This window comes from Callithrix jacchus, chromosome 1 (assembly GCF_049354715.1).
Source record: "Callithrix jacchus isolate 240 chromosome 1, calJac240_pri, whole genome shotgun sequence".
Classification (NCBI taxonomy): Eukaryota; Metazoa; Chordata; class Mammalia; order Primates; family Cebidae; genus Callithrix; species Callithrix jacchus.
The window spans coordinates 89,582,925-89,655,013 of NC_133502.1; the positions used below are offsets into that span (position 1 = coordinate 89,582,925).

Genomic DNA, 72,089 nt, shown 5'->3' on the forward strand with positions numbered 1-72,089 from the left:
AGAAATAGAAATTCCATTTGACCCAGCAATCCCATTATTGGGTATATATCCAAAGGACTATAAATCATTCTACTATAAGGACACATGTACACGAATGTTCATTGCAGCACTGTTTACAATAGCAAAGACCTGGAATCAACCCAAATGCCCATTGATGATAGACTGGATTGGGAAAATGTGGCACATATACACCATGGAATATTATGCAGCAATCAGAAATGATGAGTTTGTGTCGTTTATAGGGACATGGATGAATCTGGAGAACATCATCCTCAGCAAACTGACACAAGAACAGAAAATGAAACACCGCATATTCTCACTCATAGGCGGGTGATGAAAAATGAGAACACATGGACACAGAGAGGGGAGTACTAAACACTGGGGTCTATTGGGGGGGAAAGGGGAGGGCCAGTGGGAGGGAGTGGTGGGCAGGGATACCCTGGGGAGAAATGCCAAATATGGGTGAAGGGGAGAAAGCAAACAAAACACACTGCCATGTGTGTACCTATGCAACTGTATTGCATGCTCTGCACATGTACCCCAAAACCTAAAATGCAATAAAAAATAAAAATTAAAAAAAAAGAAGAGAAAGAAGAAACCAGTGTCTAGAACATGTGAAAGCCAGAAAAAGCCAAAATACGGTGTGATATGAATTTATACAGACTGGATCTTGTTCATCATAGTATTTCCAGCATTTAAAATAGTATGCAGCAAATCCTAAGCCCTTATTAAGCAACAGTTGAATGAATGAACTATCCTTACAGCTACAAAACTTCAGTTATATGGTACAAGTAAAAAGCATTTCTTACTTCTCTAAACTTCAATAGTATGTTCTCATAATGGCCCATGTGTTTGTGGTTTTAAGCTATTTTGAAAATGATGAAGTATTTGCCTTACCTTCCCCTTGAGGGACTTCATCTCCAGGAAGACCAACACGACAACTTGTATGTCTTTATGTCCTTCAGAGTAGCATGGCTGGCACATCACAGGCTTTCAATACACATTTTAAGGAACAAAATACTAGAATAATTTCATTTGACTCTTTCCATGTTAACATATTGAAAAGTAATGAATGGTTTACTGACCAATCTGTTAATTTCACTATCTTCACTACCAATATAGATTTCTACAAGGTGATTGAGCTGTAGCAATCAAAATAGAACACTAAAACAAATGAATTGGTCATACTTATGGTCCAATTTACCCACTGTGTATTAAGGGGGAGAGAAAGAAATCTTTGACTGCATCTTGGCTGAAGTGCTACAGGGTAAAAATATGGTGAGTGAAGCATGCTTGTGCCTGAAACAGTGAAAATAACTATCCCTCAGAATTATGACTGAGGACAACACCTTCACAACAGTGATGGCTGAAAAAACAAACTACTATTAACCAAAAATGTTTTAAGATACAAACAAAGCCCTAGTGTTAGTTCATTAAAACATGGGTAGTGGCCAGGTGCAGTGGCTTATGCCTATTATCCCAGCATTTTGGGAGGCCAAGGTGAAAGGATCACTTGAAGCTGGGAGTTCAAGACCAGAGATAGTGAGATCCTATGCCTACAAAAATTTAAAAAATAGCTGGGTGTCGTGGCACAAACCTGTGGTCCTAGATACTCCGGGGGCTGAAGTGGGAGGATCACTTGACCTGTGAGGTGGAGGCCACAGTGGGCAGAGAGTGAGCCCCCCATTGTATTCTAGCCTGAGCCACATAGAAAGATTCTGTCTCTAAAAACAAAAACAAAAACATGGGTGATATTTTCTGGGTTATGCACTTTATTGACATCACCTTGAATTTTGCCTGACACTTGCTGTATGGGGAGAAAGTGCTACTATCTAATCTAACACATACCAGCGCTGTTATATATTCAGTCTGCCTTTCCTATAAAACAATCATAAGCTATATATCTGGTTAAAACAGCCAACTGAGAAAAAATTCTGCAAAACTACCTCACCCTGTTTCCTAAGAAGCCTATCTTAGTCCCATTCTGAAACAAGGAGTGGGAAAGCAACATACAGTATTAGTGAGGGTGTGCAGAAACACTAAGATGCTTGTTATTCATGCCTCAAAATATTAAAAAGCATCGCAAAAAGCTGTACCTAACATTACCGTGTTTCTAGTTTAAACTAGCATGCACTGTGGTGAAGTCCATCAGTATGCTATTTTCATGCCATATGGAAAGAAGTAGGACAGCCCCCAGACAAAATTAAAGAAACTGACTTTGAAAGCTGTGTCCACAAGTCTCCAGCCTCCCTAATGGCATCCCACTTCAGGCAGCCAGTACATGTTTCATCCCTCCCACAAAGTAAATTTAAATAAATAGTAAATAACAAATGACTTTATATCAGTCATTTACACTTTAATCAAAAGCTATTTACACACTTGTATGAAACCATCCCAATTTATTTTCATTTTCTCACTCATGAAACAATAAAATGCAGTGCTCCCTGTGACCTTTAGGCAGCCTAGTGGGTGGATCTGGTGCAGAGCATGAAAGGACTCTGAAATCTTCATATGTGGAAGGCTTATTCTGAAGTTTATCCTATTCAATTAACTTCAGGAGACCATAGGAATCTGAGTCTGAAGGGAAGAGAGTCTAGATTCTCAGCTACCTCATGCTTCTGAAGGAGCATCAGCCTTGACTGCAGCTGCCTGAATGAGGAGAATGGCAAACATAACAGATTTTCAAAGAAACAGAAGCTTTAATATCTGGAGTTTACTCTGCCTTCAACTGAGACTAGAACTACTTAACAGCTCAGCTCAATCTCTTCTTTCTACTCATCTTGCAACCTACCTTTCCCCATCTTTTCCTTGCCCCCTCAATTTTATATACTGAGATTTGAAACCATTCTCAGTGTGTTCTCTTCGTCCTGATATCTCCACCCATAATCATAAAGATAAGTACGATGTGATCAAGCATCAGGATGTATACTCTAAAGTTTTAAGACCCAGAGGTTTTGCTGTTGAAGTATCTGGTACATCGCAGGTTAGGGTGGTGACCATGCTTTCAATTTTATAATATGCCCCTAAAATTATCATTCATATCATATGATGAACTTTTATTCTGTAAATACAGCTTTGCTTCTATAGGCAAATTCACTATCATGAATTGATGATGCCAAATTGTTATATGTCATGATTATTGGTTTTGTTTTGTTTTGTTTTTCTTTTTTTTATTCCATTTTAGGTTTTGGGGTACATGTGCAGAACATGCAAGACACTTGCATAGGTACACACAGGGCAGCGTGTTTTGCTGTCTTCCTCTCCTTCACCCACATTTGGCATTTCTCCCCATGCTATCCCTCCCCAGTTCCCACCCCCCGTGGTCCCTTACCTATTCCCCCCAATAGACCCCAGTGTGCAGTGCTCCCTTCCCTGTGTCCATGTGTTCTCATTGTTCATCACCCACCTATTAGTGAGAATATGCAGTATTTCATTTTCTGTTCTTGAGTCAGTTTGCTGAGAATGATGCTCTCCAGATTCATCGATGTCCCTACAAATGACACAAACTCATCATTTCTGATTGCTGCATAATATTCCATGTTGTATATGTGCCACATTTTCCCAGTCCAGTCTATCATCGATTGGCATTTGGATTGGTTCCAGGTCTTTGCTATTGTAAACAGTGCTGCAATGAACATTCCTGTGCATGTGTCCTTATAGTAGAATGATTTATAGTCCTTTGGATATATACCCAGTAATGGGATTGCTGGGTCAAATGGAATTTCTATTTCTAGGTCCTTGAGGAATTGCTACACTGTCTTCCACAATGGTTGAACTAATTTACACTCCCACAAGCAGTGTAAAAGTGTTCCTATTTCTCCACATCCTCTCTGGCATCTGTTGTTTCCAGATTTTTTAATCATTGCCATTCTAACTGGCATGAGATGGTATCTCAATGTGGTTTTGATTTGCATTTCTCTAATGACCAGTGATGATGAGCATTTTTTCATATGTTTGTTGGCCTCATGTATGTATTCTTTTGTAAAGTGTCTGTTCATATCCTTTGCCCATTTTTGAATGGGCTTGTTTGTTTTTTTCCTGTAAATCTGTTTGAGTTCTTTGTAAATTCTGGATGTCAGCCCTTTGTCAGATGGGTAAACTGCAAAAATTTTTCCCCATTCTGTTGGTTGCCAATTCACTCTAGTGACTGTTTCTTTTGCCATGCAGAAGCTGTGAAGTTTGATTAGGTCCCATTTGTCTATTTTGGCTTTTGTTGCCAATGCTTTTGGTGTTTTGTTCATGAAGTCCTTGCCTACTCCTATGTCCTGAATGGTTTTGCCTAGATTTCCTTCTAGGGTTTTTATGGTGCTGGGTCTTATGTTTAAGTCTTTAATCCATCTGGAGTTAATTTTGGTGTAAGGTGTCAGGAAGGGGTCCCATTTCTGCTTTCTGCACATGGCTAGCCAGTTTTCCCAACACCATTTATTAAACAGGGAGTCCTTTCCCCATTGCTTGTTTTTGTCAGGTTCATCAAAGATTGTATGGTTGTAGATATGTTATGTTACCTCTGATGCCTCTGTTCTGTTCCATTGGTCTATATCTCTGTTTTGGTACCAGTACAATGCTGTTTTGATTACTGTAGCCTTGTAGTATAGTTTGAAGTCCGGTAGTGTGATGCCCCCCGCTATGTTCTTTTTGCTTAGAATTGACTTGGCTATGCGGGCTCTCTTTTGGTTCCATATGAAGTTCAAGGTAGTTTTTTCCAGTTCTGTGAAGAAAGTCAATGGTAGCTTGATGGGGATGGTGTTGAGTCTGTAAATTACTTTGGGCAGTATGGTCATTTTCATGATATTGATTTTTCCTAACCATGAATATGGAATGTTTCTCCATCTGCTTGTGTCCTCTCTTATTTCATTGAGCAGTGGTTTGTAGTTTTCCTTGAAGAGGTCCCTTACCTTCCTTGTAAGTTATATTCCTAGGTATTTTATTCTCTTTGTAGCAATTGTGAATGGCAGTTCGTTCTTGATTTGGCTCTCTTTAAGTCTCTTATTGGTGTAGAGGAAGGCTTGTGATTTTTGCACATTGATTTTATATCCTGAGACTTTGCTGAAGTTGCTTATCAGTTTTAGGAGTTTTGGGGCTGAGACGATGGGGTCTTCTAGATATACTATCATGTCATCTGCAAATAGAGACAATTTGGCTTCCTCCTTTCCTATTCGAATACTCTTTATTTCTTTTTCTTGCCTGATTGCTCTGGCTAGAACTTCCAGTACTATATTGAATAGGAGTGGTGAGAGAGGGCATCCTTGTCTAGTGCCAGATTTCAAAGGGAATGCTTCCAGTTTTTGCCCATTGATTATGTTATTGGCTGTTGCTTTGTCATAAATAGCTTTGATTATTTTGAGATACCTTCCATCAATACCGAGCTTATTGAGGGTTTTTAGCATAACGGGCTGCTGTTGAATTTTGTCAAAGGTCTTCTCTGCATCAATTGAGATAATCATGTGGTTTTTGCTTTTGGTTGTGTTTTTGTGGTGAATTACATTTATAGACTTGCGTATGTTGAATGAGCCTAGCATCCACGGGATGAATCCTACTTGATCATGATGGATAAGCTTTTTGATGTGCTGTTGCAATCAGCTTGCCAATATTTTATTGAAGATTTTTGCATCTATGTTCATCATGGATATTGGCCTGAAGTTTTCTTCTCTTGTTGGGTCTCTGCTGGGTTTTGGTATCAGGATGATGTTGGTCTCATAAAATGATTTGGGAAGGATTCCCTCATTTTGGATTATTTGGAATAGTTTCAGAAGGAATGGTACCAGCTCCTCTTTGTGTGTCTGGTAGAATTCGGCTGTGAACCCGTCTGAACCTGGGCTTTTTTTGTGTGGTAGGCTCTTAATTGCTGCCTCATCTTCAGACCTTGTTATTGGTCTATTCATAGTTTTGGCTTCCTCCTGGTTTAGGCTTGGGAGGACACAAGTGTCCAGGAACTTATCCGTTTCTTCCTGGTTTACTAGTTTCTGTGCATAGAGTTGTTTGTAATATTCTCTGATGATGGTTTGAATTCCTGTGGAATCTCTGGTGATTTCACCTTTATCATTTTTTATTGCATCTATTTGGTTATTCTCTCTTTTCTTTTTTATCAGTCTGGCTAGTGGTCTGTCTATTTTATTGATCTTTTCAAAAAACCAACTCTTGGATTTATTGATTTTTTGAAGGGTTTTTCATGTCTCTGTCTCCTTCAGTTCTGCTCTGATCTTAGTTATTTCTTGTCTTCTGCTAGGTTTTGAGTTTTTTTGATCTTGCTCCGCTAGCTCTTTCAATTTTGACGATAGGGTGTCAATTTTGGGTCTCTCCACTCTTCTCATGTGGGCTCTTATTCCTATATATTTTCCTCTAGAGACTCCTTTAAATGTGTCCCAGAGATTCTGGTATGTTGTGTCTTCATTCTCGTTGATTTTCAAGAACTTCTTTATTTCTGCCTTCATTTCATTGCTTATCCAATCAACGTTCAAGAGCCAGTTGTTCAGTTTCCATGAAGCTGTGCAGTTCTGAGTTCGTTTCTGAATTCTGAGTTCTAACGTGATTGCACTATGGTCTGAGAGACTGTTTGTTATGATTTCAGTTGTTTTGCATTTGCTGAGCAGTGCTTTACTTCTAATTATGTGGTCAATTTTAGAGTAGGTGTGATGTGGTGCTGAGAAGAACGTATATTCTGTGGATTTGGGGTGGAGAGTTCTGTAAATGTCTATCAGGTTTGCTTGTTCCAGGTCTGAGTTCAAGCCCTGGATATCCTTGTTAATTTTTTGTCTGGTTGATCTGTCTAACATTGACAGTGGAGTGTTAAAGTCTCCCACTACTATTGTGTGGGAGTCTTAGTCTCTTTGTAAGTCATTAAGAACTTGCCATATATATCTGGGTGCTCCTGTATTGGGTCCATATATATTTAGGATCATTAGCTCTTCTTATTGTATTGATCCTTTTACCATTATGTAATGTCCTTCTTTGTGTCTTTTGATCTTTGTTGCTTCAAAGTCTATTTTATCAGAGATGAGAATTGCAACTCTTGCTTTTTTTGCTCTCCATTTGCTTGGTAAATCTTCCTCCATCCCTTTATTTTGAGCCTTTGTGTATCCTTGCATGTGAGATGGGTTTCCTGGATACAGCACACCAATGAGTTTTGGCTTTTTATCCAATTTGCCATTCTGTGTCTTTTGATTGGTGCATTTAGCCCATTTACATTTAGGGTTAATATTGTTATGTGTGAATTTGATACTGCCATTTTGATGCTAGCTGGCTGTTTTGCCCATTAGTTGATGCAGATTCTTCATTATGTTGATGCTCTTTAGCATTTGGTATGTTTTTGGAATGGCTGGTACCAGTAGTTCCTTTCTATATGTAGTGCCTATTTCAGGAGCTCTTGTAAAGCAGGCCTGGTAGTGATGAAATCTCTGAGTACTTGTTTGTTTGCAAAAGATTTTATTTTTCCTTCACTTATGAAGCTCAGTTTGGCTGGATATAAAATTCTGGGTTGAAAGTTCTTTTCTTTAAGGATGTTGAATATTGGACCCCCACTCTCTTCTGGCTTGTAGAGTTTCTGCCGAGAGATCTGCTGTGAGTCTGATGGGCTTCCCTTTGTGGGTGACCCGACCTCTCTCTCTGGCTGCCCTTAGCATTTTCTCCTTCATTTCAACCCTGGTAAATCTGACAATTATGTGCCTTGGGGTTGCTCCTCTTGCGGAATATCTTTGTGGTGTTCTCTGTGTTTCCTGGACTTCAATATTGGCCTGCCTTGCTAGGTGGGGGAAATTTTTCTGGATAATATCCTGAAGAGTATTTTCCAGCTTGGATTCATTCTCTTTGTCACATTCAGGTACACCTATCAAACGTAGATTAGGTCTCCTCACATAGTCCCAAATTTCTTTGAGACTTTGTTCATTTTTTTTTGCGTTTCTTTTTCTCTAATCTTGGCTTCTCATTTTATTTCATTGAGTTGATCTTCAACTTCTGATATCCTTTTTTCTGCTTGGTCAATTTGGCTGTTGAAACTTGTGCGTGCTTCACGAAGTTCTCGTGTTGTGTTTTTCAGCTCCTTCAATTTACTCATATTCCTCTCTAAGTTGTCTGTTCTTATTATCATTTCCTCAAATATTTTTTCAAGGTTCTTAGTTTCTTTGCATTGATTTAGAACATGTTCTTTTAGCTCACGGAAGTTTCTCATTACCCACCTTCTGAAGTCTGATTCTGTCATTTCATCACACTCATTCTCCATCCAGTTTTGTTCCCTTGCTGGTGAAGAGTTCTGGTCCTTTGTAGGAGGCGAGGTGTTCTGGTTTCGAGTGTTTTCCTCCTTTTTGCGCTGGTTTCTTCCCATCTTTGTGGATTTATCCACCTGTCTTCTTAGTGGTTGCTGATTTTCCGATTGGGTCTCTGAGTGGACATCCAGATTGTTGATGATGTAGTATTTCTGTTTCTTAGTTTTCCTTCTAACAGTCTGGCCTCACTGCTGTAGGACTGCTGAGGTCCACTCCAGGCCCTGCTTGCCTGAGGAACTCCTGTAGCAGGTGCAGAACTGTGAGGGTTACTACCAGATTCTTCTTCTGCTATCTTTGTCCCTGAATACTGCCCGCCAAATGTCAGTCTGATCAGTCCTTTGTTAGGTGACTCTTTGGATATACAGGGGGTCAGGGAGCTGCTTGAGGAGACAGTCTGTACTTTATAGGAGCTCTAGTTCTGAGCTGTGAGCTCCATTGTTCATTCAGAGCTGCTCGGCAGGTTCGTTTAAGTCTGCTGCAGCAGAATTCATAAAGCCCCTTTTTTTTCCTCAGGTGCTCTGTCCCGGAGAGTTAGGGCTTTATTTATGAGTATCTGTTTCACTTTCCTGCCCAGCGAGGAGGCTGTCTCATCACTGCCTGCCTGTAGTGGCTATGATGAGCTGCCGTGGGCTCCACCCTGTTGCCGTGGGCTTCGTCCTGCTGCTGTGGGCTCTGCCCTGTTGCCCTGTAGTCCTGTTTATATGGCTGTGGTTAGAACTGCAGTGGTGATGGTGGCCCACCTCTGTAGTGGTGGACTCTCTCTGTTATGGCGGGTTGCCTCAGCGATGGCAGGCTGCGTCAGCAATGGCAGAGTACCTCCGTAGGGGTAGCGTGCCTCAGTAGTGGTGGACACCCCTCCCCCACCTAGCTGCACTGTCCTGGGTTCAGCTGTGCTTGCCGTGAAACTCTCTACCCTGAGTGTTTCCAATTGCTGTTTTGTTTGTTTTTGTGGGGGTGGGACCCACTGAGCCTGATCACCTGGCTCCCTGCTTCAGAGCCCCCCCTTTTTTTTTTTTAAGTTGAACAGTTGACTCTCTCCCAGGTGTTCCAGTCACCTGCTGCAAGGGTGCCAGGATCTGTGTGATTTCCCGTGCAGCGACCCACTGTGCCAGCTCAAACCACGTTGCTGCCCAGGAATCTCCTGGCCTGGCTTTCTGTTTAAGTCCCATTTAATCAGATGAATGTGCTAATCTGCCTTCCAAAATCTCCAATTGCCGGTTTAACAGGGAAACCAAACCAGCGTATTTTGTATAGAGTATCACTGCACTGTGGCCTTGGCCCAAACAGCCACGCCAGCCCAAACTGCCGTGCCGGTGGCCCATGGGGCTCTTACACCTGGGAATCTCCTGGTCTGTGGGCAATAAAGATCTGTATGGAAATGCAGCATCTACTCACCCTCTGTGGATTCACTGGGAGCTGCAGTCCTGAGTTGGTCCTACAGCGCCAACTTCCTGGTTTTGTTTTCAGGGATTTTGTTCATGTACAAAGATGTGCACTCCCAATAAGACTGAATGCATAAGAAACACATAAATAACTTCTTTCTTTAAAGCTGAATTCTGTATGCTCCAAGTTTATCATGTTTGGAAAGTCAAAACTTTTATAAATTAAGTGTGACATGGATTGATATATTCTATTGCATTTCTAGCAGAAGTGGTAATAGGATCAAAAATAACAATAATAATTTCTACATGTATTGAGTTCTTATTCCGTTTCTCAACCACTGTCCAAAGGAACTAGATGCAAAAACTAAAATAAGCCCAGAACAAATCATCAAGTCTTATAATTTTACAAATAAAGAAATCAAAGGAAGGAGAGGTTGAGCAATGTACTGAAAGTTATATAGTTAATATACAACAGGAACAGAATTCAAAAGCAGGCACTGATCTTAACCATTACTTTATGAAGTAATACAATGCTCTTTTGAGGTCAAACTTCCTCTTAGGTTCTGGGAGAGATCAGATTTTTCGGTATTAATTTTGGCCCACTCAGTAGCCTCTATTTTATTTTTTTGTAAATTTAAGGAGTAATAAAATCCATGGAAATATGTTATCATACATCTATCCACAGCCTAAAGATAAATATCCAAGAGTGAAGCTGGAAACTGACCATCAGATTCTATGTTCAGACCTCAAGTTTTTCATGGTTTTTAAGCATAAGGTATCTTCAAGGTTTCAGAGTATAAGACAAAAGCATCAAGTTGAGACAGAGTGGTTCTAACTAGCCAACCTCCTCGAAACAGCTTTTCAAAATGCGGTTAAGCATGGTACTCAATCTAGATTTTTCAGACTGAATCTATAATTTAGATTCCAAGGCTTGTCATTTTGAATAGTTGTTACTCTTGAGCATATGGATGTCAGCTTTCATGAATATATGAGGCCTGTCTCCACATTCAATTTTCCAATAACCTTATAAAATCTGTCCAAGAACAAATGTTCCTTTTATTCATTTAATAACGTGAAAGTCCCTTATGAAATATTTTCATTTGGGTGATACCCCAACTTGTTGGCTCTAATAACTAAATTGAAGACAAAAGACAAAAAGAAGACTTGATTTGGTTATTATTTCTAGCTAATCTGAATGCATGGTCTTGGTAGATAAGATTTTTCAGGCAATCCCATCTCAAGTGTTCAGGCCCACAATGGAGTAAGACTACCAAATGCATAAGACCTATCAGTATTTTCTTGACATGTTTTTGAAGAATATTACTCCCTAACATAATATTCCCCTTGAAGAATTCTCCTCTGACAATACTAATACCTATCAATTGCATGTCACATTGTGCTTTCTTAAGAATTTCAGTTTACTTGAGCCATATGCTATCCCTATGAGATATAAATAGAATATGTGGAACTCCTACTCCCAATTGACAGATGAGCAAATTAAGTCATAGATGGGACAAATGAATCACTCCAAATTACAGTTCATTCATGGCAGAATCACAGGTACTGTAAGTCAGGAGTCTGAGTCTTTGGTGTAATAATTTTTCCAATTCACCAAGAAATCAACTTCAAATATGTTGTTGTTAATAGTGAAAGGCCGAGGTAGTAATTAAATCATCCCTCCATTAATTTTAAGGATGAATTAAACTCTGTAGCTGATCATTTTCATGGTGGCATACTAAAAGCAAAAATGAATTAACTAATAAAATTGACTCATTCAAGAGATATTTAGTTCAATGCTTACTATGTGCTAGTCACTGTTCTAGATGCTTAGCATAGATGTATCAGTGAATCAAGCTACAAAACAGGCAAAACTTCCTGACCTCATAGAGCATACATTCGAGCAAAAGAGACAAAAATGTGCAATTAATATAATGGTAATAAATAAATAATGGTATATATTAAAAATGCTAAAGAAGCACAAATAAAAAATGAAACTAGGCAAAGGGGATCAGGATTGCTTATGGATAGACAGGTTGGAGTTTCATTAGGTTGGTCAGGGTTGACCTCACTGAGAGGTTGAGATCTGTGGATATACCAGGGAAGAGGAGACAACGGGGGAAAAGGCTCCAAAGAGCATCCCAGTGTGTTCAAAAAGTAGGAACGAAGTCAAAGTGACTGAAGCAATGCTAGCAAGAGGGAGAGTTGTGTGAGGTGAGGTTAAAGAAAGAGTGAGGAGACAAACCTTATAGCTTTTATTCTGAATGAATAGGACACCATTGCAAGGATCTGAGCAGTTGAGGGGCAGGGTCTGACTTAAATTTTTAAAGGGATCTATTATTAATCATTAAATACCTTTAGATTTCTTTACTCGATGTATTACATAATCTTTGCCATATAAATGAATCACAATGGTCTCTCCTCCTCTCAGAATAAAATTCTATTATTCCCAGTTTCCCAAAGAAAATATCAAGGCTCAAAATGCCTACAATAAGAGGTGGTAAGTGACAGAGCGAGGTGAAAAGAACAATTTTTCTAACTCATAGTTCAAAACTGGTTCCTCTTTTCTATGTACCCATTTATATTCAAGTTATAAAGGAAAGAAAATAGTATTTGAGATTAACTAGATTGCCCATCAATAGAGATGTTCAGTTTAACATATTAAAATTGAATTAAACCCATTTTTCCCTTATTATTCATTTCTGGGAAATAATGATATAGGTTATTTCCCTGAGCTTTCTATTTGAAATGACGTGTGTGCCTTCAGACTAAAAATTTTGGATGCAGAAGCAATCACATAATAATTTAAACTTGCAACACTACATTTAGAAAGTTCTTCAGTCTTTTGGTTGTCATTTATAAATCTTATATGTCATTTATAAGACTTCAGTATCTTATAGATTGTAATTTATAAACTGTCAGTTGCTGTGCTAAATTCATTGCATATATCATATTTAATATTCATCAGAAAATTTAAGAATGGCATTAGAAATCCTGTTTCACAGATGACAAATACAGATCCAGAGAGGCTAAGGACTGAAAGGTCACACAACTGCTTGGCCCCAGAGCCAGGATTTTACTAAATGCCCAGTCTAAAGCAAGGTTCTCTTCATTAAGTCACACTGCTCTCCTACAGAGCAATACTCAACATATCACCTCAACACTCCTAACTCAAAAGTCAGCCAGATATGAGTAGTCCCATTTGCCAGACAATTGACTGGTCACAGAAAAGTTAATCAAGCATCAACATTTATTTTATGACCACAATTTGCAAATCAATATTTAGCTGCTGAGAAAACAGAGGATTTATTATGTAGTATCTTGACTCAATGAGCTTTGAATATTAATAAGGTAACAAGAGAAACATAAAATGGTAATAAGTCACACATGATAACACATATGTACTAGGAGACACAGAGTCAATGACTAGTTAAAAAAAATCAAGAGAGAAAATATATTCTGGGTGCTTCAATTCAGTTAAAATATCTTTACTAAAAAGGACTGGTGTTAAGATGATTTTCATAGGAAAGGTAGGGTTTGGATCACCAGAGGGGATGAGGAAAACATTATTCTAGTCAGAGGAGATCATATGACCAAAAACCAAGGTAGTAGATAAGATGAATTATCAAGAGAAAATAAATAGATGTGTTTGAAGGGCAGGAAGAATGGGAGATGGGGTAAAGTGGCAAATGACACCAGAGAAGTAGACTGCAGAAATCCTTGTTAAATTAGCAATCCAAGGGAGGAGGGAAAGAATTGATATCATTGAACTGCCAGTATGTAGCACATGCTTTGTGTACACTTTTTGTTTATATAAACAACTCAACAATCTGATAAGGTAGAAAGGTAAATATATAACAGCCACTTTAAATAAAAGGAAACAGAGGTGATATGGCCAAGGCACAGCTTTGTGTGTGGATGGAGCAGAATTCCAGTCTAGATCTGTCTGCCTCCAAGGACTATGTTCCTTCCACTATCTCTCACCACCATCTACCAAAGGAAATGGGGAGCCACCAAAGGCACTTGATCAAGAGAAGAGAGTGGCATATAAAAAGGAGTATAAACCTAAAAGAAGACTGACCTGACTGAGATATTAGCTGTGTTCAATATCAGAGGATTGAGAAAGGAAGAAAACAATGCAAGAAAAGCCACTTAGTGTATTGCATTAACCCAATTAACAAAATCTATTTGAATGCAAGCATTGGAAATAAAAAGGATGCAAGATTTTAAAAGGAAATATAAAGAGATCGACAACAATATGTAAGTCCTCAAACAGGTAGTTTCTACTACCCAACCATACACCCAGAGGATAAATATTACTTCTAAAAATTCAGAGATAAAGTCTGCAGTTTAGCTTGAACATTTTAAAATTTGACAGTAGATGATTTATTTAAAAATAATAAAATCTATTATTTAGAAAAAAAATCTGCCTTAGTGCTATCTATCTCTTAAAGTACCATTGTGAATTATGAGAGCCTTACTTCTTACTTACTAGGCTTACTTCTCTTATACAAGTTTGGCCAATAGTTCATTGCCACATATGTTAACATGGACAGTAATTCTTTATATTCATGCTTATTAGGCATAATAATTACTAATCAGATATTCTTTTCCTTTTTATTTTTCCTATTAGAAATTGAGCATATATTAAACAACTGAAGTTTTCCTTCAGGATACAATGTGTCATATATATGTGAATATTATTCCTTTCTGGGATTTAAATGTAAGATATTACTCAGGGATTCAAGTAAAAAAACTAATCAAAAAAAAAATTTTTTTTGAGACGGAGTTTCACTCTTGTTACCCAGGCTGGAGTGCAATGGCGCGATCTCGGCTCACCTCAACGTCTGCCTCCTGGGTTCAAGCAATTCTCCTGCCTCAGCCTCCTGAGTAGCTGGGACTACAGGCACGCACCACCATGCCCAGCTAATTTTTGTATTTTTAGTAGAGACGGGGTTTCACCATGTTGACCAGGATAGTCTCAATCTCTTGAACTCGTGATCCATCTGCCTCAGCCTCCCAAAGTGCTGGGATTATAGACGTGAGCCACCGCGCCCGGCCACTAATCAAATTTAAATGGCATGTTATTGAACCAGCCTGGTCTATTCTGAGTTTTTTCTTATCCATGGATAATCCAAACCATACACACAAAATTTATATTTTTAGAAGAATTATTTGCATAAATACTCAGGCATGTAGTCAGACGAATACAAATCTTTTCCAGAAACTTAGCATTGCAAAGTCACCAAACCTGGCAATAACCAGGTAAACTATATAAATCTTCTATTAGTATCAACTGTTCAACTAATTAGTCTTAAATTAACTGTTAAACTAAACATCTTAATGATTATGAAACATACAAGCTGTAAATGTGGTCATTAAAACTTAACATATTAGCCAAACCCAATTTCTTTTCCCTTTTTGAACAAAAATATATATATTTATTTTTCTGAGTAAAAAATTAATGTTTAAATTTGAAAGCAAATTGTGCCTCAATCCAAAAATTTAGACCTATATCTAGTGTATATCTGAAATGTCTGAAAGTTTCAAGAATGACAAACTTGCACTGTATTTTAGAAATATCACATGTATGTGTAAAGAACTATCATTATAGAATTCTAAAAAGTGTATTTGTTAAAACTCAACCACTATATTCTTATACTTTTTATGTTCCTTATTTCTGTGTATATGAACTGATATGAAAATATGATCAAATAAAGTAAATATACTATGTAAGTATATCTGCTCAATAATACTAGACTTTAACATACTCGAAGTGTGAGAAAGTTAGCCATTTGAAATAAATTAACTTAAAAACTATTCATGCAGAAACTCTAGGATCCAGATGACTTTAAGTATTCTATGAAAGATATGTTAAATACATTATGTGTGTATATAAGGAATCACAGATAATGCTTTTTCATATATCTTTCTATTTTCTATGATTTTATATACACAGTGATACATTCATACATAAAATGTGTTAAAATAGGATTATTACCCTTAACTTTTAAACGCGTTATTTTATGAGAGTTTTAAAAAAGGAAAACTCTCTTTACCTCTCAGTCCTGGTCTAAGCCGATTATCGTAACCATCCAGAAGTCTGTCAAGAATTCTTGTAAAGATGGTAATGTTATTTTTAGCCTCATCTTCTTGGATGTTAGCCAGCACCAACCTAAACAGATAATTTTAAAAGCTGATATATATACATATGTGTGTTTTACAAATGCCAGAATGCTTTTCTTCCTTAATTTAAATTTTAACACTCCCTGAGCTATTAGTATCACTCGTTTTCCTCCTTTTAAAATTTCTATAAATTCCAGTATGTCTGTAAAAATAGGTGAACATGAAGTTGAAATAGACTCTAAATAGTAGATTATCAGAAGTTTGGTGTTAACATTATTTGAGATTCTTACCCCTTAAACATTTAATGTGGACTATTCATTTTCTTTCTAAATCTGTCTACTGGGACATATTATGATCATAGATTTTCACATGCAAATACTATTAGTATTGCTATACTGAGCTAGAAAAGTCCAATAATCAAACAGACTCCTGAAATAACTGTTTTCAATATGAATTGGAAAATAAATTGTCTTTTTGGAGGTAAATATATTTTCTATCTCTCTCATAAGTGTCTTTCTTTTTCGTATGTCTTTTTCTCTTTTAAATTGGGATTTTTTTCCCCTTACTTTGGTTATACCTCCACCCAATGGCCAAGTGCAATATAGACATCAGGGAAACTCCACTGGCTATGTGCCAGGCAAAATGTAATGAGGAGGTGGAGGTGGGCTATGAAAGCATCAGCAACACATACACAGCTGCAGAGAGCCTTAGAGCCTAGTTTTTCCTGATTGATTTCTGAGAAGAGCAATAAGATGCAATGTAAAGATTAAAATGCCTAGTTACATTTTTTATAATAAATTTGTAGAAAGGACAAATGGTCTTAAAATATTACCAGAAAAGGTTTAGAAAATGTGATTTTCTCCATTATTTCTCCATCAAAAGCCAAACACCTGATTTTGTGACATGCAGCCATTTGTTGCAGAAGCAACTGAATGTATAAAACAGAATGTCCCTTTTCACTGCCATTCTTTTTCCTCAGAATGAATCAGAGATTTAAATTACTAGCCTTGAAAAAGAATCATTTATATAATAGAATAAAATACTGGCATAGGCATTACTGTTCAAATATAGAACAGGAAACTAGTTGAGATAAATATGTCTAAATACTGAGATTTTCAATGATTATTAATTGATCATGGATTGTCCACTCCTTTAAAATAAAATATTATATGTAATTACATTCTGATCAAGGTGCATTATATAAAATATTATTGAAAGTGTCAATTTGCATTTAAATGACTAGAGAGCTACTAGCTAAAACTAGTCATGATACAGCAAAAACTGGTAACCAACTTCAAACAAATATTTCCTTAAGAGCAGATAAAATATTAAAATCTTGAACTGAAGAGAAACATCTACAAATTAAATAAGTATATCACTTTATACTCTCTAGCCCCAAAAGTCTCTATATTGCCCACACAGGCTAATTTTACAACCAGTAACTAAGATGTTCATAAAGTTCCACATAGAGATTTTCACTTAAAAGTGTTTTTAATCATATTTTATATTTTCTTTCTCAAATCAATATGTAGATGTTAAATTCGTAGACATTTTCCAAATGAAAACAAGGCTTTATAAGATAGATGGCGTCTCAATTCTAAGAAATGTTTTCATACTTTGACCAATACTTGGATAATAAAATAAAAGTTAAAAGAGAAATAAATGTATAATAAAGACATTTGTTTTTTAAAAAATGAGTGGTTACAGAAATATTCTTATAAAACTTGTATCTTATGTATTCTGGTATTTTGAAAATCATATCCTAAAGGCATTAATGAAAAGGTGCCCACTGATGATGAAAAGCAGGAGAGACTGCAACTAAGATGAAGTTACTGAAAGCAATAGAAATTAATTTCATGTTTTTAGAGCATAGGTGAAAGAAAATTCATTATATATTTTAAATAAGTACTCCTTCTGACTCTAAGTATTTGAGGCAAAAAGGATCATAATAATGCTAAAGTTTATGGTTAATAAATCTAGCTTTTGTTTTATTGTTTGTGATTGTGAAGTTGTATACTACCTCCACGTAGAAGTTTAAGACTCACACATCATTGGAGTTTTCTATGACGACTAAAGGAGCCATACCATTTAAAAAAGGAAAAGAAAAAGGGAAAAAATTAAGTTAACACTCAAATCACTTAGCCAGTACTTTTCTGTCAGCTTTGAAGGGAAACTTGGCTTCCTTACTGAATCCTGGTGTTAAATTCTAAGTGCCTATACTAATCACTTCAATTCCTTATAGTAATATGTCATTAAAAGAATTTTCTTCTGTGAATTTTCTGCATAGAAAATGTTTCTGTTTGCTTTTGGAGCTTATCACTAAGAACAAGAAGCAGTGAAGTTTTTACAGTCTACTACTTCATAGCGCACTTTCCCCATACACCTCTTTTTTCAGAAATAATTCTGTAAAACACTCTAGATTCTCAAAAGCTTTGATGGCATACAAGAAACACACCTTTACCCTGAATTAACATAGTCAAATACAATAAATGTCTCACCTGGCAGGGTCCCACACCAAGAAAACAAAAAGCAGCAACTGCATGTTGTAGATGTTCAATTTTGTCTTAATCACCGTCGCTCTTTACAAAGCCATGGAAGGAAAAACAAAATACACTTAAAATCGCCTTCAGTTCCACTATCGAAGCAACCCAAAAAAATATCCTTTTAGTTAGGGATTCGGGATAAAGCTATGGAGATTACTTCCTGGATTGTGTGTAGGATTTGATAATTGGGAGATTCTTTTTCTCCACCCCCCCCCCACACACACACACATCCCACCCTTTTTCTTTCTTTTCTTTCTTTTTTTTTAAACAGCAAGATGACCAAGTAATCAGACTTCTGTCTGCCAGGAACGTCCCCAGCCTCATCGTCAGCAAACAGTGCTTTGTGCACACATGTAATAATAACACCCTGGACTTTAAACTGACATGTGAGCTGGAAAGGGAATGGGTTGGAGAGGAGAGTAGGAAAGGAGAGGAGGGATGGGCACTTCACGCCACAGCCCCCTCAACCAAGACCACCTCAGCAACCACAGTGGGAAAAGCTAGGGGCAGGCAGCCCACTTCTGCAATTATTCTTTTCATTACAGTGAACTGCGGTCCTCACGTCTCCGTTTCTTCACTCCCCTTAACGAAATAAAATAATCTCCCTCCCTGCCCACCCACGGTTGCCCAAGACCTTGTCTTGGAGGCAGCCGGGTTCGGATCAAGTGCTGCGAAACGATGCGTTTGACAGCTGCTCCGGAGCCGACGATCACAATAAGAGAAGAAGCGTGAGGCTCCGGCAGCAAACACCAGCCAGGCAGGCAGGCAGCTGTAACCACAGCGTGCAAAATTGAAGACTCTAAAAGAGCCATGCTAACGTGCTGCCTGCTGGGCGGGCGTCCTGGATTTTATTGTAGTCGCAAATAGGCTTCTGGGGATAAGTATCGAAATTATGTTTTAACTGCTCTGGGGAGAGAACTGTGGGGCAATTGAGCCTCCCCGGTTTCCAGGGAGCCTCTGAAAGCGGGATGGGGGGAGATGAGGATTGCACGCGAGGCACAGACAAACGAGAAAGGGTCCCTGTCGGGACCAACGCGTGCGGCCCTACCTGAAACGGCGAGCAGAATTCGCTGTGCTCTTCCTTTTGCCCTGATATTGACGAGATAGGAAAGAGAGAGAGAGAGAGAGAGAGAGAGAGAGAGAGAGAGAGAGAGAGAGAGAGAGAGAGAGAGAGAGAGAGAGAGAGAGAGAGAGAGAGAGAGAGAGAGAGAGAGAGAGAGAGAGAGACTTCAGCAGCCGAGCGAGCGTGGAGCGATGGGCTGGTGGAAGCCAGAGCCGAGCGCGAGGAGCGGCGGCGGCTCGAGGTGTAGAAGGAGACGAAGGCGTTCGTAGTGGCGGTGATGGGCGGAGGAAGAGGGGGAAAACGGTGGCAGGAGCTGGGGCGGAGGGAAAATTGGGGGGACGCGGGCGGAGGCGCGGTGCGCGCCGGCGGTGGCGGACACGAGCCCCGCGCCTGGAGGAGGAGGAGTCAGACCGGGTAGGAAGGCTAAGGAGGTTCCCGGGAACGCGGGGACCCCCGCACACACTCTCCCCCGCCCCGATCCCTGGTAACTGACCGTCGCCCGCCTGGCACTAGCAGCGGCGCAGACCTGGGCGGCGTCGGGCTCCTGGGTGCGTTGCGAGCGCCGCTCCCCTCGCCCATGCAGCGCCGGAGGAGCGGAGCCCACGCCCAGCCCCGGGCTGCTCCCCGAGGCTGCTTGCTGGGGCTCCCGAGAGTCCCCAAGGTTCCTGAGGAAGCTGCCGGTGGTTGTTGATGTGAAGTCGGGAATGCAGCGTGGCTGTGACGCCCTAGATCCCTGTGGCCGCGCCCAGCCGCCTGTCCCCCAACATCACCCTGCTGTGGAGCGATGTGGCTGCTAAGAGGTAAAGAGGTACCGCTCCCGCTGGAGGGCGAGGGACTAATCACGCCTTCACTTAGTCATCAGCGCATCCTCGCAGGACCAAGTTCAAAGCATGTTGCGTGGAATCAGACAGCAGGAAGTTTCGTTGATTTCCTGAACCCTTCTGATACACCATTCATTCCTTCACACTCCTGCAATCAAGACCGATTTCCCCTCAAACCTCTGAGGGCTGGAGACCTCCCTTGAGCCAGTCAGTAAAGCCCATTTACAGATTACACACACAGCTTGGAAAACCTCCCGCTCACTTCCAGCAATCCTTTTTCCAACCTCTTTTCACAGGCGCGCTCCCTAGCAGGTGATCAAACTCAATCAACAGCTCCAGAAAGTTTGCATTACCCCGGAGCAAATAGGGACCTACTGTGCTTCTACTATCTCTGCAACTCCTTTTCCAGGGGGAGGAAAGGAAATAAGGTTTGAGGTTTTCCCCCTTTAGGGCTTTTGCTGGCAAAGGGACTTGGAATTCCAGTCCCATCTTACACTTTCAACATTGTGTGTTTGATCTGTCTCGTTTCTGTTCTATTTTATCTGAGGCGATAAAATCCAAACGTGCAACTTGAACAAAAAAAAGAGAGATTTTCCTTTTTGTACTGCACATGAGAGAGAATGTTATGCACATTCTACTAAGGCAAAGCAGAGCCAGTGTTTATCTCTTCCAGAAGTTGTTATAAACGTTAGACATTTTAAGGGAAAAAGAGAGAGATAAGTATGCTGATATGTTTCTGCCATTTTACATTCACAGTCAATATGTGCCAAACACTTCAATTTTGTTAGTTATGCACCAAAAATTCAGATGTTTTTCGTAGATGGTGCAGTTTTTCTAACAGGCACTGCTAATCTACAGTAAATTTTAGCTTTGCTTTGAAGATTATGGGAAGAGTGTAAAACCTTTACATTGTAAATATTTCCAGCTGTCCTTTTTAACCTATTAATCACCATTTTCTGGATGAGCATTTAATATGCTACAACCTAAACAAACATTTGCTGTCTTATTCAGCTTGCTCTGTGAAGAATGGAATACCACCCAGCTCTCTCCTCCATCATTAATATTCTTTCCCTGACTTGCCCATTGCAGAGTCTAATTGAAATTCACCAAGATAAAAAGCATGCCATTTAAAACCTTGCAACCAGAGAACCTAAGTGTCTTGGCATGAACAGTTAGTTCACTTCCTACTGTATTTTCCTATTTTCCATTTCTATTAGTTAATCTTCAGTAAGATCTCTATCGTCTCTCCATTTATATTACTACTAAATTGTTGATATTTTGATAATGGAAGCTGAGCAGTGCATGGTTTCTTTCCATAATTACTATGCTCCAACAACATTTTTCTTTAATGAATGTCAAAATTTTTGTAAATATATTTGCATGTTATTCTCATATTTACATAGTCTTCTCCTGGATTCTGATATCAAATTATAAATATTAGTTTTAATTTTTTTCATTCAACATTTATATCAATGGGAATGATTTGTTTTGAGGAATTAGCTTTTTCTATTAGCACCCTTATTAAATATGTAATTTCAATGACATATGACGCTCTTATATGACACTTCACAAAGTTCAAACTGCTTTGGATGATTTTCACCATTTTAGTTTTTTCTTTAACTGTATGTTAGTATACCTTTCCTCAACCAAAATCCTGAAAACTGGGAGATGTTCATTCTAGACTCTCTCAACACCCTGCCAGTACCATACACACACAGACACACACACACACACACATCCATAACCAGCATTCATTTTTCAAGAATCATCTTTTCCTCTATGCTCCCTCCAAATACAACTTTTTGCATTTCTCTCAAAGGTCAGTGGTTTCATGTTGCTCTGCTTTTATTTTTCACTGATTCTCCTACTGGAATGCCACTTTCACCCTGTCTACCTGATTAACACTCCAAGTTTCAGCTCTATAAACTGCCTCTTCTTCCAGATAAAATTACTGTGCCTTAGTTCGTACTCCTAATGAACTTAGCACAGTCATTTAACATTAAACCTAGAATATTCAGCTGAACTTATTTATTAACTCTTTTATCACACTAACTTAGTCATCTGGGGCTGCTGTAACCAAATACCATACAGTAGTAGCTTTTAAGTTAGATAAATTTATTTTGTACAGTTCTGAAGGTCAAGAACTCCAAGATCGAGGCACTGCCAGATTCAGTGTCTGGTGAAGGCATGCTTTCTTGTTCATAGACAGTGCCTCCTGGCCGTGTCTTCACATGGTAGAAAAGGGAAGGTAGCTCTCTGGGGCCTCTTTTATAAGGACATCAACCTCATTCATTAGGGCTCTGCTCTCATGACCTAAGCATCTCCTAAAAGTCCTCACCTCTTAATACCACGAGGATTTGGATTTCAACATGTGAATTTTGGGAGAACACAAACATTCAGATCATAACACACATCCTATTAGATTGTGAGCAATTTAAAGGCAAAAGGAGACTCATCTTAGCTACCTTTTTTTTTTTTTTTTTCATTATTATACTTTAAGTTCTGGGGTACCTGTGCAGATCGTACAGGTTTGTTACAGAGGTATACATGTGCCATGTTGGTGGTTCGCTGCATCCACTGCCCCATCATCTACATTAGGTATTTATCCTAATGCTATCCCTCCCCAATCCCCCCAACCCCTGCTATTCCTCCTCTAGCCCCCCAGCCCCTGGGACCCGGTGTGTGATGTTCCCCTCCTTGTGTCCGTGTGTTCTCATTGTCCACCTTCTACATGCCCTGGCAGAATCAAACATACATCATCTTTCAGGAAATTATTGAGGACATGAGCATCTGTACCTTCATATGTGATAGAGTTTGGATATTTGTTCCTTTTAAAATCATATGTTAAAATTTAATTCTCAGTATTGGAAGTGGGGCCTAGTGAGAGGTATTTGGGTTATGGGGGCAGGTCCCTCATAAAGGACTTTGTGCCCTCCCACGGTAATGAATGAGTTCTTCCTCTATTAGTTCCCTTAAGATCTGATTGTTGGGCTGGGCGCGGTGGCCCACGCCTGTAATCCCAGCACTTTGCGATGCCGAGGCAGATGGATCACGAGGTCAAGAGATCGAGACCATCCTGGTCAACATGGTGAAACCCTGTCTTTACTGAAAATACAAAAAATTAGCTGGGCACGGTGGCGCATGCCTGTAATCTCAGCTACTCAGGAGGCTGAGGCAGGAGAATTGCCTGAACCCAGGAGGCGGAGGTTGCGGTGAGTCGAGATCGCGCCATTGCTCTCCAGCCTGGGTAACAAGAGCAAAGCTCAGTCTCAAAAGAAAAAAAAAAAAGATCTGATTGTTAAAAGAGCCCAGCATTGCCTCTCTTTCTTTCTTCTGCTTGTCATGTGATGCCTTCTGTCAAAAATGTGACTTCTTCTATGAGTGGAAGCAGCCTGAAGCCCTCACCCAGAGGCAGATGCTGGTGCCCTGCCTTTTGTACAGGACCTGCAGAACCATAGACCTAATAAACCTCTTTTCTTATAAATTACCCAGGTTCATGTATTTCTTTATAGCATTGAAAAATGAACTAAAACAGTATGTGTATGGAAATCACAATCCTTCCTTTAGAGGAATGAGATGTAACAGAGAGTTGTGGTTAAGAGCACAGACTCTGGTTCTAGATCCTGATTCTACTACTTACTCACTATACAACCTTTGACAAATTCCTTATCTTGTCTTAGTTTTTTTACCTGAATAATAAAAGTACTTGTAGAACTCTCTACTTTTGGTCATCACAAGTATTTTTTTAGTTGATATATGTGCACAGAACAACACATGGATCATAGACCACACTACGACAGTGTTTGCTGGTGTTACAGTATTTGAAAGCTGTTAGATCACTGCCTCCACATTCAGTTGATGAGATTTAGTTGCATGCACAGCCCTTGAATTTGTTGAATCGTTTGGCTCTTATCTTTTCTCATGAGTGTGAATATGTTCCCATCCACTCTTTCCCACCCCCATTCAAGCTCTCACCTTCACAGAATGACCTGTCAGAACCCAGCACATATACCTACATTCTCTTATGTTGCATTAGATTTTTTTCTCATGAATACATTTTTTCCCTCATTCCCTCACTTTTTCTCCGCTCTGTTTTTTCTTCTGTCCTCCTTTTAGTATCCTATGCCCTCCTTTTTATTCCAGCTCAGCCTGTTTCCACCTTTCGTTAGTTCTCTAATGTCCCTCCCCTTTTCCTCCCTCTTTCTCATTAGTATTCATACATAGCATACATCTGCATTTGTGTATGCACTGTCTTTTGGCATATGGAAAAACGTCTGTTTATAAGAGTGCATACAGATAAAAAGACAGTGTCTATTTAAGCAGATGGGAATGTGAGCGCTTATGCTGCACATGTATGGGCATCCCTGTCTGTGTTTCTGGGTGAAGGTCTCTGTATAAGCACTACTATTAAATCCACTCAAATGTATGCTACTGATCAATTACGTTAATTGAATTGAAAAGTCAAGTGACTTTCTTTTTTGAAATAACTACTGATTTTCCTGAAATCAAAAAAAAAAAAAAGCCACATGTTTAAATGAAGCCCAAATCTGTAGTATCTAAAGAGCTAAATTCATTTGTCAATGTGGAGGCTTCCAGCAGCCCCTCCTATCCATGCCCTAGGGTGAAATATGGCTAAAAGTTGCTCTTCCTTTTTCTGTGACTTCTGGGTATCCCATATGTACTCAGTTGGAAAACAGAAATATGAAAATTGTCTATATTATGAATTAAGAGTTAACAAATGATCCTTAAAATAGGATAACAATTAAAATAACAAACTGTCCCAAAATATTTTGGTGGGGAGGGAGACATTTTTAAAGTGGCTAATGATGGACATTAGTGCTCTCTAGCAAATAATGCTAGTTTCCAGCATAGATGTATGAACAGATTAAATTTCCTCACTTTCCTTGAAATTAGAGTTGCTATTGAAAATCTCTCTGACCAATGATAGGGGAGCTAAATAGTCTTAGGTCATTTCAAGATGGAAACTGAATGAATGAGTGTCCAATTCACCAGGTTTTCTCCTTTCCTATTATCTGTTTATGGCCAGTGATGCTCATAATAGTGGTGGTTGCTCAGTGTGTCCTTAAATGAGGATTACAAAGATCAGAACTCTTAAATAACTGGCACTGAACATATAGCATGGACAAGAAATACATATTTGTTGCTTTAAGCCTCTAAAATTTGGAGTAGTATCTAACTACAGAATAACTTGACCTATCCTTACTGCTGAAATATGAAGAGAAAAGCAAGGTTATTTTTTTGTCTCGTTTTAATACCAAACATTGATTGATGAAGTGGCATATAAAATCTTTTCCAGCAAAGAAGATTCTGTAAAAGATCCAAAAAATCACAGCCCATAAATATCTGCTTGCCTACGCCTTGATTTCCTTGGTCTTTGGTTGTATTTGTGCTTTTTTCCCATTTCTTAACTGTTCTTCTTTTTCTTTCTCCACCTAAACACCCAGAGAGGTTGAGAAAACATCTGAGATGATTCCTGACAAACATTTCTTCTAAATTTCTGTTTCATTCTTCCTTACAGTAGCACAGACATTGGGTAGGTGGATGATATTCATTGAGTTCTAACAGGAACTCTGATTATCAAATCATCTGACAGGTATAAGAAATGGGATAGGAAGTTATTTTAAAAGAAGGGATAAGGAAAAGAGGACTGATGTGACAGCAACTGCTAGATGTTAAAGTGAAAGAGAGATGATTTAAAAAAACAGGTTCTGAGTAGAAACGCATGTTAGGAATGTATCTCTGTGTTTCACTACATCAAGAAAGACAAAAGAAATTGGCTCTGACCAAAAAATACAATGAGAACTTTGAGGCCATTTTCGGAGATTTTTTGACAAGGTAGAAAAGGCCGGTTAGTTACAGATTTTAATATGAATTATTTTGTTGTCACTGCTCAAATTTACTGGAGCAAAAATTTATGGGTTTAAACTGCTTTTAGCTAGTCAATCAAAATCAATCCATTGAGATAATTTAACATCAAATTGTGAGAGGAAAAAGATACTTGTCTTTAATAAGCCCTTGAGGAAGCAGAAACTATGATTTATTTCTCCTTATATTCCTCACAGTGCTTCCCATACAATAAGTGCTCAATAAACATTAATAGAGAGTACAATAGACAAGTGAATAAATATGAGCAAATTAATAAGTGAATGAAAGACTGTGTCAAAAAGTTCTTAAAGGTTGTTTATAGTAACTCACCTATTCTCACCTTCTCCATTTGAACCCTCTCTAGCCTGTCCACAGTGCAGTGTGTGATCTTGCCTCAATCAGTTGATCATGTCAATGAATAACTTAAAATTCTTCAGACACTTTCTATTTCTCCTAAAGTCAAGACTAGATTCCTTATATGGCTGGGTCTTGTATGCCTTGGCTCCTGTCTGGTCTTGAACCATTGTTTTCCTGGCTCCAACAACACCAGCTTCCTTCAGTACCTGAAATATGCCAGGCTCCCTGATGGCATTTCTTTTCCTGCCATAGAGCATCATAGCACAGGCTTCCTCTGACAGAAGCCTCCTACCTCCTTTACCTGATTTGCACCTATTCATTCCTCTTAGAAAAATTAGGAAGCACTTCCTCAAGCCTTTGTGACACAGTAACCCCACCTCCAGTTTCTGTTATGTTCCCTTGTTAAATGTGATTTTTTTTAGATATCTTTTTCTCAGTTTTTTAATCATAATGGGTGATTATTTTATTAACATCGGTTAACCAAAGGTGCAATATATTCTATGAGTTCAGGTGTCCTGCTTATTTTTACTTAACATTGTATATCCTTGAATTAGGGCATTATGGCCTGATTCATTGTAAGCATGCAATAAATCATTATTGAATAAAATGAAAAACAAATAAATGTGTAACAAACTCAGAATGTGATGTATAATGTCACTTTAAAAGCTAACATCTCCTATCTCTAAAATTAAATCTATAGTCTAATTATTTGGATTATTGCCATGGTCATAAAGAGCCTATGGAGAACTAGGAGCTAGAGACAATGTCACTGCCTCTCTACACTTATGAGAAATAAGAAGAGGACACATTTTGTGTTGGTAAAGAAGTGGGAGAGAAATTCAATCAAGGTAGGCCAGCAAAAGGAAATGATGTATTTGGTTCCCAGTTAAGGAAGATCTGCTCATCCAGTGTAGTTGGGAATGATAGAGGCCAAGGGACTATTAGCTTCAAAGGATAAGACTCACGTAGGTTTTTGCAGGTGTTTGGAAACTGACATCCATCAAATATTGCCTTCCTCTGCCTAAAATAGAATGATCTATTATTATTTAGCTAGAATGAAGGACTGCAGTCTCATGGATAAAGAAAAACACTGACATTAGAAAATCATAGCCTGAAATGTTTTAAGGGACTTTGCCATCGAAACCAGTCCTTACCATCTATTTCTACCTAGGGCTACGTCTGAGCCATGAAGCTGACTAACTTCAAGAAACCATTGAATTTACAAGTCATCTAGGAGCTCAGTGAGGAACCCTCTCAAACACTCTGCCAACACCACAAGCTGGTTTGTTTATGATATTTTCTGGGTGCAATTAACTGTAGACATTTCAGTATAAGTAGTAGACATATGGGTATAGACAATTTAAATTTAATACCTTATGGTGGGGTTAATTAACCTAAGAAACTTTTCATGTAAATCAACCTGTATTAGGCTTATTAATTAGTGTAAGACCTATGATAAATAACCTTTTGGTGGTAATAGTAATGGGATTTGAAATTAAGAAGACTTTAAGAGCTCCAAAACTCCTTTCATGAATAAGGACTACAAAGAGCAAGCTCAGCAATGCCCAGAGTACAGGAAGCCAACTCTAGAGCTTCTGGCCTGGAAACATCTCACCACAGGATCCAATTGCAAGGCCAGCAGATCTTGCCATTAGAACCTCTTGTGTCCCACTCAAAGTGAATATTTCATGGAAGATTCTGGTCTACGGAACTAAGGGCAAAAGAATGAAACTTTTCCCAAGCTAAGAAGTTCCATGACTATGCCTGCTTGTTAATAAATGTATTCTGCTTGGAAGATTTTGTCCTGAGACCTGCTTTCATTGTGAGTTAACATCTAGTGGAGAGATTGTAGGCTAGAGACTACCTCTAATCAGTGGTGGTTATTCATGATTACCAGAAGAACTTGACATTCACTAAAGGATCAAGTTGGTTTTTCATAATTAGGTGATGTAGAACTGTTCACAGGATCTGTAGAGTTTGAAAATTAGAGAACAAGGAGTGAGCAGCTGGTGTTTAAGAAAGTGTTGCTGTGGCTTTAGAGTTGTCATAGGGCTAAACGTAGCAATAGTGACACAAGCTGGCTGAAGGTAGTACAGAAGGGAAAGGTGCACTCACACCGGAGCCTAGGTTTTTCAACTTTGACAAGGCCTCCCTTGGAAAATAAAACTTATGCCACAGATAGAAAGGGCATGGGGAAGAAAAGGAGTTTTATTTCTAGAACACTTGTAGGTAATATGGGAAGAAACTCTTGAGCCTGGTTGTGGTAGGTTCAGAGCTTGGCTCTGACCCAAGTCAGAACCAGAGATATTTTAAGTTTTAGCATCTTTCCCCAAAGAAAGCTCACCATGGTGAAACTGCCCCCATAGAGTTTACAAGAATTACATGCTGGATTCTGGGCAGAAAAAAAAACCCAGTTATAATTAAGCATTAATCAGGCTGCACTTTGATTGTTAAGTCAGGAGGGGCTGACTTCATGTGGCTGTGCTAAACCCAAAGTCTAATCCTCATGAGCTTTATGGAGGAGTGAGTTTCCACCAAGACTTCATGTGATCTGTTCTACTGAGGCTTTACCTAGTTGCCAGGATGCTGGCTTTCCAGGCTTTCAAAAACACCCAGTCTCCAGGCTGAGTATGATGAAAGGGCACATCTGTAGGAAACAGCATCTGCTAGAAGCAAACTTATGAACAGCAGATAGAATCAGGCCTAAGACTTGTACATACCTGACAGTGTCTCACTGTTTCTTCTGTATGTTGTTGAGGTCTTTTAATCTAAGGGTGGAGCATGGGAATGCCATCCCTTATAGTATTTCAAAAGGACTAAATTTGAGCCTACTTTCAAGAGCCACTCTTACTCTGAGCAAGGAAATAGGCAAAGCCTTATCCCAGGTCAGGTTGGTCTCCTGATAAATCTTAACTGAAGCCTTTTTTCAGGACATGATTCATTTTTTCACTCTTCCTGGTGGGTCCTCCAGGCTGTGTGGAATTTTCATGCTATGCCAAGGACTTGAGAGACATCCTTGGTGACTTTGACCACAAAGCTGGCACCATTGTCACTCTGATTAGAAATGGGCAAGCCAAACTGAGGGATGATATTTTTTAAAGCAGAGCCTTAACAACTTCAGATGTATTCTCTGTTCTGCAATGGAATACCTCAATCTATCCTGAAAAAGTATCTATAAACATGAGTAGATGTTTAAAGTTTCCTGCCACCCTCAGCATCGTGATGATGTCAATCTGCCAATCTCAAGATGGCCTTTCACTCCGTGCATGGACGCCTTGTATCATGGGTGGAGGGCTAGTTTTAGGGTTGTTTCAGGCCCAGAAGAGACATTTCTGTATGACCATTTGAAAAATCTTTTTTTTCCTGACATCATTATTATAGTTTTATTATAGTAACAAATAGTTGGTACAGTGAGACCGACACACATATACAGAATTATATTTAAATGCATATAGAATATTTATATTTTAAGTTATACTTTTGAAATTAGAAGATGAAGTACAGCTTAAGTTTGACAACAGAGAAATATATAAGACAAAAATAGAGTTAACAATAAAAATGCAACTATCTGTTCTTGATATAAGATGTGGAAACTTTGTGTCAGAAAGCTACATCTTCTTAATCTGATTGTGAAATCATGAAAATATGGATGATTCAGTGCCATTTTGCCAGAAATTCTTTTGGCTGGATCGTAGATTAACATTTTTGAGTGCAAATCCAAGCCATTTTCATTCAAGTTTTTGACATCGGATGCTAGGCTTCCTGGTTTCCACTTGGGAAATGTATTCTTATAGTCCTGTAAAGATTCCACTTCTGGCCACACTTCATTATTGGGAGTGCCCAAAGCTCTGAAAATCCTGAAGGGTTGATCAATTTCTGAATCCCCATGGAAAAGTGGTTTCTTAGTTGCTAGTTCAGCAAATATGGTGCCTATACTCCAAATGTCAACTGGAGTCAAGTAACCAGCTGACCCCAGCAATACTTCTGATGAGCTGTACCAGAGTGTTACTACCTCATGTGTATATACTCTTATAGGTATTCCAAAAGCTCCAGCAAGGCCAAAATCAGCCATTTTAATTGTTCCTTTGTCATCAATCAAGAGATTTTGAGGTTTTAAGTCTCTGTGAAGAACTCTTCTAGAGTGACAAAACACAATCCCCTGTAGGATTTGGTATAAATAACTCTTAAAAAGTGAAGAATCCATGTATTGGCCAGGAGAGATAGAATCCAAGTATCTTCAGATCCATGGAAAGAAATTCAAAGATGAGATATAACCTGGAATCCTGCATAAGCACATCCTGAAGACTGACTATATTTGGATGACGAAGTTCTTTTAATAGAGAAATTTCCTGTAATGCAGTACTAGGAACCCCTCCTCTTCACTTTCTAGTCTGATTATTTTCCTGGCTATGACTTGACCTGTAGTTTTGTGTCTGTCTTTGTATACAACTTCATAGGTACCTTCTCCAATTTTCTCTATTTTAGTATAATCTTCCATAGTTAGTCAATAGGTATGGTAGATCCCTCTGAGGGCCCCGGGCCAGCCTCTAGGTGCAACCCTGACACAAGCCACTCTACCTGGCTTATCATCCCATGGCAGCCACAGAGGCAACTACCACAGCCGCGTTGCTTTCTGCTCAACTTCCAAGAGCCGGCTTTGAAGCAAAGTGCGAGCAGTTTCAAACTCGCTGCGCTAAATGTGAAAAATCTTACTCATACATGGGTCAACAATATATCTCTGAATCCAATGGAAATGGGTCTCCCACCTATGTACTAACTGGTGCCCTGGGTATGTCCAGCAATGCCACCCATGAGGCATTCAGACACTAAAACTATCCCCTCTTGGTTATGTATCCCTCCATCCTGTGTTTTTCAAGTAGGCTCAAAACTCCAATTGAGTGCTCTTTTAAGTCCTCCTCTGAGTATGCAGGCAGTTCAAGGTCAAGGATTATTCCAGGTGTTAATGGCATTAGTAAAGTTTGGGGGACCTTTTCTCTTGCTGCTGTCTTTTCATCCTTGTCTAACTGATTATTGTCTTTTGCTAACAAACTGTCTATTGATGCCCAGGGCAATGAACTACAGCCACTTCTTTGGGGACCATGACTGCCTCTAGCAGAGCTAAAATCTCTTTAGAATGCTTAATTTCTTTGTTAAAAATCCCTCTTTTGTTTTTTTCAAATCGCCACATGATAACAGAGAAGGCATACCTGGAATCTGTGTAGCTAGTCATTTGTAATCTTTACCTAGTTGCAGGATGTGGGTGAGGTTAATGAGTTTTGCTATCTGTGATGTTCTGGGAGAAGTGACTCAGCTTCCAAAACTTACTGGTGTATCAACACAGCATACCTGGCCTTTTTGTTGTTGTTGTTGCTGGTCCATAAAGCTACATCCATCTGTGAGCATCTCACAGATTTGGATCTTCCAATAGTATGTCAGTCAAATCTGGCCAGCTAGAATAAACTTGTTGGATACTTTGTAAGCAGTCATACATTGGTTTAGATGCTTTCTGAGGGAGTAAGGTGGTGGAATTTAAAGTAATAACAGCTCTCAACATCACATTTAGGTTACTTGGGAGGATAACTTAATCTTGACCTAGGCTTCTAGAGGTCAACCAATAGCTTCCTTTTTGTCCCAGTAATGGATGTACATAGTGGGGTGCATGCACACTAGTTGTTTGGGCCAGAATAAACTTTTCTGCTTCCTAAAGAAAATCACAGCTGGCAGCAATAGCCCTAAGGCAAGTTGGCCATCCCCTTGTGGCAGTGCCCAGTTGTTTGTGAAGTAGGCATCTGTTCTCTTGATGTTCCCTAAATACTGGGTTATCATTCCTAATTCTGTTCCTCGTCTTTCATGTAGAAATAGGTCAAACAGCTTCTTTATACTGGGGAGTCTTAATACTGGAGCTGCTATCAGCTTCTCTTTAATGGTCAAATAAGCTTTTTAGCAATCCCAGTTCATTTTAACACTTTGTTATATTCCCTTTTTATATTTTTTATGTTTTTAAATTTTGTGGGTACATAGTAGGTATATATTTTTATGAGGTACATGAGATATTTTGATACAGGCATTAAGTGTGAAGTTTGGGTTATCATTATATCCACCATTTAAAACATGATGCAACAACTTTGCCATAAGTCTGAAGTTGTGGATCCAAATGTGGCAGAACACAGCCAGGCCTCAAAAATTCCTTAGCTGCTGCCACATCCTAGGCCTGGCAGCTCTAGCAAAAACTTTCTTCCAGTCAGGGAGGTTTCTCTGTCCCTGCAAGAGTTTAGCCCCAAGGTATTTAACTGAGGATTGTAACATTTTGCCTTTTCTTGCATGTTCAGTATCCCTGTCTGTCCAGAAGATTTAATGTTAATATGGTGCTCTGGTCAGAAGCCGCCTCCTTGCTTTTGCCAGCACCTAATATGTCATTAGCATATTAGAGCAGAGTCCCATATTTTGGCTGAAGGACCTGAAGGTGCTTAACAAGAATTTCCCCAAAGACGACTGGAGAGTTTTTAAAGGTCTGGAGAGCTGTCCAACAGTACTACCATTTTTCCTTAGTATCTGGGCCCTCTCATTCAAAAGCAAACAATTCTGTGACTCTGAACTAAAAGGAATGAAAAAGAAAGCATCTTTCAGAACCGAGACTGTAAACCAGCAAAGTTCACCACTAAACTTATAAGTAATGTATAAGGATTGGAAACCACTGGGTGAATGTCCTTTGCAGTTAGGTTAATGGTCTCAAGTCCTGAATAACCCTATATTCCTTAGTCTGAGGCTTCTGAACCAGCAAAATAGGTGTGCTATATGAGGGCCAGAAAGGTCAAATGAGCCTAAATTGGAGGAAAATGGGTAACAAAGATTCAATATCTTATTGTGCTTTTTTCGTCGGGGTATTGTTTTATATTTGGCAGTGCCATTTCTGCACATACATTACCATGTACTGGTGTTATGGATTTAGCCCTCCCTGATGTCCTGTTTGCTCAGGAATGGTGACTCACCCTTTGTAGCAATTCTTCTGGGCTGGAAGCTGGCTTATGAGCTTAATGTAACAATTCAGCTTGAAGAAACTATGTTGGCAATCTAGGGGTTGAAGTGTTCTTTATAGGGTCCTCCCTGGGACTCCAGTCACTTTCACAGTTTCTGAAGACAGTTTGGACAGGTAGGTATTTAATACCCAGTAGGTAGCTCCAGTATCTACTAGAAATTCCAAAAGTCTGTATCCCATTGTTATAACAACCTGGAGCTCTGTGTGGGAAAGCCGAAGGGCATTGTTTGGATCAGAAGGAGCTCCCAGGGTCCTGTAATTCCTGTCCCTCATCAACAAAGTTCTCAGCCTCAAGTCCCTTGCCTGTAGGGAGCAGATAATGCATTTGGTGAACAAGAGGTTGATTTTCCTCAGTATTTACCCTTCTGTGGTTTGGACAATGTTTTCTCCAATGGCCCTCCTGTCTGCAATAAGCACATTGCTCAGGATATGCAGTGGAGTGCCCCTTCTTATTGGAAGCATGGGGAAAATGGTGTCTTATCTTAAGTTGGGTGCCCAAACAGGGTCCTTGCCATGGTAAAGAGTTCCTTAGGTTACAGCAGCTGCCAGCAAGGTGGCTTGTTGTTGCATTTTCCTTTGCTTTTTCTGCTTCTGAACCTGGTCACTGCTGGTGAATACTTTGAAAGAAATCTCCACCAATTGAGACAAAGACATGCCCAATCCCCCTTTGATCTTTTGCAACTTTCTCAGAATATCGGAAGTACTCTGTTATATTTATTGTGTTTAAATATTCTGGGACAGTGAGGTCAACATATGTGTATTGCCTGCCTGAAAACTTTAAAAAGCAGCCCAGGAACTCTGAGAGGCTCTCACTGGACTTTCACTTTACTTCTTGAACTTTGTTAAGGCTTCTTTGCTTCAGTGCTTCTTGATGGAGTCTAGCCAGAATGCAATCATGATAATGCTCAAGCCTAGGCTTGTCTCCAGCATTAACATTCCATCCAGGGTTGGCTGTAGGCACTGAAATCTGGCCTGCTGCCTATACCAGGGTTACTGGGGAAGTCAGCAGGCAAATGATCTCCTTCATCTCTAGCCTTTCTAAGACCATTCTCCACTCCACAGATATTAGAAGTAGATTTAACAGGCTTTGAAAATTGGCCCAGGTGGGGTTATGAATTGGAAATATAAATGAAAACAATTTTTCATTTATTTGAAAGCATCCCAATAAGTGGGCATATTATTTTTCCAATTGAGTAAGTCAGAAGTAGAGAATGAAGAGTATACAAAAATCAGCCCCATAGTTTACCCTGCACTGACATTCACACCTCCCATAACTAGCTGCCAAAGGCAGAATTGCCCTGCTGAAGTTAAAGTGGCACCCTGGCTGAAGGATTCCCTGATAGGTGTGAGAAATGAAGACAATTCCTGTAAGCCCCTCATTCCTGGCCTCTTGGAGGTGGGAACTATGGTTCAGGATCTGGTGATGTGATCAGGACTCCCCCATAAAGAGGGAGAAGGGGAGCTGACTATTTGTTTACCTAAATTAGCAAAGTAGGTAAAATTTACTTACAGTAAAGAGATAATGTTTACTAGTACAGGCATATTAATATTCTCTAGTTAATGTTAATAAACCTGTACTAATACAGGTATATTAACCTGCAGTACAGGTTTATTAACATTCTCTAGTACCAGTTGATTAACATTCTCTTCTTTATTGACCTATTTTGGCAAAGCAATATAAAACATTATACATGAGCGAATTCATCTTGCTTTTCTTCTTTCTTACAAAACAAGTCTAGCTGCAAGAAGGTATTGTAACTAAAGGAACCATTTCTGGCCATCTTTCCCTATATTCTAATAAGTACCAGGACCACACTACATTACAAATATAAATCATTTTGCTCTTTTTCATGGCTTCTTAGGTGAAGAATTCCCAATTTTGTAGTACACAGCCCAATAGGCTGCTTAGAAGGATCAATTATCATTTCCCATAGCAGCCAAGACAAAATTATAGATGTAACAAAGACACAATACCAGTCACTCTTCTCAGTATCTGAGTTTTAACATAAAAAAAGAGATAAATTGGTTCCCTGCAAGTCAGGCCTGTTGAGCATTTGCTAGTGACTCCTTCAGGACTCCACACTCACAAATGAACAAGAATAAACATGTAGCCTTACAAGCCAGAATTCTGAAACCAGATTTCAGAACTGAGACCTAAAGGGTCCAGGAGTACTTCCTCCAAACGGTGCTCTTTATTATCTTTCAAGTTGGGGGAAATCCCCTTAAACAAGGTCCTTCCTTTAGGTTAGGGAGGGTCAATAGGACCTTCTAACAGGTTACAGGACCTCTGAAAAGGTCAACAGATCAGGAGAAGGGAAAAGCAGCATTCATTGCACTTGGGAGTACTCATCAGATTAAGAAGACATCTTTCAGACTCAGAAACCATTTCTCTACTGCTATCATTACTGGGTGCCAGGGGAAGAGTGATACTAATACTTTATTTTTCTTCATTCAGTTATTTTTCATAGGAACTCAACCATAATTTTCATGGTAAAAGTGTTTATAAACATTTTTTTTCCAAATTAAGCCAGATTTTCTGTAGTCCTATATTTAAGAATTTGGTTAAAAATGAAAAAATCATAGTTTCCTACTCATTTATAAATACTCAAATGAAAAATAAATATAAATGTACACAAGGTCCATGAGCTCTACATAAGCCAAGGAACCTGGATGTGTAGCCAAAGATATTTCAGTTAAATGCCTGAATGGTTAAGATCAGCAGTTAACTTATAAAGCCATCAATTATCTTAACAAAGACTGTTTCTGATTGAATTCACCAAACCTTACAATCAGTTTCAGCAAGTAGCAATGTAGTGAAAAATGTCATTTTAGGGAGAGAATAAAGGAAAGAATGAACTCCTTAAGCCATTTTGACTGTGGTAAGAGTGTCAAAGTCTCCATTTTTAGCAAAACTTAACAGTAACTCCCATTTATTAAGCCCTTCCTCTAAGCCTAACAGTCTACAGAGAACCCTACATACAGTGTTTCATGGATTTCTTGTAACAGCCCTCTCAGATACTATCTCTGCTTTAAAGATTAAAAGAGAAAGGTTCAAGCTGGTTATTCCAAGTTATTCACTCAAGGCCACTGAGCCACTCAGAGCAGTCACTTTTATGAGGTCTAGGCACTTTTGTCTTTGTGGGCCTGTTGCTTCATTAAAAATTATGTCTTGTAACTGCCTAAGTATGAAGACAATTATAACTCAGGCTGGATTTACTATTACATATTCATTATTACTATATTCAACTGTTTTTTCTTGAATTCAAAAGAAATTAAAATATTTTGTGAGACCCCACCAAAAATCATGCCTACTATGCCTAATAAATAAGTTGACCTTGCAGAGACAGGATTCAGACTTGGGCTGATGGAATGAATCCTTCCATCAGCTATGTCCTTCTATGCATTCCCCTCATCTCTTCCACCATCAAATCATGAACCATACATTTTTCCCACTTTTCCCAAAATGATTTTTAAAATCTTAATAGCATAATCTATCAAGCCTAAATTCTATGAGTTTATAGAACTTAAATTTCTTTCCTTCTAAGATATAACACTCCAGAATTAATCCAAGAATTGAAAAAAAAAGTCACAGTATTTCCAACGCTGCAAAGGGAAAGGAAATGTTTTATTCACAGTCATTTGAACTCTTAAAGCCATAAAGAACAAAGATGCCTAACATATCTTTATCATTCATTTCTGCGTTATTGAACCAAAACTGCCTGCAGGTGCATGTGGCTATTTAAAGGAAATTGTAAATCGCTTTCATATCTTACTAATGTAGTGAGGACGTATAAATAGTTGCACATGGCAGATAGTTTATGCCAACACATTATTGTGCTTACAAGCATCTGGATATCAACTACTTGGCAAAAGAGCCAAAGAAAGTTATTGCTAACAAAATACTACGAAGTCATTTCCAGAACGCTGAGTGGTGAATATTTAAATGACAAAAAGAATATGTTAAACTTATGCTAAGAGATAAGGTTCAAGTTAAAGAGATTCAGAGAAAAAGTAGCCATGACAAACAAACAATGGTATACTTAATATTAATGCTTCCTGTGAGTTGTTTTGTTTCCCTTTTATTATTTTCTTATCCAATAATAGAAGAGAACAAATGCATAGATATGCAGATACATAGATATGCAGATACATATGTACATACTATATGGCTATAGTATGTAAATTATATAGATTACAAAGAAGAAAACATCAGAAAAAATCCTCAGAAGTGTTTATTTCTAGAAAAAACATATATACTTATATAATTTTTAAAGGGTGTGGTGTATTGTATACTTAAATTCAAAAATATACTCTAAAATACATGTACATTATTTCTTTTGACAGGTACACTGAACTTTGTCCATCTACACAGAAGACTGAATTTCCTATAGCCCTCATACACTGGACGTTTTTTCTCTTGTATCCATCCTGTGTACCACTTGGATGTTGTGGATGTTGGAGGAAGGGTGGATAAGTCTCTTACTTATTGGCCATTGTGGCATTCAGACCATTGTCCTTTCCTCCTACCTCATTATCTCATATTTTTTGAAGTTAATATCTTGAGTACATCACCTCTTATCCCTTCTTCTTGTTCCCATTTTCTATCTTTTTATCCTTTTATTCTGGTACTTCAGTTCCCATAATTCCACAAATATGTGAGGCCCTATTAACCATGAGTATCACTGACCATGCTCTTGTCCTTTTTTTTACCTGATCTAGATTCCAATCACTATAACAATTCCCTGAAGAGACCCATTTTCCCTTACTCCTCTCTTACTTTGTCAAACTCATTTAGGAAAACACCATTACTGTTTGAAGCTAAATCTGGCAACCTGGGAAGCAGCAGCATGTGGCTGGAGAGGCAATATTTTACCTTAGCACTTCAGAGAATTCCTGCCATATTTCTAGGGTCAGTTTTCTCTCTCTCTCACTCTGCTAGATGGTTATTTCATACCTCTTCTCTCTCATGAAGCATCCACAACTTCTCCTTGCCTCACTCTGCTGATAATTTTGCTTCTTGTTCTCCAGGGAAATAAGAAGCAAAATGGATGAGAGAGAGAGAGTTTTCATATGCTCCCACGACCAAATCTAAAATCCTGTGTAATCTTCATGTTACTATGCTGTAAGGATCATTTAATATTCAGTCTTCATTTAAGTCCTTAACAGTGTTTGAAACAGCTGTGCATTCTCACTTCCTTGAAATACTATCCCCGCTTAACCTTCTGGACACCTCACTTTGTCTAGTTATCCTGCTTCTCTAGTCATTTTTTTTTTTGTCACCTTTGCTGGTTTCTTCTCATCTCCCCTACTTCTAGCCTTCACAGTAAATAAGACTCCATCCTCAGACTGGATTTCTTCTCTATCTATGCTCACTCTTTAAGTGGCCTCATCCATTTATGGCTTTAAATCTCATCTATACACTAATACTCCAGTCTATAGCTCTATTTTAAAACTATTCCTGAATTACAGACTCATATATTTAAGTGCTTACATGACATTTCCAGTTGGAGGTTGTATTAGTTTGTTCTCACATGGCTATAAAGAACCACTTGGAACTGACTTATGAAGAAAAGAAGTTTAATTGACCCACAATTCTGCAGTCTTAACAGGAAGCATGACTGGGATGCCTTGGGAAACTTAACACGGTGAAAGGCAAGCAAGCACATCGTATCATGTTGCAGCAGGAAGGAGAAGGAAGAGGAGGTGCCACACACTTTTGAAGAATCAGATCTCATGAAAACTCACTCACTATTACGAGAACAGCAAGATGAAAATCTACCCCCAAGATCTAATCACCTCTGACCAGTCCCCTCCTCTAATTTGACATAAAATTTGGGCGGGGACACTAATCCAAACCATTTTGGAGGTTTAATAAATATAACTAATTTATCATGTTCAATATTGAAATTTTCATTTCCATGTCCCAAATCTGTTCCTCACATGGTCTTTTTCATCTCCATAAAACAGCAATTTTATTCTTTATGTTGTTCAGTCCCAAACTTTAAAGATCTTGTTTACTACATTTTATTCTTACACTCAGTATCCAATGGATCTGCAAATCCTTTGTTTCTACCTTCAAAACATATCAGAATCCTTCCCATTCTCATTGACTCCATTACAACTACTACTCCAGTCCTAAACTCCCTAATGGTAATTGCTCCTAAAGGCTCTTTCTGCATGTGTTCATGTTTCCCTATAATCTCTTCCCTGTAATCCTGCATGTCTGTGTGTAAGCTGCCACTTCCATCCCAGCCACATAGGAACTGAGCTAACTTCTGACTTTGTCCTCAGGGGATAAAGAGTGGACACCATGTCTATATATATATCATTCTCACTAGTTTTATGCATTTGACTTTTTATTGCCAGTTAAATGTTGTTTCTAATTAGAGTAGTAGTTGCATATAATTAAAACACCAAATATCATAGAGAGCTAAACCAAAAACCTAAGCCCCGCTTCCCACCCCTTAGTTGCACCACCTCGGAGGCAACAACTCTTAACGCTTTTAATCATTTTGTCTAGCTGTTACCTCCTTCTATAAAAACAACATATACATATTGATACCCCTTGCTCATTAATTTGAAATATCCTCAGAGTCTCTGTTATTTTGGATGAGGATTTTATTCTTTTTACAACTCTACCCTACTAATCTATCTCGTAGGCCCTATATGGTTTTATTAATATTTTTATTTCAATGAATATATGATTATGGTTAGGTATATATTTTGCACTCGAGAGCCAAGCAGGGTAATTCTTTTTCCATTTTCCTTTTTTAAAGGATTTTCTTTTCACCTAATGTTTTTATTACCTCTCATTTTCTTGATTCTATTTTCAAATGTTCTTTCAAACATGTATTACATTGGGAATTCTACTAAGACAGTCTCTCTCTTTACCTCTTTTTTTTTTCTTTTCCCTAAACATCTTTTTTTCTGGAGTCTTCATTCTACTGTCCTAAAGAGGATAATATGATCTGAGACAAAAATACTTATCTAACATTCAGTTTTATCACCTATAACATAGACATAGGGTAAATCTACATAGCACACACAATTATTATGACGGCTAAATGAGACATGTAAAGAAATACGTTATCAACTAAAAAGTGCCAAATGTAATGGCATTATTATCATCATTAAAAATATTATTCTCATACTGAATTGTCAAAGCAACCTCACAAATGCAAGGTACTAAATTCAGGACTTCAGAAAGGACAAACTCTTCCATCAGTAATTCTGCCTGGCCAACCTCAATGAATATCTGGCTGGGAGGCAGCAGGAAGCATTCAGAAGAGCTTTGACTTTATAATTAAAGGACCTGGATTTGACATTTGGGCCTTTCACTGACTAATATTAGTTAAGTCAGTTGACTTCTTTACATTTCAATTTCTCTAACATGCTATGATAGCACTAGCTTTCTTTTTATTTTTTACATTTTTTACATTTAAATAAATTTTAATTAAGGTAATTACAGACTCATAAGTAGTTGCAAAAATAGTACAAAGAAGTCCTATGTAACTTTATTCAGGTTCTTCTTATAATATTTACGTAACTATAACATATTAGAAAAAACCCAAAGTCAGTAAACTACCACTAACTAAACTACTGTTCCTTTTTAACATTTAAAAACTTGAGTATGTAAACAGTGCTGCAATGAACATTCGTGTGCATGTGTCCTTATAATAGAATGATTTATAGTCCTTTGGATATATACCCAGTAATGGGATTGCTGGGTCAAATAGAATTTCTATTTCTAAAGTCTTGAAAAATCGCCACACTGTCTTCCACAATGGTTGAACTAGTTTACACTCCCACCAACAGTGTAAAAGTGTTCCTTTTTCTCCACATCCTCTCCAGCATCTGTTGTCTCCAGATTTTTTAATGATCACCATTCTAACTGGTATGAGATGGTATCTCAATGTGGTTTTGATTTGCATCTCTCTGATGACCAGTGATGTTGAGCATTTTTTCATATGATTGTTGGCCTCATATATGTCTTCTTTCATAAATTGTCTGTTCATATCCTTTGCCCACTTTTGAATGGGCTTGTTTGTTTTTTTCCTGTAAATCTGTTTGAGTTCTTTGTAAATTCTGGATATCAGCCCTTTGTCAGATGGGTAAACTGCAAAAAATTTTTCTTATTCTGTTGGTTGCCGATTCACTCTAGTGACTGTTTCTTTTGCCGTGCAGAAGCGGTGGAGTTTGATTAGGTCCCATTTGTCTATTTTGGCTTTTGTTGCCAATGCTTTTGATGTTTTGATCATGAAGTCCTTGCCTACTCCTATGTCCTGAATGGTTTTGCCTAGATTTTCTTCTAGGGTTTTTATGGTGCCAGGTCTTATGTTTAAGTCTTTAATCCATCTGGAGCTCCTTTTAGTGTAAGGTGTCAGGAAGGGATCTATTGGGGAGAATAGGGGAGAGACAGTGGCGGGGGGGAGCTGGGGAGGTATAGCCTGGGGAGAAATGCCAATTGTGGGTGAAGAAGAGGAAGGCAGCAAAACACATTGCCATGTGTGTACCAATGCAACTATCTTGCACGTTCTGCACATGTACCCCAAAACCTAAAATGCAATTAAAAAAAAAACTTGAGTATGATACAATAACTCATATACACACATAAAAGTGTATACAACTTTCTGACTTTTCACAGATTGAACACCCATGTAACCAGCATTTTAACAAAAGGCAGAAAATTGCTAGCACCCCATAATCACCTTCTGGGTTTCCGTTCTAACCAAACTCCTTGAGATTTCTAACTATACACATTAGTGTTGCTTTTATTGTAATTATTAAAATGAAATCATACTGCCTCACTCTCTTGTGTCTCTCTCCTTTAGTTCAACACATTTGTGAGGTTCATTTTTATTAGTTTCTTTATGTGTTTTGCCTTTGCTTTTATTTTATTTCAACACATGAAAGTTTTTAAAAATGTAATCAAACTTAGTCTTTCATGGATTCTGGAATTTGAAAAAGGTTTTTTTTAAATATTAATTTTTTTATTTTCATAAGTTTTTGGAAAACAGGTAGTGTTTGGTTACATGAATAAGTTCTTTAGTGGTGATTTCTAAGATTTTGGTGCACCCATCACCTGAGCAGTGTACACTGTACCTAATTTGTAGTCTTTTATCCCTCACCTCCTCCTTCCCTTTTCCCTGACTCCCCAAAGTTCATTGTATTGTTTCTATGCCTCTGAATCCTTATAGGTCAGCTGCCACTTATGAGTTAGAACTTATGATGTTTGGCTTTCCATTCCTGAGTTTTTATTTAGAATAATAGTCTCCAATTCCATCCAGTTTGCTTGAAATGCTGCTATTTTGTTTCTTTTTATGGCTGAGTAGTATTCCAGTATCTACATGTATATGTGGTGGTATATGTATGTGTGTGTGTGTGTGTGTGTTTATATACTTCTATTTATCTTTGTTTTTGTACATACACACACACACACACATACACAAACAGACATATATATCTTATGTTTTCTTTATTCACTCTTTGATTGATGGGCATTTGGTCTGGATCCATATTTTTTGCAATTGCAAATTGTGCTGTCATAAACATGAGTACAGTAAGTACTCACACATGGAGCTGAGATTTTAATTGTTAAGTCGGAGTTTACAAAATAGGTTTTTGAATTAATAAGAGTATACTCATATTTTATTTCCACAAACACTTGTGAAATAGCTTCTATTCAGCAGAATACTGAAGAAGATGGCTAGCTTTCCATCAAAACTTGTATTTTTTTTTTACTTGTAATATTGTGAAAGTAAAGTAGTTGCTGGAAAGTGACTAAGTAGATATGACTTCTCAGTCTCCCTCCATCCCTTATATCTAGATGTGACTATTTTTCACCCGTGTAACATGAGTGGCTATGAGACCTATCACTTCTGAACCAAGGCTTTTAAGCAATGTATGTCTTTCTCTGTGCTCTCATTCTCCTTTTGCTACTGCATAAAATAAACAGAACTGCCATATGGGGAAAACTTGGGTACATGTATTGTATAGAATAAGGTTGAATACCAGCCTAGAACAACCAATTAGGCTGTTAAGTGTGCAAGAGAAAATAAATTGTTGGGGTAAGCAATTGATACTGGATTTATTACAGCAGGTAATGTTACTGTGACTACTTAAAAACATCTAGGGCAGGAATAGTTTAACATATGTAAGCCAATAAATGTGATACAGCCCATAAACAGAATTAAAAACAAAAATCATGTGATCATCTCAAGATGCAGAAAAGGCACTTGAGAAAATCCAGTAATCCTTTATAATTAAAACCCTCAGCACAATCAACATAGAAGGGACATAATTCAATGTAATAAAAATCATCTATGACAAACCCACAGCCAACATAATACTGATGGGGAAAAGTTGAAAGCATTTCCCCTGAGAACTGGAACAGAACAAGGGTGCCCATTCTCACCACTTCTATTCAACATAGTTCTGGGAGTCCTAGCCAGAGCAATCAGACAAGACAAAAAAATAAAGAGCCTTTGAATCTCTAATGAGTGAGTCAAAATATTGCTGTTTCTTGGTGATACAATTGTTCACCTAGAAAACCCTAATGACTCCTCAAAGAGCTCCTAGAACTGATAAACAAAATCAGCAAAGTTTTAGGACACAAAATTAATGTACACAAATCAGTAGCTCTGCAATATGCTAATAGCAACCAAGCTGAGAATCAAATCAAGAACTCAATCCCTTTACAAAAGCTGCAATGAAACAAAATAAAAATAAAATACTTAGGAATATACTTAGCCAAGGAAGTAAAAGACCTCTGTAAGGAAAACTACAAAACACTGCTGAAAGAAATCATAGATGACACAAACAAATGGAAGAAAACACATTCAATTCTCATGGATGGGTAGAATCAATATTGTGAAAATCACCATACTGGCCAAAACAATCTACAAAGTCGATGCAATTCCCATCATAATAGCACCATCATTGTTCACAGAACTAGAAAAAGCAAATCTTAAAATTCATATGGAACCAAAAGGAGCCTGCACTAACTAAGCAAAAAGAACAAATCTGGAGGCATCACATTATCTGATTTCAAACTATACTATAATAAGGCCATAGTCATCAAGACAGCATGCTGCTAGTATAAAAATAGGCACATAGACCAATGTGATCGAATAGAGAACCCAGAAACAAAGCCATATATGTACAGCCAACAGATCTTTGACAAAGCAAACAAAAATATTTTTTTAAAAATTTGTTGAATGGGGGAAGGACACCCTTTCAACCAATAATGCTGGGATAATTGACTGGCCCCATGTAGAAAAATAAAACTGAATCTTCCTCTTTCACCTTATACAAAAATTGACTCAAGATAGATCAGACTTAAATCTAAGACCTGAAACCATAAAAATTCTGGAAGATAACATGAGAAAAACCCTTCTAGACATTAGCTTGGGCAAAGACTTCATGACCAAAAACCCAAAAGCAAATGCAACAAAAACAAAGATAAATAGATAGCACTTCATTAAACTAAAAATCTTGAGCACAGCAAAAGAAACAAACAGCAGAGACAACCCACAGACTGGAAGAAAATCCTCACAATCTATACATCTGACAAAGGACCAATATCCAAAATCTACAAGGAACTCAAACAAATTAGCTCGAAAAGCAAACTAACAATCTCATCAAAAAATGGGCTAAGGACATGAATAAACAATTCTCAAAAGAAGATATACAAATGGCCAACAAACATCAAAACATGCTCAGCATCACTAATGATCAGGGAACTGCAAATCAAAACAACAATGTGATACCACTTTACTACTGCAAGAATGGCCATAAAAAAAAAAAATCAAGAAATGATAGATACTGGTGGGGATGTGGTATAAAGGAAAAACTTTTACATTGCTGGTGGGAATGTAAACTGTACATCCACTATGAAAAACTGTGGCAATTCCTTAAAGAACTAAAAGTATAACTACCTTTTGATTCAGCAATCCCACTAGTGGTTATCTACCCAGAGGAAAAAAAACATTATACAAAAAAGATACTTGTCTGCTTGTGTTTATCGCAGCACAATTTGCAATTGCAGAACACATGGACACAGAGAGGGGAGTACTAAACTCTGGGGTCTATGGGGGGAAAGGGGAGGGCCAGTGGAAGGGGGAGGTGGGGAGGGATTGCCAGGGGAGAAATACCAAATGTGGGTGAAGGGGAGAAACCAAACAAAACACACTGCCATGTGTGTACCTATGCAACTGTATTGCATGCTCTGCACATGTACCCCAAAACCTAAAATGCAATAAAAAAATTAAAAAAATAAAAATATGGATCCAGACCAAATGCCCATCAATCAAAGAGTGAATAAAGAAAACATAAGATATATATGTCTGTGTGTGTATGTGTGTGTGTGTGTGTGGGCAAAACAAAGATAAATAGATGTATATAAACACACACACACACACATACATATACCACCATATATACATATAGATACTGGAATACTACTCAGCCATAAAAAGAAACAAAATAGCAGCATTTCAAGCAAACGGGATGGAATTGGAGACTATTATTCTAAGTGAAGTATTAAAGTCAAATTTGTTAAATGTGCCATGTTTTAAATTTAATTTTAAAATTTTTTAAATAAATATATCAATAAGAGGAAGGGAATTTCAAAAAGATGCTGGTCAACTTATTCTTAAATTATGTCATGAAGATAAGCTATTTTGAAAAGAGATAGGCACTTTGCTTGGGTTGTTTTGCAGCAACTTTGACCAGCTTAAATTCTTCTGAGCCACAAATAAATATATATTCATAAGTATCATAATAATAGGAAAAACAGTAGACATCAAAATCAGTTTTATGGTGCATTCAATAAATATGATACATACAATACTTAAACATTTTTATTTTAACTTAAATCACTTGCATATCCATTTATTTGCCAATATTTTGATACAGAAATGTCAACATGTAACATTTTCTTTGGGTTTAACTGGAGTTTTAAAGTATCTCTCTTACATGAATCACATCCAAAATGCATCATCTTACAGTTCCATATTTTTCCAAAATTCTTCTCTGTTCCTTCTTTATGTATTTGTTTTTGTCTGCCTGCTTTCTTTCCTTCCTCCAATTATATGGGTGCTTAAAATGCAGGTGGAGAAATCTAGATTCAGAACTTCGTTATAAATTCTTTATAAACTTTTATAATTTCGCTCTAGTTTTAAGTTGTTTCTCCAACACAAAATTATCAAAATTATTTTAGCATCATATAATAACTCACATTCATCAACATTTAGCAAAGCAGCATATTTTGTTTTCATATTTTATCAGTGTACAAGTATTACATCAAGTTGAGTATTGTCCTGGATAAGTACAATTGGCACAAATGGGTATGGGAATAAAAAAATTTGAAATCTTCCTAAACACAGTGGGAGAGAAGTCTATGGCTGAGAGCAATTGGTATCTGTAGGCCTTAGTTAGTATATTTTAAGAAGAGAATGGGAAAGAGAAACATTCTTAGCTAGCTGTTAAGAGGCCAAATAAGAAGGCATTTACTGTAATTACTTTCAAAGCATTTGTAAATTTTAGCAAAATTCACCTTAATAAGATAAAATGTTCTTCAGAGCCTAGGTCTGAATAAACCTAATGGACACAGTCCAAACATCTGGGCCTCCACCCTACAGCTCCATCCCTCTGTAATAAAGCAAGGAGCTAACTGTAAGATGAGATAGGTAACTGACTGATGGAATCAGGAACACTATGATCCATGATGGATACTTTAGACATCACTTTACACACTGGGGAAAATGGATGTGTTGGTCCCAGTGTGAATAATTTTATTTATTTATTTACTTATTTTTGAAATGAAGTCTCACTCTGTCACCCAGGCTGGAGTGCAGTGGCACAATCATGGCTCACTGTAATCTCTGCTTCTTGGGTTCAAGCAATTCTCCTGCCTCAGCCTCCAGAGTACCTGGGCCATCAGGCACTGCTAATTTTTGTATTTTTAGTAGAGACAGGGTTTCACCATGTTGGTCAGCCTGGTCTCGACTCTGGGCCTCAGGTGATGTGCCAGCCGTGGCCTCTCAAAATGCTGGAATTATAGGCTTAAGCTACCATGCCCTCCCTGAATAATTTTAATACATAGATTGGATTACAGGATCAATCTCACTTCTTGAAATGTATAGAAAATGAGGGGGGAAAAAACCATTATAAGCAAAAAAGAAAAGCAGGTTCTAACTAAACATGCTTTTTAAAAAATTCTTTCTTTTTTTTTTGTCTTCCTATCAGTCTCTTTTACTGGATTATCTTCTTTCTGACCCATAAATGATAGAATATGTCATTTCTCCATTCTCTTATCTCTCCCCCTTTTCTTTCTGTAATTAATTCCTGAGTCCACCTGATTCCATGGCTTGTAGTCACTAATAACTCCCAAATTTAAACCTCCAGGCTTTCCCATTTTTTCTGAAATCTAGGATATTCCATTTAGGTGTCCAGTAAGCATCAGAAACTTAAATCTTTGCTATCGTTTGAATGTCCCCTCAAAAATGCAGATGTTGCCGATGTGTTGGTATTAAGAGGTGAGGCCTTTACAATAAGACTAGGCAATGAGAGTTCCTCCCTGGTTAATAGGATTCATGCCTTTATAAAAGTGGCTTCATGCAGTGTTCAGTTCTCTCCTGCCCTTACACCTTCCACGATTTAAGGATGCAGCAAGATATTCTTACCAGATGCTGACACCTTGATCTTGGACTTACCAGCCTCCAGAATTGTGAGAAATACATTTCTATTATTTACAAATGACCCAGTTTCAGATATCTTGTTATACTGACACAAAAATTGCTCAGAGAGAGTCTCCCAAGATGAATTTATGATTCCTGCTGCACTTCAAAACCAGCTCATCTCTGCCTTCCTACTGTACACCCTATAGTGCGTCCCAACTCTCTAAATAATGGTATTATTCTATTAGTAGCTCAGGCCAAATTTTATGGAGCCATTCTTTACTTTCCTCAGCTTCCATCTCCTCCATCTAATCCATTCACATTTCCCATTATCTCACCTTAAATCTAAGAACTAACAACCATTTCTTACCCATTTTACAATTGCTAACCTAATCCACATTAGAATAATTTCATTCTTGGATTGGGGCAATTGCCTTCTAACTAGTCTGCTTTTTCTCTTGCTGTCCTTCAGTTTATAATTTACAACATCAGAGTAATCCTTTCAAAGATAAATCATATCTTATCAGTTCTCTATGCAAACTTAAGTCGTTTCTTATATTAAAGTAATGTGCTAATAAGTCAATATATGATTATATGTGTATGTCACAATAATATTAAGGCCCTACAATATCAGAGTCCTACAATATTCCTTCAAGGTCCCACAATATCAGACATCCATTCTCCTTTCTACCACACTTCCTTCTGCTTACTATGCTACAGACACATGATTCTTTTTGCTGTGGTGGTAGTCACACCACACATGCTCTGTCTTGACCCCTTACCTTGCCATTCTATGCTTTAACATTCAATCGCTAGATATACACTGTCTCTGATCAGCTATTATTATTTCAGAATGTTGAACACTACCTAAAAATGACATCTCTGGAAACTCTTGTCTATGGCCATACCACCCTGAACACGCCCGATCTCATCTGGAAACTCTCTATCCCTTTTTATTTTTCTTCATGATACTTATCACTACCTGACATCTGTATGTTATATCCATTTGATCATTTTTCTGCTGGCAACATACTGAAAGTAAGCTCTATGAGAGCAGTATTTTGTTTGTTTCATTCACTGATGGATCCCAGAGCCTGCAGTAGTGACAAGCATATAGTAGACATCTAATAAATATATTTTCAATGAATGAATTCAGAGATATGGAAGGGAAAAGTGTGAAAGCACTCTGATAGTGTCTGAGACCACAAAGAGAAGTAAAGCACGAACAAGCTGGTCTTGACTTCCTTCTGCTATCCCCTCACATGGACAGTTCAGCATTATTCCAATTCTAACTGAGTATCCAGCATAGTTCAAACAAAGGAGCCAGAAATGAGTGAGACATTTCTACTGGGAATTGAGCACCTAGGTGAGCTTGGCACTTGGCTGAGTATTGGACACACAGAGATTATTTAGAAATGATACCTGAGTCTCAAATATTTGTAGTTAAGAAAATGTACAAATAAATGTAGTGCACTGTTGTAAGTAAAATAATTGAAGCATGAGCCCCATAAATTCTTTGTAGGGATCCAAATTAGGAAATGTCCATACTGTGCTAGATGTAGCTGTGTTGGAGAAAGCTTTGCAAAGGATTCTTGCATCAAATTAGTCTTTTGGCTGAAATTCAGAGTGTTTTTAACCTATTATAAGTTGACTTGATGAAGAATTCACAATCTATTCTTAGAATCATGACTTATTCCATTTGAAATCTTATTTTAATTAGTATTTCTTCTCCTTGACAGATTTGACACAGGTAGTTTTCTTATGTGTCTGTCCAAAGGAAATGGAGAAAAAGAATAATGTAGTCAGGTAGAATACATGTTCAGAAATCTGACATAATCTGAGTTTAAATTTTTAAAGATAGGTTCACGTAAAATGTATTAGGCAATTTTGACAACTGTAGTGACTTTGGATGTTGCATGTATAGCACTGAGCTCAAGTAAGCAGATTATATAGATAGAAACAGATTTTAAGAAGGAAAAAAATCAAGAGTGGAAATACTTTAGTAACATTACTTTTTTGTAATCTTTGAGAAAATATTTATCTGAAGCAGTTGATCAGAAACAAAATTATTTCCAAGTGGCTTAAAACACCATACTGTTTATTTTCTCTATATAGAAAATATTGCATGCATTTGATGTAAAAGCCAAATGTAAGATTTATGAGAGCAGTATTTTGTCTGTTTCATTCACTGATTAACGAAAACTTGATGTATTCACCTGATGTAAAATTTCTATAATCTGATAGATGGCAACATTATGTATAAGCCTAATTAGGATTGCAATATAAAACATGCATCTCAAAATTGTTCCCTTCATTCTATCTCAAAACATATATACCCATACACACTTATACATGCATACACACACACACACACACACACACACATGCTCACACACATTACCTGGTTAATTGAAATATGTTTTCACAGCTTCGAACCTATGTTGAATTGCTTTTCATGCCAGAGTCACTGAAATTAATATACGCACTCTGTAGCTTATAACACAATTTTGGAACATAAAACCAAAACATTTTTATTTCTATCATTTATTTTTAATCCATTTGTGTAAGGTGAAGATAACACGTGAACAAATTCCCTTCCAGTGTAACTGACTGGCAAGAGAACTCATCTAAAAGCAGGTTTTGACATAGCTCTGGGCCACTGGAAAAGGTTTCAAGTGACCTGATTAGGTAAAAGAAAGGAGCAAAAAGGGTGGGGGGGATAATTGATCTCTCTCCTTTATGAGCTGACTTAGAAAGGTATCTAGTCCAATTTATTTTTTTAATTTTTAAAAGGTGTCCTAGAGAAACCTCTGGGCTTAGTCACAGCCAATATTTTAATGGAAACAATATATGTAATTTATGGTCATTAAGACAATAAAAATGTTCTGGCAGAGGACCCAACCACTTATCAGCTGGATGATATTTCCCAGAGTAAGGAAATGCTTTGGCTTATTCAATCCTTTGGAAACAAATAGAAGGGGAGAGAGCATTGCCTACCTTTTTGAGGGGGGTCATTGGCTAATATTCGATTGGTTAAAATTGAGTTGGTTATTTTGCAAGCAGTTGTTTCCCCTCTGACCTGCTGAAGAGTCTCCGTTTTGTTCTGATGTCTATCCTGCCACCTCAGGTAACTGGTATTCTTTTTTTATTGTTATTATTTTATTAAGGTATATTTGACAATTTGAATTTTATATATTCAAGGCTTACAATTTGACAATTTGATACACATGTACATTGTGAAATAATCACCACAATCAAGTTAAGTAACATATTAATCACTACAGATAGTATCTTTTTTTTTTGATGAAAACACTTCCACTCTACCCTCTTAGCAAATTTTAAATATCAATAAAGTATTTTTAACCATAGTCACATTATTGTACATTATATCTTTAGTGATCTAATCCTTCCTTCCACTTATTGGTCTTGGTGTAAGCACATTACCCAGTTTCTGAGAATAAGATATAGAAAGTCTTCAGGGGGTTTCTGGAAATGGTTTCTTCACTTTTAAATAGAGATACCAAAGAAGAAATGATTCTGTTTCTCCTACTGGACATTGTAGTATCTTTAACAGAAGTATGGATCTGTAACAGCCATTTTCCAATTAAAGACAGCTTGTTACACAATAGGGGGCATGAGAGAAGAAAGAAGAAATTTGTCCCATGTGATATCATTGATGTGCAAAATTAACTAAGTCTGAAACAATTATATCTCTGAACTTCTCATTTTGTCTTTCTTTTCATAAGACTGTTTTCTTATTATTGAAGCCATTTCTATTACTTGCAGCCAAATATATATGTCTGTTAGAACCAAAAGGAAGAATCATGCACAGCAATCATTTCAAAAAAATAAATTATTTTATTACAAAAGGTACAAAACCCAAGCTTATTCATTATGCTTCAAACTGAGATTTCTTTATTTCTAATTCTCACACCCAGATGAGAAAATAAATTGCAGAATGATAAAGGGGGAGACTCAAGGTGGCGCTGTGAGAACAACCCAGGAATGAAGGTCTCGGTTAATCCGCGCAGAGGTGAGTCGGAGCTGCATTTTCAGACTGATCTTTGTTGCCCACAGAATGGGGAAATTCCAAAGTATAAAGGAGACGCGGGACTCCAGGCAAAGGTTCTGCCTGGAGAAGCCAGCAGCCGGGGTGGCGGCGGCCGGCCCTACCCAGCAATCCCCACAAAGCGTGCTTGTACAGGTGCCCTGTTGAAACGGCAACCTGAGACTTGAGAGGGCTGAACTCGAGACTGAAAGGGACTTGGGCAGTGGGCCAGCCCAGGGGATTGCAGAGACACAGCATGTGGGATACCGCAGTGGGACAGACAAAATGGCAATTCCAAATGGTCTCGCCATGGAGACCGTCCCTGAGGTGCTCCATGGGGGAGGGGCGTCCACCATTATGTAGGCAACCTGCCCCGACTGAGACACACGCCCACTGCTGACGCAGCCTGCAGTTGCCAAGGCAACTCACCCCTACTGAGATACATGCCCACTGCTGACGCAGCCTGCCATTGCCGGGGCAACCCGCCACAACAGAGAGACTCTGCTGCAGGGCAGCAAAACAGCAAGAACCTGCAGCAACAGGGCGAGCCTCACAACAGCAGGGCGGAGCCTCGGCAGTCAAATAGTGATTAGACTGCCTCCTAGCTGGGCAGGACACCTCAACAGACATCCAAAAGCAAAGCCCCAACCCCCCAAGACAGAGCATTTGAGAAAAACAGGGGTTTTTTAATGAGCTCTGTTGCAGCAGAATCAAACATAGCAGTCTAACAGCCCTGAATGAACAACAGAGCTCACAGCTCAGCAATTGAGCTCCTATAAAGTACAGACTGTCTCCTCAAGCAGCTCCCTGACCCCTCTATAGCCAAAAGCCTGACAGTGGGCAGGCATCATCCTGGGACAAAGATAGCAGAAAAAGAAACAGGTAGCATCCCTCACTGTTCCGCAGCTGCTATAGGTGTACCCCAGACAAGCAGGGCCTGAAGTGGACCTCAGCAGTCGTACAGCGAAGGGGCTAGACTGGTAGAAAAAAAACCAAGTAACAGAAATACTTCATCACCAACAATCTGGGTGTCCACTAAGAGACCCAGTCAAAAAGTCAGCAACTACGCAGACGAAAAGTGGATAAATCCACAAAGATGAGAAGAAACCAGCGCAAAAAGGAGGAAAACACCCGAAACCAGAACACCTCGCCTCCTAGAAAGGACCAAAACTCCTCACCAGCAAGGAAACAAAGCTGGACGGAGAATGACTGTGATGAAATGATGGAATTAGACTTCAGAAGATGGATAATGAGAAACTACCATGAGCTAAAAGAACATGTTATAAATCAATGCAAAGAAACTAAGAACCTTGAAAAAAAATTTGAGGAAATGATGACAAGAATGGATGACTTAGAGAGGAATATGAATGAACTAAAGGAGCTGAAAAACACAATACGAGAACTTCACGAAGCATACACAAGTTTCAATAGCCGAATTGACCAAGCAGAAGAAAGAATATCTGAAGTCAAAGATCAACTCAATGAAATAAAACAAGAAACCAAGATCAGAGAAAAAAGCACAAAAAGGAATGAACAAAGTCTCCAAGAAATGTGGGACTATGTGAAAAGACCTAACCTACGATTGATAGGTGTACCAGAAGGGGACGAAGAGAATCAATCCAAGCTGGAAAATACTCTTCAGGACATCATCCAGGAAAATTTCCCCTACCTAGCAAGACAGGTCAACACTCAAATGCAGGAAATACAGAGAACACCACAAAGATATTCCACAAGAAGAGCAACCCCAAGGCACATAATCGTCAGATTCAACAAGGTTGAAATGAAGGAGAAAATACTAAGGGCAGCCAGAGAGAAAGGTCGGGTTACCCACAAAGGGAAGCCCATCAGACTCACAGCAGATCTCTCGGCAGAAACACTACAAGCCAGAAGAGAGTGGGGGCCAATATTCAACGTTCTTAAAGAAAAGAACTTTCAACCCAGAATTTCATATCCAGCCAAACTGAGCTTCAGAAGTGAAGGAAAAATAAAATCCTTTGCTAACAAGCAAGTACTCAGAGATTTTGTCACCACCAGGCCTGCTTTACAAGAGCTTCTAAAAGAGGCACTACACATAGAAAGGATCAACCAGTACCAGCCATTCCAAAATCACACTGAATGCTAAAGAGCATCAACATAATGAAGAATCTACAACAACTGAAGGGCAAGACAGCCACTTAGCATCAAAATGGCAGTATCAAATTCACACATAACAATATTAACCCTAAATGTAAATGGACTAAACGCACCAATCAAAAGACACAGACTGGCAAATTGGATAAAAATCCAAAACCCTTCAGTGTGCTGTATTCAGGAAACCCATCTCACATGCAAGGATACACAAAGGCTCAAAATAAAAAGATGGAGGAAGATTTACCAAGACAATGGAGAGCAAAAAAAAGCAGGAGCTGCAATTCTCATCTCTGATAAAATAGACTTTAAAGCAACAAAGATCAAAAGAGACAAAGAAGGACATTATATAATGGTAAAATGATTGATACAACAAGAAGAGCTAACGATCCTAAACATATATGGACCCAATACAGGAGCACCCAGATACATAAGGCAAGTTCTTAATGACTTACAAAGAGACTTAGACTCCCACACAATAAAAGTGGGAGACTTTAACACTCCACTGTCAATATTAGACAGATCAACCAGACAGAAAATCAACAAGGATATCCAGGGCTTGAACTCAGACCTGGAGCAAGCAAACCTGATACACATTTACAGAACTCTCCACCCCAAATCCACAGATTATACATTCTTCTCAGCATCACATCACACCTACTCTAAAATTGACCACATAATTGGAAGTAAAGCACTGCTCAGCAAATGCAAAACAACTGAAATCATAACAAACAGCCTCTCAGACCATAGTGCAATCAAGTTAGAACTCAGAATTCAGAAACCAACTCAGAAACGCACAGCTTCATGGAAACTGAACAACTGGCTCTTGAATGTTGACTGGGTAAACAATGAAATGAAGGCAGAAATAAAGAAGTTCTTTGATACCAATGAGAACGAAGACACAACATGCCAGAATCTCTGGGACACATTTAAAGCAGTCTCTAGAGGAAAGTATATAGCAATAAGTGCCCATATGAGGAGAATAGAGAGATCCAAAATTGACACCCTATCGTCAAAATTGAAAGAGATAGAGGAGCAAGATCAAAAAAACTCAAAACCCAGCAGAACACAAGAAATAACTAAGATCAGAGCTGAACCGAAGGAGACTGAGACACGAAAAACCCTTCAAAAAATTAATAAATCCAAGAGCTGGTTTTTTGAAAAGATCAACAAAATAGACAGACCACTAGCCAGATTGATTAAAAATAAAAGAGAGAACAACCAAATAGATGCAATAAAATATGATAAAGGGGAAATCACCACAGATTCCACAGAAATTCAAACCATCATCAGAGAATATTACAAACAACTCTATGCATATAAACTAGTAAACCTGGAAGAAATGGATAAATTCCTGGACTCCTGTGTCCTCCCAAGCCTAAACCAGGAGGAAGCTGAAACTATGAATAGACCAATAACAAGGGCAGAAGTCGAGGCAGCAATTAAGAGCCTACCACACAAAAAAAGCCCAGGTCCAGACGGGTTCACAGCCGAATTCTACCAGACACACAAAGAGGAGCTGGTACCATTCCTTCTAAAACTATTCCAAATAATCCAAAAAGAGGGAATCCTTCCCAAATCATTTTATGAGACCAACATCATCCTGATACCAAAACCCGGCAGAGACCCAACAAGAAAAAAAAACTTCCGGCCAATATCCATGATGAACATAGATGCAAAAATCATCAATAAAACATTGACAAGCCGATTGCGACAGCAAATCAAAAAACTTATCCATCATGATCAAGTAGGATTCATCCCGGGGATGCAAGGCTGGTTCAACATACGCAAGTCTATAAACGTAATTCACCACATAAACAGAACCAAAAACAAAAACCACATGATTATCTCAATTGTCGCAGAGAAGGCATTTGACAAAATATAACAGCTCTTTATGCTAAAAACCCTCAATAAACTCGGTATCAGTGGAACGTATCTCAAAGTAATAAAGGCTATTTATGACAAACCAACAGCCAATATCATACTTAATGGGCAAAAACTGGAAGCATTCCCTTTGAAATCTGGCACTAGACAACAATGCCCTCTCTCACCACTCCTATTCAATATAGTACTGGAAGTTCTAGTCATAGCAATCAGGCAAGAAAAAGAAATAAAGGGTATTCAAATAGGAAAGGTGGAAGCCAAATGGTCTCTATTTGCAGACAACATGATTGTATACCTAGAAGACCCCATCGCCTCAGCCCAAAAACTCCTGAAACTGATAAGCAGCTTCAGCAAAGTCTCAGAATATAAAATCAATGTGCAAAAATCACAAGCATTCGTCTACACCAATAACAGACTTAAAGAAAGCCAAATCAAGAACGAACTGCCATTCACAATTGCTACAAAAAGAATAAAATACCTTGGAATACAACTCACAAGGAACGTAAGAGACCTCTTCAAGGAGAACTACAAGCCACTGCTCAACGAAATCAGAGAGGACACAAACAGATGGAGAAATATTCCATGTTCATGGTTAGGAAGAATTAATATCGTAAAAATGGCTATACTGCCCAAAGTAATTTACAGAATCAACGCTATCCCCATCAAGCTACCATTGACTTTCTTCACAGAACTGGAAAAAACCACCATGAACTTCATATGGAACCAAAAGAGAGCCCGCATAGCCAAATCAATTCTAAGCAAAAAGAACACAGCGGGGGGCATCACACTACCGGATTTCAAACTATACTACAAGGTTACAGTAATCAAAACAGCATGGTACTGGTTCCAAAACAGAGATATAGACCAATGGAACAAAACAGAGGCACCGGAGGCAACACAACATATCTACAACCATACAATCTTTGATAAACCTGACAAAAACAAGCAAGGGGGAAAGGATTCCCTATTTAACAAATGGTGTTGGGAAAACTGGCTAGCCATGTGCAGAAAGCAGAAACTGGACCACTTCCTGACACCTTACACTAAAATTAACTCTAGATGGATTAAAGACTTAAACATAAGACCTGGCACCATAAAAACCCTAGAAGGAAATCTAGGCAAAACTATCCAGGACATAGGAGTAGGCAAGGACTTCATGATCAAAACACCAAAAGCATTGGCAACAAAAGCCAAAATAGACAAATGGGACCTAATCAAACTCCACAGCTTCTGCACGGCAAAAGAAACAGTCACTAGAGTGAATCGGCAACCAACAGAATGGGAAAAAATTTTTGCAGTTTACCCATCTGACAAAGGGCTGATATCCAGAATTTACAAAGAACTCAAACGGATTTACAAGAAAAAAACAAACAAGCCCATTCAAAAGTGGGCAAAGGATATGAACCGACACTTTATGAAAGAAGAGATAAATGAGGCCAACAATCATATGAAAAAATGCTCATCGTCACTGGTCATCAGAGAGATGCAAATCAAAACCACATTGAGATACCATCTCACGCCAGTTAGAATGGCGATCATTAAAAAATCTGGAGACAACAGATGCTGAAGAGGATGTGGAGAAAAAGGAACACTTTTACACTGTTGGTGGGAGTGTAAATTAGTTCAACCATTGTGGAAGACGGTGTGGCGATTCCTCAAGGCCTTAGAAATAGAAATTCCATTTGACCCAGCAATCCCATTACTGGGTATATACCCAAAGGACTATAAATCATTCTACTACAAGGACACATGCATACGAATGTTCATTGCAGCACTGTTTACAGTAGCAGAGACCTGGAATCAACCCAATTGCCCATTGATGATAGACTGGATTGGGAAAATGTGGCACATATACACCATGGAATATTATGCAGCAATCAGAAATGATGAGTTCGTGTCGTTTGTAGGGACATGGATGAATCTGGAGAATATCATCCTCAGCAAACTGACACAAGAACAGAAAATGAAACACCGCATATTCTCACTCATAGGCGGGTGATGAAAAATGAGAACACATGGACACAGGGAGGGGAGTACTAAACACTGGGGTCTATTGGGGGGAAAAGGGAGGGCCAGTGGGAGGGGGAGGTGGGGAGGGATAGCCTGGGGAGAAACGCCAAATATGGGTGAAGGGGTGAAAGCAAACAGAACACACTGCCATGTGTGTACCTATGCAACTGTATTGTATGCTCTGCACATGTACCCCAAAACCTAAAATGCAATAAAAAAATAAGAAAAAAAAAAAGAAAATAAATTGCAAACATGTTGCAGCTGCTGAATGACTCAGCCTGGCAAATTTTCTGTCTGGAATAATGTGCTGCTCTGGGAACCTCTTGTTAAACTTTCACCCCAATAGCATAAGTATATACATTTAACAGTTATTTATCAGACACTCATTATTGAAAGTATGGATCATACAGAATATAGCATTAGTCTAAGACATGGTCTCTCCCTTATGACACTGACCATCAAATTAAGAAAAGAAGGCATGAGTAAATTAACAAATGGAAAGAAGGAATGCTATAGATAGTATAAAGCCAAATGCCAAATAATTGATGTCAGAAATCAATTCCACAATCTAAAAAGGGAAAAATTAGCATAACCTGGAAGACTCACAAGAGATGATGGAGTTTATATTAGGACTATTAGAAAATAGGGAGATTCAGAAAGGAAAAGGAAAGAAATTTCAATGGTATTCTTTAACTCTGCATGGTACAATGTTGGATTGAAAAAAGAGATGTACAGAGATCATAAAACAGAAGGGTAATGCAACAGAAGAGTCAGATGTAAGTGGAGCACACAGGGTTGGACTGACTGTGGAAAGCCTTGGATACCAGGCTAAGAAATCTGACCTTGACACTTAAGATGAAAAAATAACTGGAGGGTTTGAGGAGGGACATACAACAGTGAAAGTAATCTTCTTGTAAGAGAAATATTGTGTCTGTATGCACAATTGGAAAGGAAGGATTGGCAGCAGGGTGCTAGTGAATAGGTCATTGCAGCACTGTTGTCAAGAGAAATAAGTTATATTTACAATTTACATCATTAAGCAAGGTTGTCACTAAGTAGAAATAAATTAACCTAAATGAGTTGACAATTTAGTAAAAGAAGAAAACCCAGTGCAAATTATTTGATACCATGGAGATTAATACACGAGATATTGACGGGTTTTATCCTTTAGAAATAATCATTGTTGTGATTGAGGTTCATGTTCAATCACAAAGTAAGAGTTTCCAGTTGGTACAAGAGAAAAATGGAGACAATGACAGATGGTTCCTCATTTCATTGTTTTATTGTGTTATATATGTTTAAGGAGTAAAACATAATGTTATGATGTCTTTATACATAGTGAATGGCTATTATATTCAAGCAATTAAAGTATTCATTATCTTGTATGGTTACCCTAATTTTTGTGGCAAACACACCTACAATCTATTCTTTTAGCAAAACTATTTGGTGAGATTTACATTCTCACGAACAGTTAAATACAATATTATTAACTGTAGTCCTCAGGTTCTCTTTTAGATCTCTAGATTTATTCTTCCCATATATCTGTAGCATTGCATTTCTTGACCTGCATCTCCCATCCCCCCTTACCTCATCTCTGGTAACTACCACTTCATTCCCCAATTCTGTGTAGTCAACTATTTTTTTAAAAGATTCTACACATAAGTGAGATTATGTGTTTTTTTTTCTGAATCTGGCTTATTTCACTTAGCATAATGCCCTCCAAGTTCATCCATGTTGTGGCAAATGGCAGGATCTTCTTTATTAAGGCTGAATAATATTCCATTATACACATATGTAACATCACAGTTGCTTTATTCATTTATCAATGGATACTTATGTTGTCTCCATATCTTGGCTATTGTGAATAATGCTACAATGAACGTGGGAGTGAAGATATCTTTATAACATGATGATTCTATGTTCACTGGGTATATACACAGAACAGCAGATATATTTATGATGTGTCATTTCATTTCCTTTGGTACACACACAAAAGAAGAGTTACTGAGGTCATATGGTAGTTCTCTCTTCAATTTACTTAAGAACTTCCATACTGTTTTCTATAATGGTTGTACTGATTTACATTCTCACCAACAGTGTACAAGGGTACCCTTTTCTTCATACTCTCATGAATACTTGTTATTGCTTGATTTTTTAGAATAGTCATCCTAATAGGTGTGAGGTAATATTTCATAAGGGTTTTAATTTTCACTTCTCTGGTGATTAGTGAGGTAGAGCATCTTCTCATATACTTGTGGGCCATTTTTATACCTTCCTTGGAGAAATGTTTATTCAGGTTATTGGCCTATTTTTTTTTTAAATTAGGTTACTTCCTTTTCTCCTATTGAGTTGTGTAAGTTCTTCATGTATTTTGGATATTAGCATTTTATCACATATGTGGTTTTCAAATATTCCCTCCCAATCTGTACACTGCCTTTTCATTTTGTTAATCATATGCTATGCTATGCAGATTTTTAATTTGATGTAGTCCCATTTGGTAGCCTGAGTGTTTTATGATATCCAAAAGTAATTGTTCAGACCAGTGTCATGCAGTTTTTTGCATATATTTTTTTCAAAGCATTTTATGATGAACATTTTTTCATATGTTTGTTGGCCTCATAAATGTCTTCTTTTGAAAACTGTTCATATCCTTCACCCACTTTTGAATGGATTTGTTTGTTTGTTTTTTCTTGTAAATCTACTTTAGTTCTTTGTAGATTCTAGACATTAGCCCTTTGTCAAATGGGTAGACTGCAAACATTTTTTCCCCATTCTTTTGGTTGCCAAATCACTCCAATGATTGTTTCTTTTGCTGTGCAGAAACTCTTAAGTTTAATTAGATCCCATTTGTCTATTTTGGTTTTTGTTGCCATAGCTTTTGGTGTTTTAGTCATGAAGTCTTTGTCTATGCCTACGTCCTGAATGGTATTGCCTAGGTTTTCTTCTAGGGTTTTTATGGTGTTAGGTCTTATGTTTAAATCTTTAATCCATCTGGAGTTAATTTCTGTATAAAGTGTAAAGAAGGAGTCCAGTTTCAGCTTCCTGCACATGGCTAACTAGTTTTCCTAACACCACTTATATTAACAGGGAATCTTTTCCCTATTGCTTGCTTTTGTCAGGTTTGTCAAAGATCAGATGGTTGTAGATGTGTGGCATTGCTTCTGAGGCCTCTGTTCTGTTCCACTGGTCTTATCTCTGTTTTGGTACCAGTACCATGCTGTTTTAATTACTGTAACCTTGTAGTATAGTTTGAAATCAGGTAGCATGATGTCTCCAGCTTTATTCTTTTTGCTTACGATTTCTTGGCTATGCAGGCTCTCTTTTGGTTCCTTACAAAGTTTAAAGTGCTTTTTTCTAGCTCTGTGAAGAAGGTCAATGGTAGCTTGATGAGGATAGCATGGAATCTATAAATTACTTTTGGCAATATGGCCATTTTCATGATATTGATTCTTCCTAACCATGAGCATGAAATTTTCTTCCATCTGGTTGTTTCCTCTCTTATTTCCTTGAGCAGTGTGGACAACATGATTGTATATTTAGAAGACCCTGCAGCAAGCTCTCAGGATACAAAATCAATGTGCAGAAAGCACAAGCATTCCTATACACCAATAACAGACAAACAGAGAGGCAAATCATGAGCAAACCCTCATTTGCAATTGCTACAAAGATAATAAAATACTAGGAATACAACTAACAGAGGATATAAAGGATCTCTTCAAGGAGAACTACAAACCACTGCTCAAGGAAATAAGAGAGGACACAAACAGATGGAAAAACATTCCATGCTCATCATCACTGGTCATTAGAGAGATGCAAATAAAAACCACTTGAGATACCATCTCACACCAGTTAGAATGGTGATCATTAAAAACTCTGGAGACAACAGATGCTGGAGAGGATGTGGAGAAATAGGAACACTTTTACACTGTTGGTGGGAGTGTAAATTAGTTCAACCATCGTGGAAGACATTGTGGTGATTCCTCAAGGATCTAAAAATAGAAATTCCATTTGACCCAGCAATCCCATTACTGGTTATATACCCAAAGGATTATAAATCATTCTATTATAAAGACACTTGCACACATATGTTCATTGCAGCACTGTTTGAAGTAGCAAAGGTCTGGAGCCAACCCAGGTGCCCATCAGTGATAGACTGGACAAAGAAAATGTGGCACATATACACCATGGAATACTATGCAGCCATAAAAGAGGATGCATTCATGTCCTTTGTAGGGACATGGATGAATCTGGAAACCATCATTCTCAGCAAACTGACAGGAGAACAGAAAACCAAACACTGCATGTTCTCACTCATAGGCTGGTGTTGAACAATGAGAACACATGGGCACAGCGTGGGAAACATCACACACTGGGATCTGTTGGGGTTGGGGGGGCTTGAAGTAGGTGATGGGTGAATGGAGACAGCAAACCATGGCATGTGCATACCTATGCAACAATCCGGCATGTTCTGCACATGCACTCCTGAACTTAAAGTACAATAAAAAGATTAAAATTTAAAAAGACTTTTATTGCTTCATGTGATATGTTTAGGTTTTTTTATCAATTTTAATTGACTTTTGTTGTTAATTTGTTGTAGTATCTGCTTCCAGTTGTCAAAATAAACATTGTTTGTCTCATATACAACAGAAATCACTCTCATCAATAAAAACACCTGAAAATCTTCTCAGCAAAGATTACCTCTGATTTACTTCTACTATTTAACAGCTGTGTGATATTGAGCAAATTAATTAACTTTTCCATGCAACACTTTCTTCATCTGTACAATATTACCCTACAGGGGTCTTTTGTAAAAAGAAATTGTATATACATATGTATATGTGTATAGTGACTGCTATCTAATAAACAAAACACTTGATGAATATTGGCTGTCATATAAAATAAGAAAGGTGATCTAGGCTATGAGGTACAAATAAAGGAGACAGTCTAACTGATGGATGGAGATGGGAGATAGCAGAGCCTAAGGAGAGAGGATTTTTTTTTCTAAGATATTTGCTGATAATGAGTTCTTGCTGAGCAGCATTTTCTCCCACTCTGCAAGGTTTCTTGCTTTCTTACCCCTTATCTTTTTATTTTCCATTCCCTAAGCAGCAACCTATGTGTCTAATCAAATGGTAGCAAGAAAAAGCATGTTTCATCACATTCACTGTATAGTAAAAATGTAATTCCAGTTCAAGGTTCAAACAAATTCCCACTAGATAGAAACCTGAATGCCAGTAGTGATCCTAGGCATTACTTTTAACCAACCTATCCCCTATTCAAACAGCAAACATTCTGAAATTTTATGCAGATGCTTATCTACATACACCTTTTAAGACTTACTTTCCTAAGAAATAATCAATGTTTCTCAAAGAAGTCAATGACCTCCCATATTTTCTCTAAAGGTAGATGATAATCCTGAGCCACTCTTCATCAAAACCTTGGTTACAGCATAAAGTTCCACCATTACAATGATTTACATATCTTTTATATCTATTTAGGTTTCCAGCTTATGCTATCTTCTGGGGCATTGAATTCCACAAGGATATTCTCCATTATAGGAAGCAATTATTTCCATTTTCTTATACTAAAAAATCCTTCAGGAATCAAGTTATATCTACAATTTTTAGCATTACAGAGCTTGGGAACAAGTCCTTAGTGAGAAGTACTATGGGTGGCGCTGCTTCTCAAATTATCTGTGAGGAAAAAAGAAAAAAGAAATCCACTTCCTTTTTCTTTTTCCCTCTAATCTATTGCAGAGTGACACTGTTACTGAATACAATTTGAAAATACAACGTCAAATTTTTGTAAAAATTTCTAGCCACTTACTCTCAAATTTTGTACTTATATTAGATCCATAACAAGTAGTTTACTGATGAATACTATTCTTTGGACCAGATTTTGAGCAGTAATATAAAATACTGGAGATAGAATGCACTACATTTTAGAGTCATTTGCATTTCATAAGTAAATTGAGAAAATTGAAAGGCCTATATGTTTTAAAAATTATTTTATTGTATTAAAAACATCTAACAAGTGATATACCATTTTAACAAAATTATAAGTATATATTACAGTATTAACTGTAAACACAGTTTTATACAGCTGATCTCTAGAGCTTTTCTGGTCATTCCTGGCTGAAACTCTGTACCCACTGAACAGAAATTCCTCCGTTTCCTCTTTATTTGTCTATTATTTATTTATTTATTGAGATGGAATTTAATTCTGTCGCCCAGGCTGGAGTGCAGTGGTGCAATCTCAGCTCACTTCAACCTCTGCCTCCCAGGTTCAAGTGATTCTCCTGCCTCAGTCTCTTGAGTAGCTGGGACTACAGGCACACCCCACCACACCCAGCTTATTTTTGTATTGTTAATAGAGATGGTGTGTCTCCATATTGGCCAGGCTTGTCTTGAACTCCTGACCTCAGGTGATCCACCCACATCAGCCTCCCCAAGTGCTAGGATTACAGGCATTAGCCACCATGCCCAGACCAAAATAAATTATTTTAATGGAAAAAAAATCAATCTATAAAGGTAATGGGGAGGAAGGGCAAATTCTCATTCAAATACCTATCTTTTTTTTTTTTTTTTTTGAGACGGAGTTTCGCTCTTGTTACCCAGGCTGGAGTGCAATGACGCGATCTCGGCTCACCGCAACCTCCGCCTCCTGGGTTCAGGCAATTCTCCTGCCTCAGCCTACCGAGTAGCTGGGACTACAAGCGTGCGCCACCGTGCCCAGCTAATTTTTGTATTTTTAGTAGAGACGGGGTTTCACCATGTTGACCAGGATGCTCTCGATCTCTTGACCTTGTGATCCACCCGCCTCGGCCTCCCAAAGTGCTGGAATTACAGGCATGAGCCACCACGCCTGGCCCTCAAATACCTATCTTAATGTATTTATAAAATGATTAAATCAGAAGACATACATAATCAGATGACAGCACTAAAACAAGAATAAAGTATTATTAATCTTTTTTCTATCATGCCTAAAAATATATTATAATATGATTGCTGTATTACTACAAAAATACCAGCTATTATAGTGTGTATAGCCTTCATTATAATGTTTTCTTTTAAAACTAGAACTCTTAACACATACAACCTTCAAGCACATTTCATTTAATCATTATATTACAATTTATGTCTATAACAAGAATGTATAAAAAATGAAGTCAGAGTTCAAGTTGCTTGCTATCTAGAAAGGTAAAAAATGTCATATTAAATTCAACACAAAGCATCATAGGACAAACATCTTATGAGACAAAAAAAGAACTAAAGATGTTAGAATAAGAAACACTTTTTTCTAGGGGTAGGGATGACGGCTAATGTGAATAACTTTTGTTTGTTTTGCTTCGATACTAAGTTATCCTGTGCATTTTAATTTTGTGGGAAATGATTTTATTATTTTTAAGTTATATGATACATTTTCACTGTACAATGTTTCAGAAACCATAGACCAGATATGTTTAAGTTTAAGGGCAGGGGCAATGAGATTGATGCTAAAATGAAGACATAACTGGAGGGCCAGATCTTGGAGGAGTTCAGTTCTGGAAGGGCGTATTTTCAAAACATGTACCTTATGAATGGGCAGAAAAAAAATCACACATAAAGTTGTCTTAAAGTAGGGTAGATATTGAATTAAATGACAGCGGTCACACAAATCTTACATAAAATAGGTCAGATTGAGAAATCACACTTAATTTTCATAAGAAATACAAAATGTGGTGATTTGAAAGGAACAGGCAAAATAATGGAATGGAGTGCTTGAGGAAAGCAGGGAGCTTTGGGAATAAATGTTACAGTGACTATGCTGGCAAATCACCAAGCTAGGAATAACGTTAGTTTCATTAAGAACCCAGCTAGAACCAAACAACACAGTTCAAATTTGGAGTCATCAGCGTTGGGAAAATTCCTTGAATTGATTATGGAGAAATTCTGAGTCATCTTTAGTGTTCCAAGGTAATTGAAACATTTTTCTACAGAAGAAAATAAACAAAATTATATCTGAATTTCTCTTTCAAATAAACATACAATAAGATTATGTAAATGTAGGAAATGACTCAGAGCCTGTAAAACTATAATTCTTGGTTGTAAAATAGTTTATCTCTTTGATTAGGTTTTGTTAAACATACACATAAATTCCCATATGACCATAATGATAATTTTAACAAAAACTACCTACTGAATAATAATCAAAACACAATTACTTGATCAGATCTTGTCATAGTCTATCTATATCATTGTGAGCAGGAGACTCATTACTGAGCACAGTTTTAACTGCCTACCATATATGTTCTACCTGGACATTCCACTAACCCCACAAATATAAGCTGAAAAGGAAAAAAGAACAGCTTATTTATTATCTTCCCTCCTCCAACTCCTTTCCCCACTGTAGTCTCATAAATGATTTTGTTGAGATCATTCTTATTCCAGGAACTAAAACTAGAAATCTTAGAAATTGTTTTAATTTTTTCTTTAATTTAAACTATTTTATTTTATTTTTTTTATTGCATTTTAGGTTTTGGGGTACCTGTGCAGAACATGCAAGACACTTGCATACCTACACACAGGGCAGTGGGTTTTGCTGCCTTCCTCCCCTTCACCCACATTTGGCATTTCCCCCCAGGCTATCCCTCCCCAGCTCCCACACCCACTGTCCCTCCCCTATTCCCCCAATAAACCCCAGTGTTTGGTACTCACTTCCCTGTGTCCATGCGTTCTCATTTTTTATCACCAGCCTTGAGTGAGAATATGCAGTATTTCATTTTCTGTTCTTGTGTCAGTTTGCTGAGAATGATGTTCTCCAGATTCATCCATGTCCCTACAAACGACACAAACTCATCATTTTTGATGGCTGCATAATATTCCATGGTATATATGTGCCACATTTTCCCAATCCAGTCTACCATCGATGGGCATTTGGGTTGGTTCCAGATCTTTGCTATTGTAAACAGTGCTGCAATGAACATTCCTGTGCATGTGTCCTTATAGTAGAATGATTTATAGTCCTTTCGGTATATACCCAGTAATGGGATTGCAGGGTCAATTGGAATTTCTATTTCTAAGGCATTGAGGAATCACTACACTGTCTTCCACAATGGTTGAACTAATGTACACTCCCACCAACAGTGTAAAAGTGTTCCTTTTTCTCCACATCCTCTCCAGCATCTGTTGTCTCCAGATTTTTTAATGATCGCCATTCTAACTGGCGTGAGATGGTATCTCAATGTGGTTTTGATTTGCATCTCTCTAATGACCAGTGATGATGAGCATTTTTTCATATGTTTGTTGACCTTATGTATGTCTTCTTTTGTAAAGTGTCTGTTCATATCCTTTGCCCATTTTTGAATGGGCTTGTTTGTTTTTTTTCCTGTAAATCTGTTTGAGTTCTTTGTAAATTCTGGATATCAGCCCTTTGTCAGATGGGTGAACTGCAAACATTTTTTCCCATTCTGTTGGTTCCCGATTCACTCTAGTGACTGTTTCTTTTGCCGTGCAGAAGCGGTGGAGTTTGATTAGGTTCCATTTGTCTATTTTGGCTCTTGCTGTCAATGCTTTTGTTGTTTTGGTCATGAAGTCCTTGCCTACTCCTATGTCCTGAATGGTTTTGCCTAGATTTTCTTCTAGGGCTTTTATGACGCCAGGTCTTAGGTTTAAGTCCTTAATCCATCTGGAGTTAATTTTAGTGTAAGGTGTCAGGAAGGGGTCCAGTTTCTCCTTTCTACACATGGCTAGCCAGTTTTCCCAACACCATTTATTAAACAGGGAATCCTTTGCCCATTGCTTGTTTTTGTCAGGTTTATCAAAGATTGTATAGTTGTAGATATGTTGTGTTGCCTCCACTGCCTCTGTTCTGTTCCATTGGTCTATATCTCTGTTTTGGTACCAGTACCATGCTGTTTTAATTACTATAGCCTTGTAGTATAGTTTGAAGTCCAGTAGTGTGATGCCTCCCACTGTGTTCTTTTTGCTTAGAATTGACTTGGCTATGCGGGCTCTCTTTTCCTTCCATATGAAGTTCATGGTGGTTTTTTCCAGTTCTGTGAAGAAAGTCATTGGTAGCTTGATGGGGATTGCATTGACTCTGTAAATTACATTGGGCAGTATGGCCATTTTCACAACACTGACTCTTCCTAACCATGAGCATGAAATGTTTCTCCATCTGTTTGTGTCCTCTCTTATTTTATTCAGCAGTGGTTTGTAGTTTTCCTTGAAAAGGTCCCTTACGTTCCTTGTGAGTTGTATTCCTAGGTATTGTATTCTCTTTGTAGCAATTGTGAATGACAGTTCATTCTTGATTTGGCTCTCTTTAAGTCTGTTATTGGTATATAGGAATGCTTGTGATTTTTGCACATTGATTTTATATTCTGAGACTTTGCTGAAGTTGCTTATCAGTTTCAGGAGTTTTCAGGCTAAGATGATAGGGTCTTCTAGATATACTATCATGTCATCTGCAAATAGAGACAATTTGGCTTCCACCTTTCATATTTGAATACCCTTTATTTCTTTTTCTTGCCTGATTGTTCTGGCTAGAACTTCCAGTACTATATTGAATAGGAGTGGTGAGAGAGGGCATTGTTGTCTAGTGCCGGATTTCAAAGGGAATGCTTCCAGTTTTTGCCCATTCAGTATGATACTGGCTGTTGGTTTGTTGTAAATAGCTTTTATTATTTTGAGATATGTTCCATCAATACCAAGTTTATTGAGGGTTTTTTAGCACAAAAAGCTGTTGAATTTTGTCAAAGGCCTTCTCTGCGTCAATTGAGATAATCATGTGGTTTTTGGTGTTGGTTCTGTTTATGTGGTGAATTACGTTTATAGACTTGTGTATGTTGAACCAACCTTGCATCCCCGGGAGGAATCCTACTTGATCATGATGGATAAGCTTTTTGATGTGCTGTGGCAATCGGCTTGCCAGTATTTATTGAAGATTTTTGCATCTCTGTTCATCATGGATATTGGCCTGAAGTTTTCTTTTCTTGTCGAGTCTCTGCCGGGTTTTGGTATCAGGATGATGTTGGTCCCATAAAATGATTTGGGAAGGATTCCCTCTTTTTGGATTATTTGGAATAGTTTCAGAAGGAATGGTACCAGTTCCTCTTTGTGTGTCTGGTAGAATTCGTCTGTGAACCCATCTGGACCAGGGCTTTTTTTGTGTGGTAGGTTCTTAATTGCTGCCTCAACTTCAGACCTCATTATTGGTCTATTCGTAGTTTCAGCTTCCTCCTGGTTTAGGCTTGGGAGGACACAAGTGTCCAGGAATTTATCCATTTCTTCCAGGTTTACTAGTTTATGTGCATAGAGTTGTTTGTAATATTCTCTGATGATGGTTTGAATTTCTGTGGAATCTGTGGTGATTTCCCCTTTATCGTTTTTTATTGCATCTATTTGGTTATTCTCTCTTTTCTTTTTTATCAGTCTGGCTAGTGGTCTGTCTATTTTGATGATCTTTTCAAAAATCCAGCTCTTGGATTTATTGATTTTTTGAAGGATTTTTCGTGTCTCTATCTCCTTCAGTTCTGCTCTGATCTTAGTTATTTCTTGTCTTCTGCTAGGTTTTGAGTTTTTTTGATCTTGCACCTCTAGCTCTTTCAATTTTGATATTAGGGTCTCCATTTTTTATCTCTCCACTCTTCTCATGTGGGCTCTTATTTCTATATATTTTCCTCTAAAGACTGCTTTAAATATGTCCCAGAGATTCTGGTATGTGATGTCTTTATTCTTGTTGGTTTTGAAAAACTTTGTTATTTCTGCCTTTATTTCATTGTTTATCCAGTCAACATTCAAGAGCCAGTTGTTCAGGTTCCATGAAGTTGTGCGGTTCTGAGTTCGTTTCTGAATTCTGAGTTCTAACTTGATTGCACTATGGTCTGAGAGACTGTTTGTTATGATTTCAGTTGTTTTGCATTTGCTGAGGAGTGATTTGCTTCCAATTATGTGGTCAATTTTAGAGTAGGTGTGATGTGGTGCTGAGAAGAATGTATATTCTGTGGATTTGGGGTGGAGAGTTCTGTAAATGTCTATCAGGTTTTCTTGTTCCAGGTCTGAGTTCATGTCCTGGAGATCCTTGTTAATTTTCTGTCTGGTTGCTCTGTCTAATATTGACAGTGGAGTGTTAAAGTCTCCCACTATTATTGTGTGGGAGTCTAAGTCTCCTTGTAAGTCATTAAGAACTTGCCTTATAAATCTGGGTACTCCTGTATTGGGTCCATATATATTTGGGATTGTTAGCTCTTCTTGTTGTATTGATCCTTTTACCATTGTGTAATGTCCTTCTTTGTCTCTTTTGTACTTTGTGGCTTTAAAATCTATTTTATCAGAGATGAGAATTGCAACTCTTGCTTTTTTTTGCTCTCCGTTTGCTTGGTAAATCTTCCTCCATCCCTTTATTTTGAGCCTTTATGTATCCTTGCATGTGAGATGGGTTTCCTGGATACAGCACACTGCTGGGTTTTGGGTTTTATCCAATATGCCAGTCTGTGTCTTTTGATTGGGGCATTTAGCCCATTTACATTTAGGGTTAATATTGTTATGTGTGAATTTGATACTACCATTTTGATGCTAGCTGGCTGTTTTGCCCATTAGTTGATGCAGATTCTTCATTTTGTTGATGCTCTTTAGCATTGGGTATGTTTTTGAAATGGCTGGTACTGGTTGTTCCTTTCTATTTGTAGTGCCTCTTTCAGGAGCTCTTGTAAAGCAGGCCCAGTGGTGACAAAAATCTCTGAGTACTTACTTGTTTGCAAAGGATTTTATTTTTCCTTCACTTATGAAGCTCAGTTTGGCTGGATTAGAAATTCTGGGTTGAAAGTTCTGTTCTTTAAGGATGTTGAATATTGGCCCCCACTCTCTTCTGGCTTGTAGGGTTTCTGCTGAGAGATCTGCTGTGAGTCTGATGGGCTTTCCTTTGTGGGTGACCCGACCTTTCTCTCTGGCTGCCCTTAGCATTTTCTTCTTCATTACAACCCTGGTGAATCTGACGATTATGTGCCTTGGGGTTGCTCTTCTTGCGGAATATTTTTGTGGTGTTCTCTGTATTTCCTGGACTTGGATATTGGCCTGCCTTGCTAGGTTGGGGAAATTTTCCTGGATAATATCCTGAAGAGTATTTTCCAGCTTGGATTCATTCTCTTTGTCACATTCAGGTACACCTTTCAAATGTAGATTAGGTCTCTTCACATAGTCCCACATTTCTTGGAGACTTTGTTCATTCCTTATTGCACTTTTTTCTCTAATCTTGGCTTCTCATTTTATTTCATTGAGTTGATCTTCGACTTCTGATATCCTTTCTTCTGCTTGGTCAATTTGGCTGTTGAGACTTGTGCATGCTTCGTGAAGTTCTCATGTTGTGTTTTTCAGCTCCTTCAATTTACTCATATCCCTCTCTAAGTTGTCCATTCTTGTTATCATTTCCTCAAATCTATTTCCAAGGTTCTTAGTTTCTTTGCATTGATTTAGAACATGTTTTTTTTAGCTCATGTAAGTTTCACATTACCCACCTTCTGAAGTCTGATTCCGTCATTTCATCACACTCATTCTCCATCCAGCTTTGTTCCCTTGCTGGTGAGGAGTTGTGGTCCTTTGTAGGAGGCGAGGTGTTCTGATTTTGAGTGTTTTCCTCCTTTTAGCACTGGTTTCTTCCCATCTTTGTGGATTTATCCACCTGTTTTCTTAGTGGTTGCTGATTTTCCAAATGGGTCTCTGAGTGGATGTCCAGATTGTTGATGATGAAGTATTTTTGTTTCTTAGTTTTCCTTCTAACAGTCTTGCCCCTCTGCTGAAGGACTGCTGAGGTCCACTCCAGGCTCTACTTGCCCGGGGAACTCCTGTAGCAGCTGCAGAACCATGAGCATTGCTATCAGATTCTTCTTCTGCTA

General features: G+C 38.1%; 1 protein-coding gene and 1 pseudogene across 1 annotated transcript; both read right to left on the reverse strand.

The window, feature by feature from the left end:
- Nucleotides 1-839: 839 nt before the first annotated feature.
- LOC144578665 (uncharacterized) lies at nucleotides 840-26,683 on the reverse strand. Its single transcript, XM_078345613.1, has 5 exons — nucleotides 26,640-26,683; nucleotides 19,863-20,162; nucleotides 18,262-18,342; nucleotides 15,697-15,812; nucleotides 840-990 (listed from the first exon to the last, which is right to left on the reverse strand). The coding sequence occupies exons 1-5, from the start codon at nucleotides 26,681-26,683 to the stop codon at nucleotides 962-964; spliced, it is 570 nt and encodes a 189-aa protein (XP_078201739.1). The 3' UTR covers nucleotides 840-961.
- Nucleotides 26,684-29,839: 3,156 nt separating this feature from the next.
- On the reverse strand, nucleotides 29,840-31,074 carry LOC118153904 (cyclin-dependent kinase 1 pseudogene; annotated as a pseudogene).
- Between the last annotated feature and the right edge of the window lie 41,015 nt (nucleotides 31,075-72,089).

Excerpts from the sequence above, each read along its gene's own strand:
- LOC144578665 (XM_078345613.1), bottom strand. The coding sequence starts at position 26,683 with ATGGCAGGAAAAGAAATGCCATCAGGGAGCCTGGCATATTTCAG. Across the intron at positions 20,163-26,639 it reads GGGAGCCTGGCATATTTCAG|CAGCCACATCGCTCCACAGC; the intron begins GTACTGAAGGAA and ends TTTACCTCTTAG. Across the intron at positions 15,813-18,261 it reads TTGGTGTGGGACCCTGCCAG|GTTGGTGCTGGCTAACATCC; the intron begins GTGAGACATTTA and ends TTATCTGTTTAG.